A 72,089-nucleotide genomic window follows, 5' to 3' on the forward strand; every position below is an offset into this window, starting at 1 on the left:
AATTTTGAGAAATCAAAGCAAAAGTTAAAAACTCCTTTTTTTACTCAAGTATAATGGGCATGTTAAAAGGTGCCCCACCCATGGCATTTTACGGAAATTTAAAATAACTTTTTTTGTAATAAATATATATGAAAGAAATTACATTAGTTATGTTTGAAATGATTGTTGGAATACAAAAAAATTGTTTGACGAAAGAAAACTGCGCCCTTAAAACCAAATGAATAAAAGTTTACAATGACACTGAGAAAACATGGTCACCCATGCACAATTTTTCGACAACTGAAAAAGCAAGCCAAAGTGGTTTACACATATAGAGAACAAGATTGCCATATACAAAAATGTGGTTGCGGGTCGGAAAAATATTAACCCTACGGTCAATAACCAAAAAAGTATACGTATATCAATAACCGTGGTACATTTGTACCCATCCAAAGATAGCTCTGTAACTTATTAAAAAATTGGACTATCGCGAGGTTTTTTGTTTTAAATTAGTCTATGCGGATCTGGTCTAGATGTAGGAACTCAAAATTATATATACATTAAAATAATATATATTTAAATCCATGCTTAAATGATAATCTATCTAAAATAATCATAGTAAATTCGTTATAGCTTTCGAATGGGTTAAGCTTTTTTAGTTATTTTTTTATTGGGATCTTATTTAGGTGTTCCTAGGACTATTAACATGAAATTGGATGAAATAAAATATGTGATAGTTACTTAAAATCGGGCGAAAATATATATGGAAGCTATATCCAAATATGAAGCGATTTCAACGAAACTTGTCACAGGTTAGGTTATACTAATTTCAGTACGATTTGTTCCTATCAGCCTATTGGTTCCTTGATCCGTCAATTACTTAAAATCAATCTATAATAAAAGTGAGCTATATCTAAATCTCAACCGATTTTCACGAAATTTGGCACACATCATTCTGGACTAAGTTTACATTAAATCGGACGACAATATATATGGGAGCTATATCTAAACCTTGATCGATTTTCACATAACTTGTCCGACATCACTCTAGGCTTAATTCAGTACGTTATGCAAAATTTCGTGCAAATCGAAGGATATATATGAACTTTGGTGCACCATTCACATTAAATCGGACGAAAATATATATATGGGAGATATATCTGAATCTGGATCGATTTTCTCGAAACTTGGCAGACATCACTTTGGACCGATTTTAACGAAACTTGGCAGGCATCATTCTAGGCTCAATTCAGTACGCTATGCCAAATTTCGTGCAAATCGAAAGATATATAGGGACTTTGGTGCACCATTTACATGAAATCGGACGAAAATATATATGGGAGCTATATCTAAATCTAGACCGATTTTCACGAAACTTGGCAGACATCATTCTAGACTCAATTCAGTTCGTTATGCCAAATTTCTTGTAAATCGAACGATATATAGGGACTTTGGGGCATCATATTCTCAAAAGGAACTATGGGTCTATCTCGTTTCCTTTTGCCTCTTACAAACATATGCACAAACACATAATACCCTGTACCACCGTGTGGTGAAGGGTATAACCATCAGGAAAGTAGTAAAGTCAAATTTGTTTTATATTAATTCTTTTAATTATTATTAATTTCAGATAATTCAACGAAACCGATAACCGCGAAATGCTGAAAACTCTGGATATATTTGGTTGCGAAAGAGGCATGTATTCTGACGTTTTGCAGGAATTAGAACAAATATATGCCGATGCAGTTGTGAATGTGAAGTTTGGTGCAAAATCGTACTCCCTACCCACCGATCAACCCTACATTTTATTGGAAAATCTTGAAAAAAAGGCTTTCGTAATGTCAATCGTCTGGAAGGTCTAGATATGGATCATGCTAAAAGTGTACTCAAGAAAATTGCCCAAGGGCATGCTGCCTCGGCCGTAAGAGTTGCCACTAAAGGCATGTATTTAGAATTGTACAATTACGGCTATATACGAACCAAATCCTTTGACTTAATGAAGTCAATGTATGATTCGCCGCAAAAGATATTTTTCGAATGTCTTAAGGAATATTCAAATTCGGAATTGTATTATGAAAAAGTTACAGATTTGTATCGTCATCTTGCCGACGAAATTTTTAAAACGGCCGAGTCTAAATACGATGATGATTTTAAGGTTCTCAATCATGGTGATTTGTGGGTAAATAATATTATGTTCTGTCATGACGAAGATACGGGTGAGATTCTCGAATCCTACTTTGTTGATTATCAAATCACCGGTTCAAGATTTGTGGTATTTCATTCTATCCTCCACCCAGTATGAAATAAAGTTAAGGCAATTTGATTATCTTATTGCCTACTATCATCCACATTTGGACGAGAATTTGAAATTGCTGAAGTATTCGAAGAAGATACCATCATTAAAGGATTTACAGTTAATGCTCTACAAGGATGGAATATGGGGTAAATATTCCACAAAAGTTTCATTTCCTTTAATGAATTACTAATTCGTTTTATTTTTCCAGCCTTTACCACCGTTACCGGCGCAATGTCAGGCGTTTTATGTGATCTCAATAAAAATGCGAGCATTGACAATATTGTTGGCGATACTGATGCTGGTACCGCATTGAAGAGACAAATGTATTCGAATTACCGTTATCGTAAACACATGGAGGCTATATTACCATGGCTATTGAATCGTGGATTGCTTGATTTTTAAGTTATCATTGTGATGATCAAGTATTGTTGCTGGGAATTCTTTAATTAGAAAAATATTAATTGTAATGCCTAATATTTATCATTAGCAATTTTATAAATTGCAGTAGTGCTTACAGTAAATAATATTTACTTTAAATTTTAAATAAATCAAATACACTTAAATTTTTACAATTCACCATATATACATTTTTACAGCAGTCACTCACGAGACTTCAAATATACATGACTTTAGACATCATTCGTAAGTATGGGAATTGTGTGAACATTTTAAACTTTAAATATTCTTTACATAAATAAAAAATATCTAAATTCTAAAATTTGGTCTGTCCTTTTTTGCGAAAGATTTTTCTGGGTCATTTACGCGATATTTTTGATTTCCCAGTTTTTATTTCTGTAGTCATTAAATTAAAAGAAACCAGTAAGGAAAAGTCGGACGGGCCGACTATATCATCCCATCAACACTTTGTGGACGTTCAAGAGATGCTCATATGTACAATATACTTTAGATAGAATATACATAACATCTTTGTAGGACCATTGAAATGGAATCGGACGAAATTAACAGCGTGAAATACATAGATATTTGAACTAAATTAAAACAACCCATACACGTACCAATCTGAAATTTATGAAAAATTGAATGTCAATCATTGAGCAAAATATGTATAAAATCTATATATAAATGGACGTATTTGAGCAACCATGGCATCCACCATTTGGTATGCTGCAACACAGTGCGCTATCCAAAATTTGGCTCGACACAAAATCCAATACACGTTATTCTAGGTTCAATTTTGTACGTAGTGCACAAATTCGTCCTAAGCGGACAAACTTTAGTTACTTGGTACATCATTTTGATGAAATCGTATGAATATATATACACCTTTTACACGGTCTTTTTGTACACGGTTTTAATATAACACGGTTTGAAAATTGAAAGTTTTTTAAAAAAACTGACTATTTTTAATTTTTTTTACACGATTTTATTCCATTTATCACGATTTAAAATTTTATGCACTTACAGCCTGTTTTTTGTAAAATTCTAAACGAACGAATTCGAGCGACTTACGACCAAACCTTCGTTTATGTAAACAAATATTTTTTGATTCAAAACAAAAATAAATGACATATTTTTCAAAACCAAGGAGTTTGGTCGTAAGTCACTCGAATTCGTTCGTTTAGAATTTTACAAAAACAGGCTGTTAATTTTTTTTTTGTCAAATTTAATTTTTGCGATGTATGTTCATATCACAAAAAAGTATTTATGAAAGAAAAAAGTCTGAAACCATCGATAGTATCGGTAGTTTGCGAACGCTAGCTTAAGAATTTATGTGAATTCCCCTTTAGCGCGTACAAACAATTTTTACTGGTCAAATCAAATGTGAAAAGCACATAAGTTTAAATCGAAAAGACATACGCACCTCCATTTGCAGGGAGCTATATCTACATCTGAACCGATTTCAACAACAAAATATCGTGCTAATAGAACAGGATCTATGGTGCATCATTTACATAAAATGGGACTCAAGTATATATGTGAGCTATATAAAAATCTAAACCGATTTCGAACTTACCCACGCATTCTAGACTAAATTCCATACCTGATGCTACATTTCGTGAATATAGAACAAACATAGACTTCTCGTTGCGACATTTACATAAAATCTGACGAAAAAATATATGGGAGCTATATCTAAATCTGAATCGATTTCATCCAAATTTCGCTGACGCCAGCCAGCAGTAATGTGAAAAATTTTGTCTCAATCGGACAAACATTGACAGTATGGTGCACAATTTACGTAAAATCGGACGAAACTATATATGGGAGCTATATCTAATCTGAACCGATTTCAACAAAATTTGGCATATATCAATCTGTGTGGTGAAGAATATAAAAACGTCAATAAGCAAAAATAAGTTTATAAGTTGTAAATACAATAAAAGAGCTGGACCAAATGTCCAGCATGTAACATGCTCATTGTTGATTCATAAGTCGAAATCATATACGAAAAAAAGATATCTATAATAAAAAATTATATAAATGTGTGATAACAATAATAGTAACGGCACAGTTCTTTTAATTGTTCCCAAATGGATTGAAGAAGAAAGTCTTAAAGTGATGGATTTGGTATTTTCAGAAATTATTGCCACCGGTTAAAAATTATGCATGTGGTATGCTAAAGGCTGAAATAATCATCAAATTAAAAGGTGAGAATAATAGTTTCAATAAGTTTGCGGTGATATACAACAATTACTCGAAATAACATATAATTCAGAATAGCCACAAACTTGAGTTAATAAATAATGTTTGTGACATGTGATGTTTGGGACATAATCTATACAGGGATTATAACTAAAGGTATAAATATGTCATCAATGGGAGAGATACGATCCTAAATTGGAAAACCCCAAAGCCGGTTTTGTGAAATGTTTATCATAGAAATGTTGACTCTTATGGCGAACTACGGATATAGCGACCTTTGTTCCTAACGAACTTTCTATTCAGTCCCAACTTTCAGTTTACATTTATTTTAATTTGGTTATAACGAAAATGCTACATCTATATATATAAGAGAAAAAAATTGTTTGTTTGTATGTTACCGAAAGACGCCAAAACCGCTGAACAGATTTTCATGAGATTTACACAGTATGTCGTGGTATGCCATGAAAATAACATAGGCTATATAAACTTCAAAAATTCTACGTGGATGAAGAGTTGTATCATCAATAGTGAACATACCTCAAAATTTCTGATCATGTTATATGGGTATACCTTAAGAACGGTTACAGATACCGTCTTCAAAATCTGCCTGAATAACGTAGGCGTATATACACATCATCCATTAAAAAATTAGCGCGGTACGGTTGGAGATAAATGCATTATCCGTTGTACTTTAATAATCTACATATGAAGAGTCAAAACTCGCTAAACAGATTTTACTGAAATTTTTACAGTACCTCATGCTATCCGATAGAAGTAACATAGGCTATCTTAAGAAGGGTTACAGAGTTCCACTTCAAAATTTCTCTGACAATCTTCCTTACAAATATGCATCATCCCTATAAAAAATGGCGTGGTACAATGCCGGTAATGTACTCCCCATTGCATTGCATCTATCTATACATATGAAATAGACAAAAAAAAAATCGCTGAATAGACTGCACAGACAATTTCTCAGTCAGTCATAAAATCGAATTGAAGTAAGATAGACAAGATCAACTTCCAAAATTTCGGGATGTCGATATCATCAACAGTTGATATACCTCTGAACTAATATTCATTTTCTATGCATATATCTGAATATGTAGAATAAATCGGCTCATGAAAGTGTGTGTTATACTCAGATAATTACAGATCCAATCTTCAACGACCAGAAAGTAAAAAATTGGTCCAAATCAATAACTTTCGACTCATAATTTTTGGTTTTATTATGACATTATCAGTAATGATAATAACCACCAGTTCAGTAATTCCACTGACGTCTGCTGTTTTTAGTTCCTCCATTATAATCACATGTTGAAATAAAAATTGTGTAAAATGAAAAAAAAAAATTGACATTATAATTTTTACATTTTGTCAGTTTGTGAAAAAAACATATCAATTTTGAAAATTTTTGGAATTTTAATAATTCTACCATTATTGGAGAAAATTACTATGAATTCAATAAAAATATCCTCCAGCAATATACGATATATAACTAAAATCGAAATTCGGATTGTGGATTCAAAGTAATAAAGAAGCTGAAATCTGTGGTGGGTTATCATCCTAGATGACATAAAAACAAAATGTGTTCATTACCAGAAATTAAGTATAGTTGACTAAACGGATATGGCTAAAACTATTTCGGTTTCTTAAAAATACTAAGATACTATATACAGCTAAGACAATTTAGGTTCGGCAATACATTCTTTTAAGGGGACCCCCCCCCCCATTCCCGGGGTCAATTTTTTTTATTTAATTAGATTCTACACTAATTTAAGAATGTTCCTACAAAATTTCAAGTGAAAATCTCAAAAACTCTTGAAAATATAGCCGATTTATTGCGTCTACATCAAGTGACGGCTAAAAGGGCTTCTCAAACTTTAAACGCGTTTTTCTCTTTTGCGAATGGCGGGCACGATAGCTCAAAAACTAATAACCCAATCGATTCCAAATTTTTACACGTTTCTCTGTGAGTGTATAGCTATCGTATAAACTAGGATAAAGCCAATCGGTGAAGATCTTCCTTATTTTTTAACTTGGTTTTTTGGTCAAAAATCGGCGATTTTCCAAAAATATTTTTTCAAAGGTGCGGCTTTTTTTAATTTTAGAGCGAAGTCAATAATCCTAGTTCATACGAGGAGTTATCACGCCCGCCATCAAAAATAAGGACTTCTCTTTAATTACAAAAAACAACAACAAAACAATTATAACATTTTTTGTAAAATATTTTTCTTCTCTTTTAAATCTTCAAATATATATGTGCAAAGTTACAAACCTTAACAAGCATTAGTATTGATTTACCAGCCCATTGAAAATCTTGAAAAATTAAAATCGAGAATGGGTGGGGTTCCCTTAAAAACCTTTTTAGGCAATGAAACAATTAAAGATACAAAATTCCAACTTAACTAGGATTATACAGCAGGGATCTATGCTATATTATTCAGAGAGAGTATGGGACACAGCTGAGAATACAGATATAAAGGTTGGTGGATATTGAAATGAAGGATTGTATTACTTTTTGAACGATTAATGTGAAAAACATGTGAATATTGAAGAAAATATAAGTTTGGCAGAAGGGTCAAATGCCATCAAATAGTAGATTTTAAACTAAATAAAAAAAGTTTTCTACGTGAACTATCCTATGTCAATTACTTTAGTAGGGGCGTCGAAGCGCCACGGGTTCGGCTAGTAAATACATAATACTTAACGATGACAGTCCTCACAAAAGTTGATTCTGGCAACATTTACAAAAAAATATCAGCTGTAATGTGAAGTTCATCAACAAAAACGAGAAGTAGCTTAAAAATTGTCAAAATGACACAATTCAAAATACCGACACTCGAGGTACCGTTATATTATAATTACGCCTAAACGTGACGCACCTGTTGACAAAATACGCTGCTATAAAAAATATATTTAATTATGCTAAGTTTCATTAATATCGGTCCAGATTTAGATACAGCTCCGACATAGATGTTCATTAGATTTTATGTAAATGGTGCACTAATCTATCAATGATTGTCCGATTTACACGACATTTGGCAGAGTCTAAAATTTTAAATTTATTTATATTTAATTCCGTCCAATTCCATTCTTTTCTATCGACAGGATATTTTTGGTTGGTATTGGAAATGGGATTTTAGCAAATGTCCTCTATAAGTTTAATATGTTCTGACTCAACTTTCCGAGCTGGATCAATCACGTATGCTGATTGACATTACTAGTATCTCTTTTGCGATCACAAGAACTCTTCGTTCGCTTGTTTTGGAGCTATCGAAGACTCAATTTGCACTATATCCCTTGTGTTATAGCGTTTACGCTTTATACAAATAGGCCTCTGTAGTCACCACCATAAATAAAAAAGGTAATTTATTTGTAGTCAATACGAAGTAGCTGTAATTTTATATTCCCAGGCACTAATGAGTAAAAAATTCTTCGTAGACCATATTCACGATAAGTAGGTGTTCCTACATAATAAAGGTCACTCGACATTATCTTAAGTTCAAGGTTCTAGCTAGTTGGTATCGATCGATTTTAGATATTTTGAAGATCCACCTCGTGGTGAAGGTCCGCCCGGTCGAACTTAACGACATCTTCACATGTTCAGATAATTTGAATTATCTGAACGCAATTTTTCAATTTCTAACTAAGCCATAAATATTCGGATGTATAATTAGATCTGAAGAAATTTTTACAATATATGAAAACTTTTTTCATTAGACATTTCCAAGATACACCTTTTCAAACCGTGAGTGATCCTTACAAACCGTTTTAAGGGAACCCCACCCATTCTCGTTTTTAATTTTTCAAGATTTTCAATGGGCTGGCAAATGCTTGTTAAGGTTTGTAACTTTGCACATATATATTTGAAGATTTAAAAGAGAAGAAAAATAAATTACAAAAATTTTTTGTTATTGCTTTGTTGTTGTTTTTTGTAATTAAAGAAAAGTCCTTAAAAAGGCATGATAACTCCTCACTGGAACATCGGAATCCAACGGTGTTAGAAAGAGTACATGTCTGGCTCTCGTATGAACTAGGATTATTGACTTCGCTCTAAAATTAACAAAATGGCGGACCTTTAAAAAAATATTTTTGGAAAATCGCCGATTTTTGACCAAAAACCAAGTTAAAAAACCAGTGAGCAGAGCAGTATAGTCGGACGGGGCCGACCATATGATACCCTACACAACTTCCACGAAAGTCTAACTTTCTGAGGTTTTACGTTCTGAGGTTGGGCAATATTTCGCGATATTTGCACCCTATTGACGGACTAGAGGTCAACAAATGTTACTAATATTCAGTACAGCCTTTCTAATTTCTTGTCTAGATTCCCTTCACCCTTCGGGTTGAAAAGTTCGGCTATCAATTGTGGCCTATAGATCGACTTCAAATTACACAAAAAAATAAGTTTTCGTCCACTTTATCCAAAAATTACTATCTGATCACCACCGAAAATTATGGGCGTTGTCCTTGACCATATCTGGATCCTCATGAAAAACTTCAAAGCGATCAGCTCTATATTTCCGCCCTTTAGTGCGGTAATGGGTTACTAAATAATATATGAATACGTAACCACCTGCAAATATTTATGGGTAACTCCCACATCCGGGTACATACGACAATATATTTGGTATCGATTTAAAGGTCAACCACTCCTCTTTAATATACTATCAACATTTTGGGTCTATGTCCTTCAGGAGTAAACATATACGGTGTAGAATACAAATTTTGTCATTTTTCACACAAAAGTTAGGGTCCATTTGACCCGCTAAATATTGACCGATCTTTATCAAAACATGCATGCTTATTCTCTGGCCCGACCAGAGACTCCATGCAAAATTTCGGTGTTTGGGCCATAATTGCGGCCTCTGGAGCGACCAGAAAAACCGACAAAAATTTAGTATTTGGTCCATTTCATCTCCTAAATATTAACCGATCTTTTCCAAAAACAATAGGGGTCTTCATTGGGCCGAACCCTACCGACATGCAAAATTTCGTGAAGATTGGTCCATAACTGTGGCCTGTATCGTGTTTACAAATTATAATGGACAGACGGACGGACGGACACACATGTCTAGATCGACTCAGCTAGTCGAGATATGACGATCGGTATACTTAAAGGTGGGTCTACGACCAATATTTCGCGGCGTTACAAATTTTTGGGGCTGCACAAAGCTATAATACCCTGACAACATAGTTGTGTAGGGTATAATAAGGAATATCTTCACCGATTGGCTTTATCCTAGTTCTTACGATAGCTATACACTCACAGAGAAACGTGTAAAAATTTGGAATCGATTGGGTTATTAGTTTTTGAGTTATCGTGCCCCCGTTTGAGAAGCCCTTTAGCCGTCACTTTATGCTGACACAATAAATCGGCTATATCTTCAGTTCTTGAGATTTTCACATGAAATTTTGTAGAGACATTCTTGAATTATTATAGAATCGAATTAAATCAAAAAAATTTTGACCCCGAGAATGGGGGTCCCCTTAAGTTAAACAAGTGAAAAAAACCTTAATTCGGCCTGGTCGAACTTTCGATATCCCCCACCATAGGACATACTGACAGTTACTAGTATTGATTGGATTTTTGGATTTTTATTGGGTACACCAATTCACACACATGTCCTCGGCAACATATGACAAATTCCATTTCATTAGGGCAGATTTAGAGTTGTTTTTGTGCAATGGGACAATATTTTGTAAACCAATGTAAATCAAACTAATCATTATGCGCCACTAATAAGACTTTTGTCTTGTTGTACAGGAAAATTATCAATTAAATTAATAAATAATAAAAAAAGAAAAATATCATTTAAATTAATAAATAATAATAATGTCACCAACACAGAGCGCTGTTCAAAATCTATTCTCAATTGGTACATTTTTCATTTATTTTTTGGTCAGTCAGTCGAAAATATATTTGGGAGCAACATTTGCTCCTAAACAATTTGTACAAAACGCAATATTCTAGGCTCAATTAAATATATTAATTTAACACGTGCTAGGCTATACCAACTTAAATACGTTGTGCAAAATTTCGTGTCAATCCTAAATTTGATTCTTCGGACGAAAATATATATAATCTGAGCCGATTTTCATAAATCTTAGCACACATTACTCTAGACTCCAATCATTACGTTATGCCAAATTTCGTACAAATCGAAGAAAATATAGCAGCTTTGGTGCTCCATTAACATAAAATCTGACGAAAATATATATGTGAGCTATATCTAAATCTAAAATGATTTTCAGGATACTTAACACACATCATTCTAGACTCAATTCAGTACACTGTACCGAATTTCGTGCATAAAATTGGATGAAAATACATATAGGAGCTATATATAAATCTGAACCGATTTTCACGAATCTTAGCACACATTACTCTAGACTCAAAACAGTACGCTATGCCAAATTTCGGGCAAATCGAAAGAAATAACGCTGCTTTAGTGCTCATATGCTATCTAAATTTAAACCGATTTTCAGGAAACTTAACACACATCATTCTAGACTCAATTCAGTACACTGTAATTTCGTGCAAATCGAAAGAAATATAGGGGCTTTTGTGCACCATTTAAATTAAATCTGACGAAAATGTATACGGGAGCTATATCTAAATCTGAACCAATTTCAATAGGGTTCGTCCTTGGGCCAAATAAGTTAACTTTGCCAAATTTCATCCAAATCGGATCATAAATGCAACATGTACTTTGTTTACAATTTAACATCAACAGGACGGACGGGCGGACGGACATGCATAAATCGACTCAGAAAGTGATTCTATGCATATTCTTAAAAGGAACCATGGGTCTATCTGGATTCCTTTTGCCTGTTACAAACATATGCTCAAAGACATAATACCCTGTACCACAGTGTGGTGAAGGGTATAAAAAATCATATTATTTCAAATCTCCAATATATCATTCCTTTATACATTTTAGGCGACGGTTTTGTGATCACGAGCGAAAATATCTATATGAGAAAATATTCGATCAAAACAGAATCAAGTTACAGCTTTTAGCAGTGAGGGTCTCTCATGAGGGGGTACGAATTGTTTTAAACACATCTTTCACTTCGCGAAATAGAACACAAATTCGCTTCGCAATAGTTCAAAACTCTAGTGCTTGAGCTTATTTAGCAACGTCTCTGTTAATAAACAAATCAAAAAGCTTTTCGAATATGATGAAATTTATATTTGAAGAGTTAAAGCAATAGCAACAACAACAATAAAATTTCACCAGTCATGTTTGTCGTCGTTGCATTGAGTAGATAGTGGAATAGTGTATCTCAAGCACTTGTATAAGTTGAGAATTTGTTTTGAACGTTCTGTCAGATAAGCTTTTACAGTCGTTTAAGAAACACATTTGTTGATTGTCGCGGCGGGTGTCCAAACAGTTGGCATAAACTAACGCGTGCCGCAAATCTTGTTTTACGAATTCAATTGACGTGCTATAACAATATAATCGATGGGTGCTAATAATAATAACAACAATGATTCAGGCGCTTCAAATGTTCCGAAATGGATTGAAGCAAAACTATTTGAGGAGGCTTTGAGGGAGGTCGAATCGGAATATAATGAAATTGTGGATTTTAAAGTTAATGGTGCTTTGGCGCCAGGTGAAAATTATTGTACCGTTATGCTTAAGGCGGAATTTGTCGTTAAATTGAAAGGTAATATGCGGTGATTATTTAAAATAGGAATTAAGTTCGGATCAAAAGTTTCATAGCCTACATTATAAGGGAACATTTAAATTAAAATTAAATACAATATTCCGGTCAATAATTTACACAGACATAATCCGGTACCTCTAGATGTTTTATATTGAGTTTCTTTTTTTTTAATTATACTTCATTTCAGATGAATCCACGAAACCGATAAGTTTCATGCTAAAAGTTGGCCATGACACTGATCTCTTCCGTGAAATGATGGAAACTCATGATATATTTGGTTGCGAAAAAGGCATGTATTCTGAAGTTGTGCCGGAATTAGAACAAATATATGCCGATGCAGGTGTGAATGTGAAGTTTGGTGCAAAATCGTACTCCCTACCCACCGATCAAGCCTACATTTTATTGGAAAATCTTAAAGAGAAAGGCTTTCGTAATGCCGATCGCTTGGCAGGTCTCGATATGGCTCATGCTAAGAGTTTACTTAAGAAAATGGCCCAATGGCATGCTGCCTCGGCTGTGAGAGTTGCCACTAAAGGCATGTACTTAGATCTATACAATGACGGCTATATCCGAACCAAATCATTTGACTTAATCAAGGGAATGTATGATTCTTCAAAAAAGATATTTTTCGAATGTCTTAAGGATTATTCAAATTCGGAATTGTATTATGAGAAAGTTACAGATTTGTATGGTCATATTGCGGAAGTGATGTTTAAAACGGCCGAGTTTAAATATGATGATGATTTTAAGGTTCTCAATCATGGTGATTCGTGGGTAAATAATATTATGTTCTGTCATGACGAAGATACGGGTGAGATTCTCGAAACCTACTTTGTGGATTATCAAATACCTCGTTATACATCACCGGCTCAAGATTTGTGGTATTTCATTTTATCCTCTACACAATATGAAATAAAGTTAAAGCAATTTGACTATCTTATTGCCTACTATCATCAACATTTGGAGGAGAATTTGAAATTATTGAAGTATCCAAAGAAAATACCATCGTTAAAGGATTTACATTTGATGCTCTATAAGGATGGCATATGGGGTATGTGTATTCTATAAAGCTATGCTTTCGCCCTAATGTAAAACTAATTAATCCATTTTTAGCCTTTTCCACCGTGGCCGGCGTAATGTCTGCCGTTTTATGTGATCCCAATGAAAATGCCAGCCTTGATAATTTTATGGGCGAAACTGATGCTGGTATCGCATTCAAGAGACAAATGTATTCGAATCCCCGCTATCGTAGACACATGGAAGCTATATTACCATGGCTATTGAATCGTGGATTGCTTGATTATTAATTTATCATCGTAGTGATCAAGTGTTGTTTTTGCAATTTGTGTAACTATTTTAAATTAGAAAAATTTTAATTAATATGTGTTAGTTTATATTGTTTAATAGTGCAATATTAGAAAATTACTAAAATAAATATCAAAAAAATTTTACCGCGTAATTTTTGTATATGTATAAAAATTGTATCTATCTCTCTATTTTTAATTTGCGTGTAAAAATCATAGTAAAATCAATTAATAAGATTGCCATATCTATTTAAACGCACGACCATTTATAGTCAGAATCGATCACAAAAGATTGTATATATGGGAGTGGTAAATTTTCTTTTAAAATTCCATTAAAAATCAATGAGCGGAGTGATATGGTCGGTATAGTAGGGCCGAGCATATGATACCTTACACAAAGGCCACTGAGCTTTAACTTTCTGTGATTTGTATTCTGAGCGTGGGCCATACTTCGCTATGTTTGCAGCATCTCGTGTGATATCATGATATCAACATATACATAAATAGAATCGATATTAGATTAATAGTCAGCAGCTCATCGGATCATATTTTCCAGAAGTGAGCATGCAAATTTGTCTCTTTGCAACCAAAAGACTTGGTTCATTTGACCCGCTAAGTACAAAACGTAAAGCGACATTGATAATTTTTAGGTGGAAGATTTGACGTTTATGCATAGCTCCCATATAAGGGCACGCCCAAATTTTCGCTATTTTGGGGTTTTTGAGCGCGTTTTTTAACCGAATTGGGTTCTTATTGGGTACTAAATTTCTCCACTAAAAATTATAAATATAGGTCCACTTTTTCTGGTAGCCCCCACATAATGGTAACCCCAATTATCAGTATTTCGGAGGTTTTGATCGCATTTTTCGACCTAATTGGCTGTAAATTAGTACTTAGCTCTTATTGAGTAGCAAATCTCTTGGCTTTTTAGTCATATATGGTAATAAATTCGTGAATATGGGTTCAGATTTAGATATAGCTCCCATGTATATTTTCGTCATATTCAATGTAAAAGAAGGACCAAATTTGTGATTTACGTGAAATTTGACACATCGTACCGATTTGGGGGGTGGTGTAGGGGATGATAGATACCAAGCAACGGCTTTGATTGGCTTTAACATGGCGAAGCCCAGGCTTATCTTGGTCCCTCTTTCATCTCAATTGTGGACACTGACCTCCCCGCGGTGCCACCTGGGGAGCTATTCTCATCACCCGATGAAATAGTGAGCTAATAAGTGCCGCGAGTTCACCCATAAGAACTATAAAAAATGGGTTGAGGCGTCGGGTTAGTTGCACACTCTCGGAAAACCCAACCTACTATGAAAAAGCAAAGAAAAAGAAAACCAAACCCCCCTAATGTTGACGACCCCCGCAAACGTATAAAAGACCACGAGCTGCGAATCTGCACTTGGAATGTGCGCATGTTGTACAGAACAGGCGCAGTATTCGCTTTGGCGGATATACTCAAGAAGTACAAAGCCGATATTATTGCCTTACAGGAAATGCGATGGAAAGGGACAGGCGTAAGTAAATCCGACGATTACGCCCTGCATTATAGCTGCCATGAAACGAGACATGAATTTGGCTGCGGATTTATGGTTAACAGGAGAATAAAAGACCCTGTCTCCAGATTCACTCCAGTAGAAGAGCGAATTGCTATAATCCGTATAAAAGCTAAGTTCTTCTACATCAGCCATATTTGTCCCCATGCTCCTACGGCCTAGATACAGCATATGACCGCTGCCCTGGCCATGACATTAAAATTCTGCTAGGAGATTTGAATGCAAAAATCGGAAGGGAAAATATCTTTGGCCCCACCGTCGGAAAATTCTGCCTTCATGAAGAAACATCCGACAACGGCATGAGGTTGATTGACTTCGCGGCAGCAAAAAACATGGTAGTTAGCAGCACCAGATTCAAATTCGATATACACAAGGCCACCTGGATCTCTCCGGATCAAGTAACGAGAAATCAAATTGATCATGTTGTGATAGACGGATGGCATTCATCTAGTGTTTTAGACGTCCGATCGATCCGAGGAGCGAATATCGATTCGGACCATTACCTTGTGGCAGCCAAGGTACGCACCCGTCTTAATGTTGCAGCAAAGGTGTGTTAATACAACACGGAAACTGACGTCGAAAAGCAACTCAACTTATGTATATTTTGCATATTCAAGAAAGCACTTCAAATTTGTGATTTACAATGGCAAAGAATTTCCCTACAAACTGCAGCAAAAGGAACAATTGGGTACCAAAAACCACCACCAAGAAACCCATGGTACGATCAGGAGTGTTGTAATGCTACTGATGAGAAATAGCTGCCATATACCCTGCAGACTGATTTAACGTGATGGAGAATTGTCGGGAGCAAAAGGAGAGAGGAGAAAGTTTATCGCATATAAAGTGTTATCCAGTGTGCTGTGTGAACGATTGAAGCCAATGGTCAATGACATCATCGGACCATACCAATGCGGCTTCAAACCTGGCAAATCCACGATTGACCAGATTTTCACTCCGCGCCAAATCCTGGAAAAGACCCACGAAAAACACATCGACACATACCACCTATTTGTCGACTATAAAGCCGCATTCAACAGTTTCCACATATATATTTTCGTCCGATTTTAGGTAAATGGTGTTTGTCCGATTGATACGAAAATTTTCACAACGTATCAAATTGAGACTAGAATGACGTTATTTTGTTTTGTTGAAAGTGGTGCAGAGTCTGACCTAACTTCCATATACATTTCGAACCGGTGTCTGATTGGGATTAAATTTTAACAATGCGGCATACCGAATAGCGTTTATCAAGTTTGCTTTAAGGAGACCCCACCCATTCTCAGTACCCTTAAATCGATCAGTTCCTTTATACCCAAACGGCTCTAAATATCCCGAATGAAATGAAATTTAACATAAGTTGCAGAAAGGCATCTGTATGAATTGATGTTAGTCGGTTCGCTTTTAGATAAAGATCACAAATTTGAGTTCGTTCAATTTCCTGTCAATGTTTACCCGAATATACCCAAAGTAGTGAAGGGTATCAAATAGTCGGCCCAGTCCGACTTTACTACTTTCTTTACTGGTTTCAAACATAAACTTGGTGCTGTCGATTGTGTTTTTGACATAATTTATAAACTTTAATAATCAAAAGCGCCTCTTGAATTCAACCAGGGAACAATTATACTTAAATGCTCTACAAATCGATCATTTAAAAATAATAGACTTTTAAATGCTTCAGCATCTGCAGATTCTTCAGCCAAGTGATCGATATTAGATAAATCGGTAGATTCGCAAAGTACTCCCGCCATAATGCCACTAAAGGTAAAGACGCCTAAAAGTGACAAATAAAAATATAAAAAAAAAATTAAATATAAAATCTGAATTAAATTCTTACCCCAAATACCATATTTCAGCAACATTTCATGAATGCAACGCAACGTTGGCAGCTCATTTTTATATTCCAACAATATTAGATTTTCAACTAAATGTTTATGATAATATTGAATCATTTCATCGAAATGGTCAATTTTCAATTCCAATGTGGCTGATGATAATATAAAATAATATAAATCCATTGCTGGTGAACCATAGAGTGGTACTTGAAAATCCACAAAATAGGTTGATTTTAATTGACCCACTGAGTTGTATTGGAACATAATATTATTGGACCAGCAATCCCCATGATTTAAGACATTAAATTCTTTGTCGTCCGCTTGAAAAATGGAGCGTAATTTTCCGGCAAAGTCTTCACTTAAATTTTCCAATTTTTCGTAATACTGCTCGTGTTGGGGTAATTTTTTGATCGCCTTCAGGGTATATTTTAGACAATCATTAAACATTTGATCCAACAGGACTTTGGCATTTTCATTCAGTACTCCTCTCATTGTGAGTAATGTTGGATATGATTCTTTACACACCGCTGATGCTGCATGCCACTGAGCCATTTTGCGCAAAACACTTTTACAGTGTTCCATATCAAGACCATTTTGCCGTTTCAATGTCTTAAATCCACTTTTTGTTAAATCCTCCAGCAAAATGTGTTTTTCCTCGACATCCAATTGAAAAGATTTGGCACCAAATCGAACTTCCTCACCCACTCTACAATAGGCCTTCTCGAATGCTGGAATAATTTCTTCATACATTTGTTGTTCGGTTTCAAACTGCTGCCATGCATCCCACTGTTCTTGTAAATGCTGATTTTTGTTGGGCACCTTTAACATAAAAGTTTGACTATCTTGTGAACCATCTTCCAGTTCAATATTCAACAGAACTTTTAACATCGTTGAGGAATAATTTTCTCCTGGAGCCAAGGCTGGGAAGACTCTGTAATTGTGAATTTCTTTAACATTTTGACCAGATTCACGTAAAACTTTGTTGAACAGATTCGCTTCTATCCACACAGGTGTGTTTGCAGAACAGTTCGTGGTGTCCGACATTATGGCAAGGTAAATAACAACTGTCAGCACATTTTGGATTTCCTTTCAGCACATAAAAGAAAAAGATTCAAAAAGTTTTTAAAATCATACAAAAACAAATGAGCTTTTTTTTAAGTTTTGGATACTTGTTCTTAAAGGTATTTAACAATGTTGCAAAAAGCGTTTAAACTGAAAAGCTGTATGTTATTCACAAAGGTGTAATAATAGTATTATTGTGCTTATTTCAATATACAGCTATGGGCATAATAATTTTGACAATTACAAGTGGGCTAAATGGTTAGTGATTTATCAAATTGCCGAAATATATGTTTTAGCTATGATGAGAATAAAATTAGATGTCAATATTTTAACAAGTAACATTTCCTTGTCAATGTTCATCCGAAGAAACATAAATTTAATTTCATTCGGGCAGATTTAGAGTCGTGTGCGTACCATGAGACAAATTAATGGAAAACGATTTATAGCAAAATTGGTACACGCTATTTGGTACGCCGCACTGTTTCTGCACCAATTTCAACAAAACGCAATAACGTCATTCAAGTCTCAAGTTGATACGTTGTGCAAAATTTCGTGTTAATCGGACAAACATTTAATTGGACGTATATATATATATATGGAGTTAGGCTATGCACCATCGAAGGATATATATATACATATATATATATATATATATATATATAAAATCTTATAAAATTATATACGGGAGATATATCTAAATCTGAACCGATTTCCCGAAACTAACCATCATCATTCCATACTCAATTCAGTACGCTATGCCAAATTTCATGCAAATCGAAGGATATATAGGGATTTTGGTTGCACTATTTATCTAAAATCGGACGAAAATATATATGGGAGCTATATCTTAATCTGAAAGGATTTTCACGAAACTCAACACTCATCATATAAGGGGACCTCCCACCATTCTCGGGGTCAAAAAAAATTTTTTTTTTTTTTGATATAATTCGAATATACACTAATTAAAGAATGTCCCTACAAAATTTCAAAAACTCTTGAAGATATAGCCGATTTATTGTGTCAGCATCAAGTGACGGCTTCCCAAACTTTAAACGCGTTTTTCTTTAAACTCAAAAACTATTAATCCAATCGATTCCAAATTTTTACTCGTTTCTCTGTGAGAGTATAGCTATCGTATGAACTAGGATAAAGCCAATCGGTGAAGATCTTCCTTATTTTTATACCCTCCACCATAGTATGGAGGGTATATTAGTTTTGTTTTTCCGTTTGTAACTTATAAAGTATATATATTCTTTATAAGAGTAAAATTCTATGACGATTTAAGCATGTCCGTCTGTCCGTCTGTTGTAATCACTCTAGCCTCTAAACGAATTGAGCTAGATCGCCAAAATTTAGCATAGAACGTCTTTTGTCTGCAGGCAAGAAGATGGGATATAGCCGATTTAGGCATAGCCACCCCCCAGTTTTCGGTATTTTGGAGCTTGATCTCGTTTTTCAACCGAATTCGCTGAAATTTTAAGTTCCTGTTTTCCAAAAATTATAAACATAGGTTCATTTTTTCCGATAGCCCCCATATAAGGGTAAGGCTGAAATTTGGTACATTGGGTTCTTATTTAGTGTCAAATATCTACATAAAAAATTATAAACATCGGTCCACTTTTTCTGATAGCCCCCATATAAGGGTACCCCCCAATTTTTGGTATTTTGGAGTTCTTGAGCGCGATTTGCAACCAAATTCGCTGAAATTTGGTACATTGTGTTCTTATTTGGTCCCACATATCTAAACTAAAAATTATAAACATCGGTCTACTCTTTCTGATAGCCCCAACATAAGGGTACCCTCAATTTTCGGTATTTTGAAGGTTCTTGAGCGGGTTGGTAACCGAATTTGCTGCAATTTGGTATTTTGTAGTCGTATATGGTAACAAATCTCCCAACCAAAATTAAAAATTATTATTAATATTCGCCCCCTTCTTGGGGTCGTCCCCAGAACATAAGGTCGATAATTAACCTTATATATATATATATATATATATTTGGTCCAAAGAAACATGTGGTCTAGCCTCAACATTTAGAACCATAATCGGTTTATAGAAATGTCGGTATAGGTACACTTTTTGGTATGTTCCCTATATTTTTATTTCGAGTACCTGTCAGTATATCTATGGTGGAGGGTATGCAAAGTTCTGCCCGGCCGAACTTAACGCTTTTTCACTTGTTTATATTAAAATAGTTAGCTAATTTGTTCCGAGTGTTGGGGTTATCGCCATATAGCTGTATTTCACCATATATTCTTTAGACGAAATTTTCCGTTCATATCCTGCATAATATGGAATTCTAAAACGATTTAGTCGATGTGGCCATATGTTTCGCCGTTGGTTATGCAGTTGCATACCATTGAAGAAAAATATTGTAGCCTGTATGGAAAAAAGTCCGTCACTACAAGAAAAATCTGCTCTGAAAAGGAATGTTCTGGTGTGATGCCAAACACCTTGAGGTTAAATTCGTAGATGCAATTTCGCAACAATAGTCGACATAAATACAACTTATCAAGTAAAGACATTTGTAAGCCACATTGCCCAATGCCTGATGAGCCGCTTAAGTAACCAGGTCCATATATTAGTATCTCTCTGGCTTTCCTTTTCATTGCAACTCCGATCATGTAGCTCATCTCGAAAGATAAATTAATAAAAAACATTTACATGAATGATCTTCACCCTATAATTTGAAGTATTTTCAGGATTTTATACACTACTATGGATTTTTTTCAGGATTTTGTATACACCTATGTAAATTTTTCGGGTTTTAAGATTTTAGGGAAACCCCCATTGAATTTGCTGAACTGTCTATTTGGTTTATATCAATCGAATTGTAAAATTGTAGTTATATGAATGTTCCCTATATTTTCATTTCAAAAAATTTTTAGTATTTCTATGGTGGAGGTATTTCTATGATGAAGCGTTTTTTTCACTTGTTTGACTTGGTTTTTGGTCAAAAATCGGCGATTTTCCAAAAATATTTATTTCAAAGGTCCTCCATTTTGTTAATTTTAGAGCGAAGTCAATAATCCTAATTCATACCAGAGCCAGACATGTACTTTTTCTTAAACCGTTGGAATTTTCAGATTCCGATGTACCAGTGAGGAGTTATCATGCCCGCAATCAAAAAATAAGGACTTTTCTTTAATTACAAAAAAACAACAACAAAACAATAACAACAATTTTTTGTAAATTATTTTTCTTCAATAGGGTTCGTCTTTGGGCCAAATAAGTGACTTGTGCAAAGTTTCATTAAAATCGAATCATAAATGCGACCTGTACTTTGTTTACAATTTAACATCTACAGACGAGCCATGTGTCTATCTCTTTGCTTTTGCCTGTTACAAACATATGCACAAAGGCATAATACCCTGTACCACAGTGTGGTGAAAGGCATAAGTAAATTTTACATACGTTATTTCATACTTATTTTGGTACGCTGTTCAATCGAACAAACTTTGAGTATTATACATTTTAAAAATGGTAGCTATATATAAATACTAAGCGGTTTAGTCGAAATTTAACACACCGCATTATAGGCTCATTAAGCCACCCCATTAATAAAGTCATTGCTATGGGAACATTTTTGTTCACAAGAACAAATATATCGGACCTATATCTACATCTAAACTGATTTCAACAAAACTTAACACACAATACAGTACGCAATTCCAGATTTCGACTGATTGGACAAACCATGGCAGTTCAGTGCACCATTTACAGAAAATCAGACGAACATATATCTTAAATCCTTACAGGTTTCAAAGATATAATTTTAGATACAATTGAATTATGGGTGTATTTCGTTTTCTTTTCTCGGTTACAATTAAATGTATATAGACATAATACCCAGTACCACAACTTATCAAAATAATGTATAAACATACAATAATATATCAACTTCTTCCTGCACGCTACATCTGCATTTTATATCACTGTGAGACATTGCGTCTCTGACCCATAATTTATATGAAATTGCTTCCTCTAGGGTGATAAAGTTAATACAGTAAAGTACGGTTAAAGCGTACTAGTAGGGACCAAGCAAATTAGTTCGTTATATCCAAGGTAAGGCAAAACCTAGGATTAACTGAAAAAAATATATTCGGTTCCTATATTGGTAGTTTTTATGTACTTTTGGAAATACTTAGGTTACTTTTCTTTTTCTTTGACGAACCTGGTATTTTTTGTAAATGAAAACTGAAAGTTGGAACCGAATAAAAAAGTTCGGTATATCCGTAGTTCGCTATAAGAGAAAAGATTTGTATGAAAAGTATGTCTAAAAAAATTGGGACCAAGGAATGTGTTCGCTACGAAGAATGTTCGTTATAACAAGTGTTCGTTATACGCATACTCGACTGTACTAAACAGTAAACACATAGAGAGATTGTAGCGAGGAGAAGGGGACAACAATGTATCTGTCTGCATTCGATAGATATTTCTACAGATGCAAGTTTTTCAGATGGAGGAGGAAATAAAAAGTTTCACTTGTTTGAAATGTTATGTAATACTTGTTTATTTACTTTTTTCTCCCTATTTCATTATTTTTATTGGCGTAGATATTAAACGGTTTTGTTGGATTTACATTATACGAATAATAATACCGGTACCTTGATAAAGACAAATTATATCTTAAGCAGAAAAACCCTCAACAACAATGTTCATTTTTAATATAAACTCCGACCCATGCCAATGTACGTATCTATTATTAAAACATGTTTTGTTTTTGTAAAATATTGAGCCAAACATTCAACACGATTTGGAATTAATTAATCTGTGAAATGGGGATTGCAGTGGCAAAGTTCTTCTATAGATGCAATGGGCAATTTTGAGAACTATTGCTGAATGCAATCGAAACCCGGTTGTAATTTTATTCAGCAATTCTACAACGAAATTAGTTGATATTTTCTCAATCTCTCTAATGTTGACTTTAGTATTAAATTTTATTTCAAATAGTTTGGAGGTGTTTAGTTTTTTCTCCGCTCATTCGAAACGACTATGGAAATGCAAAATAATCATTTGCCAACTTGGATTAATGCGGAATTATTTGAAAATGTCTTAAAGGAAACGGTGGGGGATTTTAAAAGAATCCATAAGTTTGAGGTTAAAAATGCTTTGGGACCTGGTGAAAATTATGCCACAATAATGTTGAGAGTGAATATGGACGTAGTGCTGCGTAATGATTCTATAAAACAACAATCATTTATGCTGAAAATAGCACCGGATAATAAAATGTATCGTGAACAAATGTCCAAATTAGAATTATTTAAAACCGAGGCGGGTATGTATCGCAATGTGGTGCCAGAGTTCGAGGAACTTTATCGTAATAAAGGAGTGAATATACGTTTTGGTGCCAGAATTTATAACTTACCAGTTACTAGCCATGAATATCTTCTCTTGGAAGATCTCTCCACTAGCGGTTTTCGTAATGTCAAACGTCAAGATTGTTTGGATTTGCAACATGCCAAAGCTGTACTCAAAAAATTAGCTCAATGGCATGCGGCATCGGCCGTGAGGGTAGCCGAGAGAGGCCTCTATGACAAACTCTATTTGGATGGTTTCTTTAATGGCAGTTATATGAAATCTACCGAAGATGTATTTGATGGCATGATACCATATATCCTAGGTGCCGTTCGTAAGCTGCCGAATCATGAAGAATATTATGGGAAATTTGAAAAGAAATTAAAGGACCTCAATCAATATCTTACTGCAGAAATTATTGACAATCAGGATGATGAGGAATTTAAAGTTCTCAATCATGGAGATTTTTGGTGTAATAACATAATGTTTCAATACGATGACGAGAATCAACTGAAAGAAACTTATTTTGTTGATTTTCAAATGCCACGTTATGGTTCAGTGGCTCAGGATTTGTATTATTTTATATTGTCCTCCACACAATTGCAATTGAAAATAAATTGTTTCGATGAATTTATACGGTATTATTATGACAACTTAGTTGAACATTTGAAATTGTTGGAATATTCGAAACCGCTACCAAAATTAAGGGATATTCATCAGTCGTTATTTAAACAAAGTGTTTGGGGTAAGTAGGAAACATTATATTATAAAAATATTGATTAAAATTGGATTTTTCGCATTTTACGTTGTAGCCCTCCTAACAATGTGTTGCATTATGTCCGGTGTTTTGTGTGATCCAACCGATGCTGCCAGCATGGAAAATTTCATTGGAAATTCTGAAGATGGTGATAAATTTAAACAGCTGTTGTATTTTAATGATCGTTATCTGAAACATTTGGAAGTCATTTTACCCTGGCTACACAATAGAGGTGTTCTAGAGCCTTAAAATGGAGTTAATGATCTGATGTAAAAATTTTTAAATCCATGAAATAAAAAGATGAGTTTGAATGTTAATTACCCTGTAGGAAATGGCAATACTGAATTTCTATTGACTCACTATTTACATTGTCAACAGTACTACTGACCGACTGTTAACAACTCCATATATTTTCCTTTAGAAGAACGACATTGGGAGACTTCCACAAAATCACAAATATTTTCGCCACAAAAGTCGTCGATCGTTTGAAAATTTCTATCGATGACAAATTTTCCACTTTTATATCCTTCACCACATTGTGGTACAGGGAAACGAGTTAGACACATGGTTCCTTTTGAGAATATGCATAGAATTAGTTTCTGAGTCAATTTATGCATGTCAGTCCATCTGTCTGTCCATGTTAAATTGTAAACAAAGTACAGGTCACATTTATAATCCGAATTGGATGAAATTTGGCACAGCTTATTTATTTGGCCCAAGGACCCTATTGAAATTAAAACCAGTAAGGAAAGTAGTAAAGTCGGACTGAGTCGATTATATGATACCCTTCACCACTTTGGGTATATTCTACATATGCATCCGTAGAATTGCATGTCAATGTTCCCTCGATGAAACATACTTATGTCTTTCTGCAACCTACGATAAATTTAATTTCATTCGTGCAGATTTAGACCATGAAACAAATTTATTGAAACGATTTATAGCAAAACTGATACACGCTATTCGGTGTTAAAAATTTAATTTCAATCAGACACTCGTTAGAAATACATATAGGAGCTATGGCTGCATCTGCACCAATTTCAATAAAATTCTATATTCTATACTCAATTCAGTACGCCATATTTGCTTAAAATCGGACGAAAATATATATAGGAACTTTATCTAAATCTAAACAGATTTCTAGGAAATTTAACACGAATCGTTCTAGACTTAATTCAGTACACTATGAAAAACTTCGTGCAAATCGAAGGATATATAGGGACTTTGGTGCATTTATTTACCTTAAATCGGACGTAAATATATATAGAGCTATATCTAAATCTGAACAGATTTTCACAAAATTTAACACGAATCGTTCTACACTCAGTTCAGTATGCTGTTCCAAATTTCGTGTAAATCGAAAGATATATAGGGACTTTGGTGCACAATTTAACTAAAATCGGACGAAAACATATATGGGAGCTATATGTAAATCTGAACCGATTTTCAGGAAACTTAACACACATCATTCTAGACCTAATTCATTACACTGTGCCAAATTTCGTGCAAATCGAAAGATATATAGGGACTTTGGTGGACCATTTACATTTAAAAGGACGGAAATATATATGGGAGCTTTATCTAAATCTGAACCGATTTTCAGGAAACTTAACACACATAAACGTAAATCGACTCAGAAAGTGATTCTATGCATATTCTCAAAGGGAACCATTTGTCTATCTCGTTTCCTTTTGCCTGTTACAAACATACGCACAAAGACATAATACTCTGTACCACAGTGTGGTGAAGGGTATAAAAATCGGTTCTGATTTACACATATTGTTTCACATATATAGTTTCGTCCGATTTAAAGTAATAGGTGCTCCAAAGACCCAAAGTTAGGCCGATTGCCACAAAATTTTGAACAGCGTACTGAAGTTAGTATAGCTTAATGTGTGTCAAGTTTGTTTGGAATCAGTTCAGATATCGCTCCCATATATTGTTTCGTCCTAAGCAAATGATGCACCAAAGATCCAAAGTTAAGCCGATTGATACAACATTTTACATTACGATGTTAGTGTAGTTTAACGTGTGTCAAGTTTTATTAAAATCGCACTCAGCTATGAAATTCGCACTCAGCTATGTTAAAAAAATTGGCATATTTTACAGGATTTCTGAGGAATATTCGAGTTGTTGCAAACGTAATTACAAATAAGTTTTATAATCTTTTAAAATGTTTATTAATGACGTCAAATAAAATAAATGCCCTAAAATAAACAATTTTATTAATGTTGGCAACTCTGAATTGATAGCATTTGTTTGATCGAAGAGCAACGTTAAAACTTTTGCTATGAACTTGTTTAGAATATCATCATAGTTTAGTTAAGCTCTTCGAAATTTGGTTTTAGATAGTTCAGTATCGCGGACATCGCTCTACGGTAAACAACTCTATAAACGTGCTGTGCGTACGCTAGTTTGTTGACAAATGACAAATAACGAAAATAAGAACAACAACAACAACAACGTCCCATCATGGATCAATGTGAAACTTTTTGAAAATGCTTTACGTGAAGCCGTTGGAGATTACAAAGCAATTGAAAATTTTAAAGTTGCCAATGCTTTGGGACCTGGAGAAAATTTTGCCACCCTAATGTTAAGGGTACGAGTTGAACTTCTATTATCAGATGATAGCCATCAAGTGAAAAATTTCATGATGAAAGTGGCCTTAGACAATGAGTTGTATCGCGAACATATGTCCAAATGGGAAATGTTCAAAAAAGAGGCGGGCATGTATCGTGATATTGTACCTGAACTGGAGGAGATGTACAGGAGGCGGGGATGTGGAAGTACGTTTCGGTGCCAGATATTATAAATTACCCGTGGAACAGGAATATATTCTACTTGAAGATTTATCGGAAAGAGGTTTTCGAAATGTTAAACGGCAAGATGGTTTAGATATGATGCACACGAAATGTGTTCTGCGTAAGATAGCCCAATGGCATGCAGCCACAGCCGTTAGAGTCTTGGAAAAGGGTCCATATGATGAACAATATTTGGATGGGTTTTTTACTGAAGATTCTCGGGAATTCTGCGATCAAATGTTTAAGGGCACCCTTAAACATGTTTTGGCTGCTGCAAGGAAACTACCCAATCATGAGGAATATTATGGACAGATAGAATCGTTATTTTCGCATTTTACAGATACCATGTATTCCCAACTTGTTAGTGGAGAGAATTCAGGAGATGAATTTATTGCCCTCAATCATGGAGATTTTTGGTGTAATAATATTATGTTTCAATATGACGATGATAATTCCGCACCCAAGGAAACATATTTTGTAGACTTGCAAATGCCACGATATGGCCCCGTGGCTCAAGATTTACTCTACTTCATTTTATCCTCGACTCAAGCTGACCTGAAAGTTCAACATTTTGATGAATTAATTCAATATTATTATGAACATTTAATTGAAAGCCTTAAATTGTTAGAGTACTCCAAGCCACTTCCGAAATTGAGAGATATTCATGCCTCCTTAATAAAGAATGGAATTTGGGGTAAGCTTACAAATGAATAATAAAAAACTATCTTTAAATATTTATGAATAATTTGTGATATTCGATTTTTTCTTTGCAGGGGCGATCGTGGTTTGTTCAATTATGTCTGCAGTTCTGTGTGACCCCACCGAGGTGGCAAATGTTGAAAACTTTGTTGGGGATTCAGAAGATGCTGAAAAATTTCGACAAATACTTTACTATAATGAACGATATCTTAAACATTTGCAAATTGTAATGCCATGGCTTTACAGAAGAGGAGCACTTGAGTCTTAAAAAAATATATGCAGGGCTGAGGGGGGCTCTTTGTTTGCTCTCAAGCCTCATACATTTTTTTATTTTATATTTTTTGGATTTTTATAAATTTTACTGATAGGTACAGATATAACCTTTAAAATGAATACACATATAACATACGTTAAGTTCGATTTGTATATTTTATTACTGTTTTGTATTATTTTATTACTGTTTTAATGGACGAAGTCATAATGTTCAATGTATCTAAATCCCAATCGATTTCAATGAAAATTTATACAGGTTATGGTATACTATCTTCAGCTCGTTGTGCAAAATTTTGCGGCAATCGTCCTAACTTTGAGTCTCAGATGCACCATTTACTTAAAACCGGACGAAACTATATATGGGAGCTATATCTAAATCTGAACCGATTTCATTGTTATACTAACTTCAGTACGTAGTGCAAAATTTTCTACCAATCGGTTTAACTTTGGAACCTTAAAAATACAAAGATGGGACAATACAGACATGGCAGCAGCCCTAATAGCCCGATTTGTTACCCAATGAAAACACATAATGTCAAATTAAGGCCACTTCATTTTCGAAAAATCACTTTAGAGAATCACATGGACCAAAACTTTTTGTGCGAAACATTTTTATGACATGGAAGTTACCGGAAAGAGAAGAGGTTGACATTAAAAATTATATTGATGCATGTAGTGCAACATATATTTAAACCTAACAAGTGAAAAAAAAACGTACATACCCAAACGTGGACCTACACCGAAAATTCAATGTACACCAAATACAAATATCAGCAATTTTTAATGGATACTTTTTCCTAAAAACCCCAGAAAGTGGTCCGATATTGACGACGCATGGTAGGGTTGAACATCTCCCAAATACTGCAATTTGGAGGCCACAGTTATATAAGGCCATCGCCAATATCCCCAGGATTTATTTCGGCCTAATTGAGAACAGATATAGCTCTATTTCGAAATTGGCATCATCATCAGCATCAGAATACATTTCTTTACGCTAAATATCAAAAATACCGAAAATCGGTAGGTATCATTATATGGGGGGCTAAACCTAAATGTGGACTATAGTTCAACGTTCTCGATATCCTCCGCAGGTGAAATAATTATAATTAGAATCAAACTCAAAACGCGAAACAAATCAGATAACTATTTTAATATAAACCAGTGAGCGGAGCAGTATAGTCGGACGGGGCCGACCATACGATACCCTACACAACTACGACGGATTTCTAATTTTCTAAAGAAGTTTATTTCGAGCCTGGGAATATTTCGTGGCATTTGCACCCTCTTGCCCGATTAGAGGTCAACAGCACATCTTCCATACACTGACATATTTTCCGAATATTACTAATATTCAGTACAGCCCTTCTTATTACTTGTTCAGATTGACTTTAGCGTGGGTTGTATGGTGATGATCGGCTTATAACTGTGGCCTATATATCGATTCGAAAAATTGCAAAAAAATTACGTTTTCGATCCACTTCATTCAAAATTATTATCTGATCATCACCAAAAATTGCAATTGCTGTCCTTGGCCATAACTGGAACCCCATGGAATATTTCAAATCAATCAGCGTTATATTTCGCCCTCTAGTGTGGGAAGGGTAACTATATAATATCTGAATACGTAAGCACCTGTAAATATTTAAGTGTAACTCCCACATCCGAGAACATACGACAATATAATTGGTATCAATTAAAAGATCAGCTACTCCTCTTGTATACTATCAACTTCTCGGGTCTATGTCCTTTAGAAGTAAACATATACACCATAGAATACAAATTTTGTCATTTTTCACACAAAATTCACGGTCCATTTGGCCCGTGACCGATCTTTATCAAAACCGGCATGTTTATTCTTTGGCCCGATCCCCTTCTCCATGTTACGATGTTTGGGCCATAATTGCGGTCTCTGGAGCGACCAGAAAAACCGACAAAAATTTAGTATTTGGTCCATTTCATCCCCTAAATATTAACCGATCTTTACCAAAAACAATAGTGGTCTTCATTGCCCAGAACCCATACTACACGAAAAATTTCGTGAAGATTGGTCCGTAACTGTGGCCTGTATCGTGTTTACAAATTATAATGGACAGACGGATACACATGTCTAGATCGACTCAGCTAGTCGAGATATGACGATGGGTATGCTTAAAGGTGGGTCTGGGATCAATATTTCGCGGTGGTACAAACTCTTGGGGCTGCACAAAGCTATAATACCCTGATAACATAGTTGTGTAGGGCCTGTATCGTGTTTACAAATTATAATGGACAGACGGATACACATGTCTAGATCGACTCAGCTAGTCGAGATATGACGATGGGTATGCTTAAAGGTGGGTCTGGGATCAATATTTCGCGGTGTTACAAACTCTTGGGGCTGCACAAAGCTGATAACATAGTTGTGTAGGGTATAAAAAGGGGGTTAAATAAGGAATACCCCTAAAAGGGGGTGAATATTAATAATTTTTGGTAGGGATATTTCGGATGAAATCTCATCTTCGAACTTAATCTGCCTGCAGACAAAAGACTCTATGCAAAATTTTGGCGATCTATCTCAATTCGTTTATACGCTAGATTGATTACAACAGACGTACAGACAGACGGACATGACGTCATAGAATTTTACGCTGATCAAGAATATATATACTTTATAGGGTGGGAAATTATTATTTCGGAAAAACAAAATTAATATACCTTCCATACTATAATGGAGGGTATAAAAATCATGGTCTGTATATTTTGATATTTGTATAGCCACGGTTTCCAACCGAAATTACTGTAATTTTGTGTTCTGGATTCTCGGAAAACCTAAATTTGGGGTGCGAAAATGAACTATATCGGTCGACATTTAGGCCATTTAATGGTACCTATAGATTTTCGGTATTGTGAATGTTTAGCGCGACGGAAGGTATCGAGGTATATACTGGTCCACTTTTAGCTGTATGCCCTATATTATAATTCCACCGTTACTCATTGCAGTAGTAGTCGAGACAGTATTTCCTGGTGGATAAAAAACTTCATAACAATGAAATTTGCCATCAAAAGTGGCTGTAATTTTGTATATCTGCAAAAAATATTGTTTGCATAGGTTCACTTATATTTAATTTCCACATTTTGGATTATAGTGGAGGTTTTTGTCACACCTACTATCAAGTAATTGCCAGTATACCTATGGTGGAGGGTATCCAAAGAAGGGTAAATATGGAACAATAGTAGCTCGCAATTTAGTTCCAATAGCGTTGTAAAGGGTCGATCCGGCTAGTTTTACTGCATTGCGCACTGGTTTTCGAGGTCCTTAGTTTATTATGTATAAACGACATTAATATATTTCACAAAGTGATGCTTAAAACCAGTAAGGAAAGTAGTAAAGTCGGACGGGGCCGACTATATGATACCCTTCACCACTATGGGTATATTAAACAGGACTATTAACATGTAATTGGATGAAAAAAAATATGTGATATTTATCTAAATGAGAATCTACCTAGATCTATCCATAAAGTATGTTAATCGACTTCAAACAAATATAAATAAGTCATCCGTTGGGCTATGTCTGTACTTCTAGAAAACGCAACTACGTAATTCTATGCTCAATTTTGTACGTTGTGCACAATTTGATGTCAATCTGACTAACATGAGGAATTTGATGCCCAACTTACTTGAAATCGGGCGAAAATATATATGGAAGCTCTATCCAAATATTAAGCGATTTCAAACAAACTTGTCACAGGTTAGGTTATACTAATTTCAGAACGTTTTGTTCCTATTGGTTCCTTGGTGCGTCAATTACTTAAAATCAATCTATAATAAAAGGGAGCTATATCTAAATCTGGACCGATTTTCACGAAACAAGGCAGATATCACTCTAGGCTCAATTCAGTACGTTATGCCAAATTTCATGCAAAACGAAAGATATATAGCGATTTTGGTGCACCATTTACATGAAATCGGACGAAACTATATGTGGGAGCTATATAGAAATCTGGACCGATTTACTCGAAACTTGGCAGACATCACTCTAGGCACAATTCAGTACGTTATGCTAAATTTCGTGCAAACCGAAGGATATATAGGGACTTTGGGGCACCATTTACATGAAATCGGACGAAACTATATATGGGAGCTATATCTACATCTGGACCGATTTTCACAAAACTTGGCAGACATCATTCTAGACCTAAATGATTAGGCTGTACCAAATTTCGTGCACCATTTACATGAAATCGGACGACACTATATATGGGAGCTATATCTAAATCAGGACCGATTTTCATGAAACTTGGCAGACATAATTCTAGGCTCAATTAAGTACGTTATGCCATATTTCGTGCAAATCGAAGGATATATAGGGACTTTGGTCCACCATTTACATGAAATCGGACGAAACTATTTATGGGAGCTATATCTAAATCTGGACCGATTTTCACGAAACTTGGCAGACATCATTCTAGACCTAAATGATTAGGGTGTACCAAATTTCGTGCAAATCGAAAGATATATAGAGACTTTGGGGCACCATTTACATGAAATCGGACGAAACTATATATGGGAGCTATATCTAAATCTTGACCTATTTTCACGAAACTTGGCAAACATCATTCTAGACTCAATTCAGTACGTTATGCCAAATTTCGTGCAAATCGCAAGATATATGTGGTGCACCATTTACAAGAAATCGGACGAAACTATATATGGGAGCTATATCTAAATCTGGGCCGATTTTCACGAAACTTGGCAGACATCATCATAGACCCAAATGATTAGGCTGTACCAAATTTCGTGCAAATCGAAAGATATATAGGAACTTTGGGGCACCATTTACATGAAATCGGACGAAACTATATATGGGAGCTATATCTAAAACAGGACCGATTTTCATGAAACTTGGCAGATATCATTCTAGGCTCAATTCAGTACGTTATGCCAAATTTCGTGCAAATCGGAAGAAATATAGGGACTTTGGGGCACCATTGACATGAAATCGGACAAAACTATATATGGGAGCTATATCTAAAACAGGACCGATTTTCATGAAACTTGGCAGATATCATTCTAGGCTCAATTCAGTACGTTATACCAAATTTCGTGAAATTCGAAGAATATATAGGTACTTTGGTGCACCATTTACATGAAATCGGACGAAACTATATATGGGAGCTATATCTTTATTTGGACCGATTTGCTCGAAACTGGACAGACATCATTCTAGGCTCAATTCAGTACGTTATACCAAATTCCGTGCAAATCGGAAGACATATAGGGACTTTGGGTCACCATTTGCATGAAATCGGACGAAACTATATATGGGAGCTATATCTGAATCTGGACCGATTTTCTCGAAACTTGGCGGACATCACTCTAGACTGAATTCAGTACGTTATGCCAAATTTCGTGCAAATCGCAAGATATATAGGGACTTTGGGGGCACCATTTAGATGAAATCGGACGAAACTATATATGGGACCTATATCTAAATCTGGACCGATTTTTACGAAACTTGGCAGACATCATTCTAGACCTTAATGATTAGGCTGTACCAAATTTCGTGCAAATCGAAACATATATAGGGACCGTTTCCATTAAATCGGTTAAATATATATATGGGAGCTATATCTAAATCTGAACCGATTTTTCCCAATTTCAATAGGGTTCGTCCTTGGGCCAAATAAGTGACCTGTGCTAAATTTCATCCAATTCGGATTATAAATGCGACCTGTACTTTGTTTACAATTTTACATCGACAGACAGACGGACGGACGGACGGACATGCATAAATCGACTCAGAAAGTGATTCTATGCATATTCTCAAAAGGAACCATGTGTCTATCTCGTTTCCTTTTGCCTGTTACAAACATATGCACAAAGACATAATACCCTGTACCACAGTGTGGTGAAGGGTATAATTAGGATATCGGACAAGTTACATCAAATTCTGAATCATTGCTTTTTTTACACTCCCCTTACTAATTTTTAATTATTTTAGATTTATTGCTGTTATTAAATAAATTACAAGTGCACTGCATGTTATGTTATTAATTAATTGTTTAAAAACTTCCTGCAACACAACAACTCAATTAATAAAAGTTAAAATATTTGTTTAACACTCGAATAATATCAGATATCAAATGCTCCTCTGTTAAACATCCAGGGTAGGACAGCGCCTAAATGTTGGAGGAAACGTTCATTGGTATAGAGTAGCTCTTTAAATTTTTGACTCTCTGGGGAATCACTTGTTAAATTATCGATGGAAGCTTCATTGGTAGTTTCACACAAAACTGCAGCCATGGTAACGAGCAAAGCTATAATGCCTGGAAAGGGTTCAAAGGGAAAAATTAATATTTATATCAACAGCAACTTCTTCGACCTACCCCAAATACTATCTCTCAATAACATTTGATGTAACTCACGCAGACAAGGCAGGGGTTTTTTATATTCCAACATTTTCAAATGTTCTATTAAATTTTCATAATAATATAGAATCATTTCATCGAAGCGATTAATTTTCAAATCCAATTGAGCCGAGGAAATGAGAAAATACAATAAATCCTGAGCTGGACTTCTGTAGCCCGGTAATTGTAGATCAACAAAATAGGTTTCCTGTAATTCGCCCAGTTCATTGTATTGAAACATGATGTTATTGGCCCAACAATCTCCATGATTTAGGACCAGGAAATCTCGTTCATCTGCGACTTCTTGGCCGAGTAAAGCTTCTTCAAGATGTTCTCCAAAATATTGTAGTTTCGTATGATATTTATCGGAATTGTTTAAATGTTTCACTGCCCTTAGTACATGTTCTAAACTACTAGTTAACATTGGTTTGAGCAACGTCATACCCTCTTTTCTTATCATACCGGGACGATATAATTTTGGAAAGGGTTCATTTTCTTGTACCCACACTGCGGAGGCTGCATGAAACTGTGCCAACTTTTTCAAAACACCTTGACAATGGGCCAAATCTAAACAATTTTGTCTTTGCACATTGCGGAATCCACGACGTGAAAGATCTTCTAAGAGGATATACTCCTCCGAGACTGGTAATTCATATGCCTTGGCTCCAAATCGTATATCGATACCTTTTCGTATATATAATTTTTCAAATTCCGGTACAATTTCATTATACATTCCCGATTCGGTGGCAAACATATCCCATTTAGTGAGTTCATTGCGATACAATTCATTGTCGTGTGGAACCTTTAACATAAAGGTAATTTTCTCAACTTGTTGTGTTTCCAAGATATAATCGATGTGGACTTTTAACATAACTGTGGCATAATTCTCTCCAGGTGCCAATGCTGGATAGACTTTGAAATTTTCAATTTTACCGAATCCTTTTATATTGTCACGTAGTACTTTTTCAAATAGTTCGCAACGTATCCACGATGGCGTCTCTGTATTATTAGACATGTTTGCGAGCTATTTTTTTTTCAGATCGAAAGAACCTTTTTCGTATAGTTTATAAATCAAACTGATGGAATATTCAAATTACCGGTATACAAATACCTAACGAGAGATGCACCAAGCATGTAATCAATCCCCTTCGTTTCTTAAAGCAGTGCACAGTGGTTCCAGAATTGAGAGGAAACTAAATTAATTTTTATACCCTCCACCATAGTATGGAGGGTATATTAGTTTTGTTTTTCCGTTTGTAACGCATCGAAATAATCATTTCCGACCCTATAAAGTATATATATTCTTGATCAGCGTAAAATCCTATGACGATCTAAGCATGTCCGTCTGTATGTCTGTTGTAATCACTCTAGCGTCTAAACAAATTTTCATAGAGTCGTCTTTTGTCTGCAGACAGGTCAAGTTCGAAGATGGGATATATCGGTCCACGTTTAAGCATAGCTCCCATATAAGGGTACCCCCCAATTTTCCGTTTTTTTGGGGTTTTGATCGTAGTTTTCTACCGAATTGTCTGTAATTTAGTACTTTGAGTTCTATAATAATTATATATAATTATAAACATAGGTCCATTTTTTCTGGTAGTCCCCATATAAGGGTACCCCCAAATGCCGGTATTTTGGGGTTCTTGAGCGAGTTTTGCAAGCGAATTCGCTGAAATTTGGCACATTTGGTTCTTATTGGGTTCGAAATATCTCCACCAAAAATTATAAATATAGGTTACATTTTTCTGGTAGCCCCAATATAAGGGTACCCCCCAAATGTCGGTATTTTGGGGTTCGTGAGCGCGTTTTTCAACCGAATTCGCTGAAATTTGGTACATTTGGTTCTTATTGGGTTCCAAATATCTCCACCAAAAATTATAAATATAGGTCCAATTTTTCTGGTAGCCCCCATATAAGGGTACCCCACAAATGTCGGTATTTTGGGGTTCTTGAGCGCGTTTTTCAACCAAATTCTCTGAAATTTGGTACATTTGGTTCTTATTGGGTTCCAAATATCTTCACCAAAAATTATAAATATAGGTCCAATTTTTCTGGTAGCCCCCATATAAGGGTACCCCCAATTTTCGCTATTTTGGGGTTCTTGAGCACGTTTTTCAACCGAATTCGCTGAAATTTTGTATTTTGTAGTCGTATACGGTAAAAAATTTCCCTACAAAAAATTATTAACATGCAGCCCCTTTTTGGGGTAGTCCCCATTTAACCCACTTTTTTATATTGAAATAATTATGTAATTTGTTTGCGTTTTGGGTTTGGTTCTAAGACTCTGTTGTAATCATATCACCAGCGGAGGATATTGAGATAAAAAACTAGAACGTTAGGTTCGATAATGAACTATATATGAACTATAACCCGTATTTAGACCTAGCCCCTGTGTGGGAGGTACCAGAAGGAGTGGACCGATATTCCCCATCTTCGAACTTGAACTATGTTTGAAAGAAATAATAAGATGGCCAAAGTTTGGATGAAATCAGAAACATGGAAACATGGGGTCTAGAACCATTTTAACCGTGTCAAATTGTATACACCCTCATTGTCCATAAAGATGTGGGTATAATTGTCAATTAAAAATTTCTGAAATTTGTTTTATAGTTTACATTTTGGTTTACATAACCGGTTTGTGGAAATTTCGATATAGGTCCACTTTTTGGTAATTTCCCTATATTTTCATTTCAAGTACCTGTCAGTATATCTATGGTGGAGGGTATCCAAAGTTCGGCCCGGCCGAACTTAACGCTTTTTCACTTGTTTTTTTTTTAATTCACGTCTTTCGATAGTCCTTTGAAAAATATTTAAAAAAAATATCCACAACTGTTGATAGTCCGTAGAAAAATATGTTTAAAAAATCCAAGCGTTTTGATAGTCCTTAGAAAAATATTTTTGAAAAATCCACGCCTGTTGATAGTCCATAGAAAAATGTTTTTTTATATATTTCTTGAAAAAAATTTTTTTTATAGTCCTTTGAATAGTAGTTTTAAAAATTCAGGCTATTGATAGTCCTCAGAAAAAATTGTATAGCCCTTAGAAAAATATTTTTACAAAATTCACGCGTTGATAGTCTTTAAAAACATATTTAAAATATCAAAAATTGTTATAATAATGACTTAGTACACAATATATCATCGTTTTCGCTCTTCAATTTCACATCAAATTATTTTAATGTTCATAACATTTCAGTAACCACTGTGCCACTGTATTTTATTTATTCATAAACAAACAATGGCATCTACTCATCAAAAATGATTTCATTTTAATAAATTCTCGCTGTTGTTGTTGTTATTATTGTAATTGTAGTTGTATCCGAGTAATTATATGGATTTAGTAACAGTCTAAAAAATGTCAATTAAATTGAATGCAACTGTCATTGGTATGCGTATACGTGCCAGACGTAATAATTTTTTAACAATGTAAGTTTCTCACACAATTTGAAGTTTGCAAAAATGATACAGAAAATTAGTTTTACGGAATTTGTCTATTGAGAATTTTTTTATTTTATTTATATGGTAAGAAATATGCAGGTTCCAGCCAATAAAAAATTTTACACAATTATAAGCTAAACCAGTAAGGAAAGTAGTAAAGTCGGACGGGGCCGACTATATGATACCCTTCACCACTATGGGTATATTAAACAGGACTATTAACATGTAATTGGATGAAAAAAAAATATGTGATATTTATCTAAATGTGAATCTACCTAGATCTATCCATAAAGTATGTTAATCGACTTCAAACAAATATAAATAAGTCATCCGTTGGGCTATGTCTGTACTTCTAGAAAACGCAACTACGTAATTCTATGCTCAATTTTGTACGTTGTGCACAATTTGATGTCAATCTGATTAACATGAGGAATTTGATGCCCAACTTACTTGAAATCGGGCGAAAATATATATGGAAGCTCTATCCAAATATTAAGCGATTTCAAACAAACTTGTCACAGGTTAGGTTATACTAATTTCAGAACGTTTTGTTCCTATTGGTTCCTTGGTGCGTCAATTACTTAAAATCAATCTATAATAAAAGGGAGCTATATCTAAATCTGGACCGATTTTCACGAAACAAGGCAGATATCACTCTAGGCTCAATTCAGTACGTTATGCCAAATTTCATGCAAAACGAAAGATATATAGCGATTTTGGTGCACCATTTACATGAAATCGGACGAAACTATATGTGGGAGCTATATAGAAATCTGGACCGATTTACTCGAAACTTGGCAGACATCACTCTAGGCACAATTCAGTACGTTATGCTAAATTTCGTGCAAACCGAAGGATATATAGGGACTTTGGGGCACCATTTACATGAAATCGGACGAAACTATACATGGGAGCTATATCTACATCTGGACCGATTTTCACAAAACTTGGCAGACATCATTCTAGACCTAAATGATTAGGCTGTACCAAATTTCGTGCAAATCGAAAGAAATATAGAGACTTTGGGGCACCATTTACATGAAATCGGACGACACTATATATGGGAGCTATATCTAAATCTTGACCTATTTTCACGAAACTTGGCAAACATCATTCTAGACTCAATTCAGTACGTTATGCCAAATTTCGTGCAAATCGCAAGATATATGTGGTGCACCATTTACAAGAAATCGGACGAAACTATATATGGGAGCTATATCTAAATCTGGGCCGATTTTCACGAAACTTGGCAGACATCATCATAGACCCAAATGATTAGGCTGTACCAAATTTCGTGCAAATCGAAAGATATATAGGAACTTTGGGGCACCATTTACATGAAATCGGACGAAACTATATATGGGAGCTATATCTAAAACAGGACCGATTTTCATGAAACTTGGCAGATATCATTCTAGGCTCAATTCAGTACGTTATGCCAAATTTCGTGCAAATCGGAAGAAATATAGGGACTTTGGGGCACCATTGACATGAAATCGGACAAAACTATATATGGGAGCTATATCTAAAACAGGACCGATTTTCATGAAACTTGGCAGATATCATTCTAGGCTCAATTCAGTACGTTATACCAAATTTCGTGAAATTCGAAGAATATATAGGTACTTTGGTGCACCATTTACATGAAATCGGACGAAACTATATATGGGAGCTATATCTTTATTTGGACCGATTTGAACGAAACTGGACAGACATCATTCTAGGCTCAATTCAGTACGTTATACCAAATTCCGTGCAAATCGGAAGACATATAGGGACTTTGGGGCACCATTTGTATGAAATCGGACGAAGCTATATATGGGAGCTATATCTGAATCTGGACCGATTTTCTCGAAACTTGGCGGACATCACTCTAGACTGAATTCAGTACGTTATGCCAAATTTCGTGCAAATCGCAAGATATATAGGGACTTTGGGGGCACCATTTAGATGAAATCGGACGAAACTATATATGGGACCTATATCTAAATCTGGACCGATTTTTACGAAACTTGGCAGACATCATTCTAGACCTTAATGATTAGGCTGTACCAAATTTCGTGCAAATCGAAACATATATAGGGACCGTTTCCATTAAATCGGTTAAATATATATATGGGAGCTATATCTAAATCTGAACCGATTTTTTCCCAATTTCAATAGGGTTCGTCCTTGGGCCAAATAAGTGACCTGTGCTAAATTTCATCCAATTCGGATTATAAATGCGACCTGTACTTTGTTTACAATTTTACATCGACAGACAGACGGACGGACGGACGGACGGACATGCATAAATCGACTCAGAAAGTGATTCTATGCATATTCTCAAAAGGAACCATGTGTCTATCTCGTTTCCTTTTGCCTGTTACAAACATATGCACAAAGACATAATACCCTGTACCACAGTGTGGTGAAGGGTATAAAAAGTCCCGCATGTTTCATGAAGAGAAATTAGCAAATAATAGGTCAATCTATTCTAAGCCTCAGGGTAAAAAACAGGGTATATGCGGCCGAATTTAATGGCGTTTTTACTTATTTCGTATTTTAAAGGTCCTCGATAAAGGTTCGATATCTATAGAAAACACCAAGGCCGAAACGTTTATATATTCTGTTGACAACTACTATCGTCTTCAGTCTGTATAATCTATATTATTGTTATCGACATCTATTGGAAGAAGGAATTACATATGAAATGCTTATATTTATGTACTCAACGCCGTCTACATGTGCATAATTGAAATAGCCATTACTTAAATATATGGATGAGATAAAATATTTTCGGAATGACGCCAAGTATGATCGAAACATTTTATTACTAAGCGGAAAAACATTTAAATCAATAATTTTCAGTAGGGACATTTTCTATCCAAAATTACACCCCATTTTTAAAACGTTTTGAATCTTCAAAATCTATGTACCTCTGAGTAGGTTATTTCCCCCTGAGTTCAAAAATACAAAATTACTGCGCATTCGATTGGAACATGTTCTTCAAACCCTGAATGTACCAAATTGCGCACAGTATGGTTATATAGAGACTACAGGAAACTCTAGACCAATATTCTTATTTTTCTGCAGGTAGATTTTCTAGGCAACCTAAATATACAGTGAATTGTGTTTGAAAAGTGTACTCAATAACAATTCGACACAGCCAAACCTATGGAGATTTGTACTCGTTAAAAAAAGTAATTAATTCGAAGACGTGCTAAATTCAATGAAAGCTGCTCATAAAAGAAGCACTTCGAAGAAAATAGTTGACGTTTCTTCGACAAAACTGCTCACGTGGCCACTCTTTCAAAATCGAATAATATTGGGCACCATAAGAACAGTGCACAGCGGACCAAACCAACGCCATTTAAAAGGTGGAATTGATAGGTCACCCGCCGTACAGCCCTAACTTTGCATCCAATGGCTTCTTTTTACTACAACTCATCAATAAAACTAGTAAGGAAAGTAGAAAAATCGGACGGAGCCAAAGTACTTCCGAATTCGGAGGGTATAAAAAGGGTTTATATGGGGACTACCTCCAAAAGGGAGTTCTTAATATGAAGATTTGTTACCAAATAGGAATGGTGGGTGGATTTGGTACTCAATTATAACCCGACATACCAAATTACAGTCAATTCGGTCGAAATCCTTCTTAAAATTTCTCATGATCCACATATTTAGGAGGTACCTTTGTATAGGGGTTAACCCATCAAGTGGACCGATATTGATGTTTTTTATTAGGGAGATTTCATACCAAGCACCCAAGCTCCTCAAAATACCGAAAATCTGGAGGTAGCTGGGCAATCCTTTGCGATATTAGAGGTCAACAGCTCCTCTGTGGCATCTTTTACGAATCATGTTTTCCGGAGTAAAATTTACACAAAAAAATGTGTTGGCCCATTTGACCCGCTAATAGCATAATTTCCTAGCCTCAGCTAGAAATTTATACCCTCTAATGTGGTAATGGTAATACTAAACACTATTAGAACACGTAGACGCTTCCAACATGCGAGTAGATATAACAATAAAATTAGTTTTAATTTTATGGTAAATCACTCCTCTTGCATATACTATCAACTTCTCGGGTTTATGTCCTTCGGGAGTAAATATATAAGCAATAGAATAACAATTTTGTCATTTTTCGCACAAACGTCTAGATTCATTTGACCCGCTAAATATTGAGTGATCTTCAACAAACAGTTATGGTCAGACCCCTTTGTCTGTGTAAAATGTCGTGATCGGTATATTAAAAGGTGGGTTTAGGATCAATATTTCACGGCGGTATAAACTCGTGGGGCCACACAAAGCTATAATGACTTTACAACATAGTTGTGAGGGCGAAAAATAGTATATTTTTGTTTTATTTATGAAACCTCGAAATGGATAACCTGTATATTATACGAATTTTTTATTATTTATTATTCATATAATAGAAGCAACTTTAAAATATTCCACATCTTACAAAGATTCCCAGTCACTTTATTGACAGTGACAACAACTACAACAATAATGTTTATTCTTACAGCAATTAATTTATTAGGTGTTATAAATTCAATGGGCGATATCATTCAGTTTCGAGTGACACCTTTATGGGCGCGTTGATTGCATTACAAGTAAGTAGTTGCATGTAAAATGAATTGCGATTATCTTAAATCTCTAGAGCACCTCTATAGTATAGCCAGGGTAGGACTACTTCCCAATGGGCCTTAAAACGTTCATTGCTAAAAAGCAACTCTTTAAATTGTTGACTGTCCGCGGAATCGCTGACAAAATTATCCACTGTGGCAGAATCGCTGGTATCACACAAGACAGCTGCCATGGTAATAAGTACGGTGATCATGGCTGAAAAGGGAAAGGAAATTTTAATTTAAAAAATATATATTTTTATTCTATTACGCATACCCCAAATACTCCCCTTCAAAATCATTTGATGTATATCCCGTAAATATGGCAACGACTTCGTATAACCCAGAAATGTTAAATTCTCTATTAAATGTTTGTGATAATAATGAATCATTTCATCGAAATGTTGAATTTTCAAATCCAATTTAGCTGAGGATAATATAAAATATAATAGATCCTGAGCTGGGGTACCATAACTGGGCAACTGTAAATCCACAAAATAGGTTTCTTTCAGTTCACCCTTGACGTCATATTGAAACATTATATTGTTGGACCAACAATCACCATGATTGAGAACATTAAAGGTATTATCATCTCTAATGGTTTGTTTAAATACTTCTTCCATAAATTTATCGGCATATTTCTCAAGTTCAGGATAAAACTTATCACAGCTCTTCATATTCTTTGTGGTCTTAAGTAAATGTTGTAGACCACTGGTAAACATACTACCCAATAGGACTTTACCTTCTTCATGAACAATTCCCCTAGAATGGCGATCAGAAAATTTGCCCTTCTTTTCAACCCAAACTGCTGAGGCAGCATGGAATTGAGCCAGTTTCCTTAGAACTCCTTTACAGTGATTCATATCGAGACAATCTTGACGTTTTACATTTCGAAAACCTCTACGGCCGAGATCTTCTAAGAGAATATATTCCTCTGTGACTGTAGGCAACTCATATGCCGTAGCACCAAATCGAATATTCATCCCTTTGGAACGATAAAGTTCTTCAAATCCCGGTACTATACGTCGATACATTTCCGCCTCCGTTGGGAACATATGCCATTTAATCATTTCATTGCGGTACAAATCGTTGTCGTGTGGAACTTTCAGCATCAATGTGAACTTCTCCACAGTTCCCGTTGTTAAAAGACAATCAATATGGACTTTGAGCATAACGGTGGCATAATTTTCACCAGGTGCCAATGCTGGACATACTTTGAAATTTTTAATTCCCTTGAAATCCGTTATTGTTTTCGAAAGAAGCTTTACGAATTTTTCACTTGTAATCCATGATGGAATTACAATTTCCTTAGACATTGTTATATATTTTTTTATTATTTCGATTTTTGATTTGACGAGTTAATGCACCCAGCGCGTTACAGAGTCGTACATTGACTGAATGCAGCTGCCTTGCAGTGAAATTGTGAATATAGTAGTTTGTGTGTGTTTAGAGTGTTTCATATTGATAGGCATAGGGATATATGAGACAATCCACTCTATATGAAATGCAATTGTGGGAATGATGGAGGTATATGCTACATGTATTAGGTGGGTGTATTTCTTGGTTGAGTACGATTATTCAGATAGAATCGAAAAGACGAAATTCATAAAATAACATTTCGGCTTTATAAAAGTTTATCTTTGAGAGCTATAGAAAATGAATATAACAATTAGTTATATGGATTCTAAAATCGATGGTCCATATAACTTATCGTTTGATAATTAGTTCATGCAAAGTTATCATCCAATGCGTCAACTGAAGTAGGATTATTTGTACAGACATGAGCTTTAACATAGCCCCACAAAAAATAGTCGGAAGGCCAATTGACGGATCCGGAAAGAGAAAAAATTTACCGAACTCATATAATATAATAGCTAAAAAATCACACTTTACAAGAGGTGCTCCTTATGTGCTTCTTGTAATGTATAGTAATATGTACACCGATTTAAACCATGCTTTTTGACAAACGATTTTGACTTCTATTAATACTTACACGTAATAGAGAACATCTCTATGCTGAATTTCATGTCAATAGTACAGAGATTATGTCTTTGGTGTACCAATTTCATGAAATCTGCCAAAATGATATAGGAGAGCTATATATATATAAATCTGGACATATGAAACTCCGAAAAAATTGGAAAAAAAATTAAAACACATAAGTCTAGAATCCAGAAACGTTGGTTATTTGTTGCTCAACCTAGATGAAATCAGACGAAAATATAAATGGAAACTAATCAAAATCTGTACCGATTTAAACAATTCGGTGCCCTATCAATCAGGTTGACGTGTGGTCAATCAAACTAACGTGGGGTCTTTGAGCACCAATTTTAATAGTGTTCGCCTTTGACCCTGTGCCAAATTTCATCTAGTTCGGATAATAAATTCATAAATTGAATCAAAAAGTAACTATGGGTATTGCATGTCAAACGAATGCCGAAAGACTTAAAGGGGCACTATACTCTGTTTCAAAAAATCTATATTTTTATCAAATTTGAACCTATAACTTCTCAATAAATCCCGTACTGCAAGAATCTACTAATTTTTACTATTTTCTTCGATATCATAAACAAAAAATTGTTATCGTAGTAAAAACTAGTAGATTCTTGGAGTACGGGAACAGATCAAAAATCTCTTTAAAATTCCAAGTAAAAATTAAAAAAAAACTTTTGGAGATATCGATTTATTGTGCAAGCGACAGGGGACAACGAGAGCATGCTTAAAAAATGAACTTATTATGCTATCCATGATAGGCAGAAGATAATGTTGATCGTATTATTTCGCTGCAAATAACATTCAATTCTCCTTCCAACATAAGGTGGAATGTATATTAAATTTGTGATTCGGTTTGCAACACATCGAACGATCCATCGGGGACTCCATAAAGTATATATATATATATTTCGGATCGAAATAAAATTCTATGTCGATTTAGTAATATCCGCCTGAACTAGATCGGGCCATGTTTAGTTAAAATCACTATATATAACGCAATATTTAGGACAGAACTGAAATGCAAATAGAGTACATCGGTCAACGTTTGCAATCCTAATATAACTGTACCCCCTCAATTTGATGTATTTACAATTAATTAATATAATACAATTAATCGACAATAAAACCGACTTTTGGTAAAATTGATCATTATAATGGCGCCCAATTTGTATGGAGCCGAAAAATTCGATTTAATCCAAAAAAATTCGATAATTCCCAGAAAATAGACGAAAAATAGTTAAAATATTTATGAAGCGCCCTCTGGCGTTGGTCATAGATAAAAATAAAGATTAGAAATGAATTTCTCGACCCAAAAATCCCTCATATACACATAAAAAAGGTAATATAACGATTAATAAAAAATCGAATTTTGAATCAAAATGATGTTATAGGGAAAAAATCATTTTTTGAAAAGGGAGAGACTCGAAAATCAATATAGACCTATGGTTCCTTCTCCAAAGTTGCTTAGAATTGTCCATAGAATCATCCTAGGGGCTGGATTTAATCGAATTTTCCGGCTCCATACTAATTGGCCCGCCCTAATATATATATATATATATATATATCTATCTATATATATATATATATATATATATATATATATATATACGAAAGATTTCATGTATACAGTGCAGTACAGTTCATGTATACAGTGCAACGTGAAAAATTGGTTTGGGTTGCAAATTCATCAGCTCCGTAGCCCTGGTAAAGATAATTGGTAAAGATAATTAAAATTGGACAATGTTCAAGAAACTTTGCACACACCATTCTAGACTCAATTCAGTACGCTAGCCAAATTTCGTGCAAAATTAAAATTAAATCGGGAGAAAATATTCTAGACTTAGTTCAGTGCGCAATACCAAATTTCGTCCAAGTCGAAAGATATATATGGACATCGGGCTATATCTAAATCTGAACCGATTTCCAAGAAATTTTACACACATCATTCCAGACTCAATTCGAATTTCGTGCAAATCGAAAGATATATAGAGACTTTGTTACACCATTTACATTAAATCGGACGAAAATATATATGGGAGCTATATTATAAAAAACACATAAGTCTAGAATCCAGAAACGTTGGTTATTTGGTGCTCAACCTAGATGAAATCAGACGAAAATATAAATGGAAACTAATCAAAATCTGTACCGATTTAAACCATTCGGTGCGCTATCAATCAGGTTGACGTGTGGTCAATCAAACTAACGTGGGGTCTTTGTCCACTAATTTTAGTAGTGTTCGCCTTTGACCCTAAAGAATGAGCTGTGCCAAATTTCATCTAGTTCGGATAATAAATTCATAAATTGAATCAAAAAGTAACTATGGCTATTGCAGTGCGCTATACCAAATTTCGTCCAAGTCGAAAGATATATATGGACTTCGGGCTATATCTAAATGTGAACCGATTTTCAAGAAATTTTACACACATCAATCCAGACTCAATTCAAATTTCGTGCAAATCGAAAGATATATAGGGACTTTGGTGCATCATTTACATTTAATCGGACGGAAATATATATAGGAGCTATATCTAAATCTGAACCGATTTTTCCCAATTTCAATAGGGTTCGTCCTTGGGCTAAATAAGTGACCTATGCCAAATTTCATCCAATTCGGATCATAAATCCGACCTTTACTTTATTTACAATTTAACATGGATAGACAGACAGACGGACGGACATGCATAAATCGACTTAAAAAGTGATTCTATACTTATTCTCAAAAGGAACCATGTGTCTATCTCGTTTCCTTTTGCCTGTTACAAACATATGCACAAAGACATAATACCCTGTACCACAGTGTGGTGAAGGGTATACAAATAATTATATCTGCTTCATCAATATTCCTCTAGATAACACGCAAGATTAAAATACAAATATACGAACATTTCACGCGTTATTAAAAGCTGTAAGAAAAAGAAATCGCGTGTCTTTTCAACTGCTGCTAAAATAAGTAGTATAGCAAATCCAATTTGTAAACCTATAATAATCTAATAATATATATTTTGTATTTAATTTTGAGAAACATATTTTAAGATTTTTTTTAATCAACTAAAATTTACATATCTTGTCAAAGAGGTAACATAAATTAAAAATATGATGACATAAATACATTATATTTTTATTTTGATTGCTTAATAACTGTAATTATAATAACTATGTTTAATAACTGTATAATTTGCATATAACTGAAAATGAGAAATTTTGAATTTTTGACAGCTATTTTCCTAGAACGCTTTACGGTCTATCTTCGTTATCGACACTGTAAGAGGAGCTTAGCAAAACCACATACAATTATATTTACTACATTGAAGGGGATAAAATATATATTTATGAATAAAATACTTTGTTAAAAACTACAATACATTCTTCAAAGTCATCGATTTAAATAAAATACAATTCTATTGTTCTAAATAACTATCACTGAGATAACAAACGAATTTTAGAATAAACTAGAACATGATCCCATAATTTACAACTACATTCCATTTAAAAAAATAACATCAGCGAACGTTAAGAAATAATTTTAATAGTTTTCACTTCAGAACAGTAAATTCTTCTGAAATATTTTAATTATTGTCTAGATTTTAAACAAATGCAACGGGCCACTTTGACAATAGTTCAGATTATTACTGCTCAAAAAATACTGCGAATTGAATATCTTAAGAGAGTGTTTATTTATGAATACTATTCTTGCCCCCAGATATAATGTACTTATGGAATATACTTTGTTCACTGTATGACCCCCTTTATTTTCAAATGAAGAAAACGTTGAGCAAAATGTTCACATTCGATTGAACACGATTAATCCCTGCATAATATTTAGGTTGTCCCGCCATACCGGGATCTTGGTTTATAAACATGTTCTTCACAGAACATTCTTAAATCTATACCTTCCACCAGTCCTCATAAAAAGGTCAGGCGTCATTTTCAGCGTGTTCATATTCAACCGAAGTGTATGTCGTTTTCTCCTGGCAAAGATTTGCGTGACATTGCCATCGTATAAAGGTCTCCATCGATGTCTGGTATTTTGAATGTTAACCCCATGGTGGAGGGTATAAATGATTTGTTATAACTTGTCAATTATGGCCTTATTATTCCATTTAAATCTAAAAAATTTCGAAATTATACATATTAACTATATCTAAATCTGAACCGAATTTAGTGCGCTATAAAACTTTCATGTATATCGGGTGCACCATTTACAATGACAAAAATATATATGGGACCTATATGTAAATCTGAAACAATTCTGTTGGCCCATCTTCTTTCCTTCTCCATATTACTCGAAACCCACTCAGGCTTTGTGAACCTGAACAAAGAAGCAAACTCAGATTGAGCAGGAATAATATATACAGAAGTAAAATCAACTGCAACAACATTGGTAGTAAAATCAACTGCATCTCAGTTTGAAAGGCTTCCCAACCCTGAATGCTATTGAAATTTGGGGGTAAAGGGTTCAGATAAATTTTCGACGTACTTCTCGTAAATTGTGTACTAAAAACCTATCGTTTGTCCGTTTGCCAGTTGATTTTACAGAATTTAGTCTAAAATGACTTGTGACATGGAAGTATGTGTAGTATATATTAATACTACACATAATTCACTAGCATATGCCCGCTACTTTGCCAGCGAATGTGGGAACTATGTGTTAAAATATTATGTTATTTTCACAGAAAACTACATATTTCGGAAGAGCTAATCAACATACACTCCAGTATCGAACATAATTAAAATTTGAGTATGTTGAGTATGGAGGTAATTTTGTAGTATAAGAGAATAAAGGTATAATTCTCTTATACTACAAAATTACCTCCATATCTCAATACTCCCGCAGCAGAAATTTAGCTCCATACTAAATATGGTGCCATTTATTACGTTTCGTACTCATGTAGTACTTATTTCCAAAAAATTCCAAGTTTCATATTTCGAGCTTTACTGGTTCACCCAAGTCCAAATTTGAAAAAAGTACCGAACTCTCCAACCCAATGGAAATCATATTTCAACATTCCATGATTCCAGCCTGATTGGTTCCCCAAGTCCAAATTGTATCAAATTTAAGTATCATTTAGTAAACATTGGTAGAAATTTCCAAAACTTCCTATATACCTTAATCCAAAACCCCTACAGTGATCGTGACTACAAATTTTAGGATTCCAGTTCTATTCGTTCACCAAAATTTGTACCAAATTTAGTACCATTTAACACGCACAAGTACGAACTTCCAAAACTATTTACATACTTCAATTCTACAGTCTAACAGTAATCTTTATTCCAAATTTCAGGATTCCAGCTCTGTCTGTTAACCAAAATCCAAAACGTATCAAATGTAGTACCATTTAGTACCCATAAGTACAAATTTCTAAAACTACATCCATACACCCATCCTAGACTCCGACAGTAATTTTAATTCCAAATTTCAATACTACATCCATACCCAAATCCTACACTCCAGCAGTAATCTTATTTCCAAATTTCAGTCTTTCAGCTCTATCAGTTCACCAAAATTAAAACTGTACCAATTATAGTAAGATTTAGTACATTTCGTACACATAAGTAAAAAATTTCCAAAACTACGTACATATCCAAATTCTTCGCTATGACGGTAATACACAACTATGTTGTCAGGGTATTATATCTTTGTGCAGCCCAAGAGTTTGTAACGCCGCGAAATATTGGTCCTAAGTATACCAATCATCATATCTCGACGAGCTGAGTAGATATAGACATGTCCTTCCGTCCGTGTGTCCGTCTGTCCATTATAATTTGTTAACACGATACAGGCCACAGTTATGGACCAATCTTCACGAAATTTTGCATGTAGGATGGATTCTGTCCAATGAATACCCCTATTGTAATTAATAGGCGTATTCATTAGGGGATGAAATGGACCAAAAACTTTATTTTTGCCTGATTTTCTGGTCGCTCCACAAGCCTTAATTATGGCTCAAACATCGCGAATTTTTTAGATGGAGAAGGGGATCGGGCTAACGAATAAGCATGCATGTTTTGATAAAGATCAGTGAATATTTAGCTGGCCAAATGGACCCTTAGTTTTGTGTGGAAATGACAAAATTTGTATTCTCTAGCGTATATATTTACCCCTCAAGGACATAGACACCGGAAGTTGATAGTATATCCAATATAAGTGGTTGACCCTTAAATTGATACCAATTATATTGTCGGGAGTTCCACTTAAATATGTACAGGTGCTTACGTATTCATATATTATTTAAAAACCCATTACCACACTAGAGGGCTGAAATACAGGGCTGATCGCTTTGAAATTCGGTGATGATCAGATAATAATTTTGGATGGAGAGGACCGAAAACTTAATTGTTTTGTGTTTTTTTTTTAGGGTCGATCGATCCCAACACAACCCACGGTGACGGGAATTTAGACAAGTAATTAGAAGGCCTATTAGTAATAGTTTTTAGTCTCTAGCTCAGAATGTAGAACCACAGAAAGTTAGATTTTCATGGAAGTTGGTAGGGTATCATATGGTCGGCCCCATCCGACTATACTGTTCCGCTCACAGGTTTTAAATTTCAGAATTCTAGATTCATCCATTACTCCAAATTCTAATTCTAACAAATTTAGTAATTTTCGTATACATGAGTACACGCTTTCAAATCAACCTCCTTATATCGACTCTACTTTTCAACCTTAATTCACATTCAAAATTTCAAGTTTTTACCTCTATCTGTTCACATGCAACGAAGTTTTAGCAACTTTAGAACATTTTAGTACTTTTCGGATACTTATAGTTCGATTGTCCAAAAAACCCTTTTGCTAATCAATTCTACATTCGAGCGAGTGACACTCATTTCAAATGTATGAGTTCTAGTTCTACCGGTTCGCCAAATACCACATTTAGTACTTTTTACTATTTTTCGTGCCGTTCTGGTATGAATTTCCAAAAACCAGCCTTATCTCTAACCTTTGGACCAAGAATGACCCTCACCCAAAATTTCAATTTCAAAATTGTTCCCATATATAATTTGAAACCTAAAAGCAACTCTTACACATACCCTACTTGGTGTAATTCTTTTCATACAAGTTTAGTATAATTAAATATTACAATTATATTACTTCAAAATTAATACGTTATCTAATCTCTTGTAAAGCTGTTGGAACGTAATTACATACCGCACAATGCACTCACATGAAGTTATCTTTAGTTCAACCACAATAACAAATCAATTATTAAGTAATACGTATTTATTTATAGACAAAAAATAGTTGAACATTTTTCCAATTATTAAATAAAATATTTTATTGATAAGACTATGAGAATTGTGACAAAAGAATGAGTTTTAACATATACGAACATCACACCGAATAAAACTATACTATACAATAATACTCAAAATAATAATAATAATAACAAAACTAAGTTCTTAAAAAGTACAATGATGTAATGAGTGTAATTAATTGCAATCCAAAAATCCTTTATAGTACATCCATGGCAGTACCAACTCCAAATGTTGTTTTACACGTTCCTGCTGATAAACCTGAGCATTATGTTCAGAGTCATTTACCAGATTGTCCAGTGTTGCTGAATCCACCGGATCGGCTAATGCTGTGGGCATAATATTGAATGCAGCAAATGTGCCTGAAAAGAAATTTTGGAATTAATTAGTAAACCAGTGAGCGGAGTCAACCAAATTTTGTAATTTTTTACACAAAAGTCAGGTTATATTTGACACGCTAAATATTTACAGATCTTTATCAAAACAAACATGCTTATTCTTTGTCCCGATCCCCTTCTCCATGTAAAAATTCGCGATGTTTGGGCCATAATTACGACCAGAAAAACCGACAAAAATGAAATATTTTGGACAATTTCATCCCCTAAATATTAACCGACCCAATATTGGTCTTCATTGGCCAGAACCCATCATACATGCAAAATTTCGTGAAGATTGGTCCATAACAGTGGCCTGTATCGAGTTTACAAATTATAATAGATAGACGGACGGGGCTGCACAAAGCTATAATATCCTTACAACATAGTTGTGTGGGACACAAAAACAAAGTAAATAATACAAATGGAAATCTTCTATAACAAAACATGAGGCCATTTAATAGTTGGATTCTCATCGAGTAGTGAAACCCCCTACCGAAAATAATATTGGTCTACTTTGTAGGATAAGACATGTGTGACTTCCACTAGAGATTTTTTTACGTTTTGCAAACGAATTGGCACATATTTGATATTTTGGTTTTTACTTTGATAGGAAATCGACCTAACAAAAATGTATATTTGCCCATTCCACCTAACAAAAAATCTATATTTGTCTATGTTTAGGGTTGTCCTCCTTATAACGTTACCCACGATACCTTCAATAGGTTTTCCTACAAAAAATTTAAAATACATGTCGATATTTGGGTGTAGTATAAATATAAAGGCCCAGCTCCTTTATCGGCATTTTGATAGTCCTATGCGCAGTTTCTATCCTACACTGAAAGAAAAATGCTTCGTTGTATCAATGAACCCGTTTCATTGATTTTTTTTCATTGATGCAACGAAAAGCTACATTAATATAATGAATGTTTTGTTCATGCAATGAAATCTTACGTTGCTTGAAAATTCAATGATTTGTGGTTTCATTGAATAAATGAAATGCGTTTCATTAATGTTACGAAACTTTTTATTTGTATAAAATTCAGTAAAATATGTAATTCTTGAAATGATACATAAATTTTCTGCCAGTTGCAAACTAGTACGCAACCAAAGCATATGAAATTTAAGGGTAAATTTTGATAATTGTTATATTTAAATTTTGGCTACAAATTTAATGAAGCAGTTTCATGAAATTAATGAAACGTTTCATTCATTTAATGAAACGGGGAAACATGTTAAAAACATAGTTGGGAAAAGTAGCTAATCTTTATATTTATTATACTGGTTATAACGAACCCCGGTTATAACATAGTATGCAAATAGCGAGCTGTTTTCTCCGGTCCCAAAAAATTGGTACCTATTTGTTATGCTACGTTTATAACGAGCACGGTTGTAACAATAACCGGCAGTGATCAAGGAATCATTAAAAGTTGTATGCTAAAATTATGTTGCAGAAATATTTATCATCTATTCTCTTCCAATTTTCATGTTGGATGCGCTGTATGTGCATACGCAATAAACAATAAACTTGCTATGCCAGCATAGGCCGAGGGAGAATATTATTATTATTTTATATAAGTGCAAATTTGTTTCATATAATTTGGCGAAAAACAGGTGGCAACCGAAAATCCCCATTTTACCTCCCGCTAAGCATTAACCGTCTTTTTATTCTTAGCTGTAACCAAAAATGAACACATAATTTTTTGCAAAAAAAAATAACGTAGCAACAGAAAAAACACTCCTTTCCTCCCTCTTTCCTAACAAAGATCAACAGAAAAAACTCCTTACCTCCCTCTTTTCTATCCTCACTCTTTTCTCAGCCTTAACCAAAATGCATACACATAATTATGAAGTGGCGCTACCGACAAAAACCTCTACGCAAGTATACACACAAATTATTGATGTTGTTGCATTAAAAAACAAACGCATTTTTGCAATTTGGAATTAGAATGCAAATAGCAAATAATTGGTTTCTTTTTGAATAGTAACAGCGACAACAATTTGTATGTATACTTGCGTAGAGTTTTTTGCCGGTAGAATATCGATGCACAAAACAAAAAAATAACGTAGCAACCGAAAAAACACTCCTTGCCTCCCTCCATCCATTCTAACAAAGATCATACACCAATCAAATGTGTTATCTTTTGTTCTCAGCTCACATAATTATGAAGGGCCGCTAGCGGCAAAAACAACCACGAAAGTATACACACAAATTATTGATGTTGTTGCTATCATCCAAAAACAAACACATTTTTGCAATTTGGAATTAGAATGCAAATAGCAAATAATTGGTTTCTTTTTGAATAGTAACAACAACAACAATTTGTATGTAAAAAACTTGCGTAGAGTTTTTTGCCGGTAGAATATCGATGCACAAAACAAAACAAAAAAATAACGTAGCAACCGAAAAAACACTCCTTGCCTCCCTCCATCCATTCTAACAAAGATCGACAACCATTCAAATGTGTTATTCTTTTTTGTTCTTAGCTGCAGTATCGTAGACAGAATTTTATTTTGGGGGGACCCGGTGGTACAAAATGAAAAAAAATTCGTTGTTGCAAACATAAATTTAAAAATTTTCAATTCCCCCTCTGGCTACGTCGATGCTTAGCTGCAACCATAAAGCAGTGATGCACGATTGAGCAGGCTAGAGTTTCTCAGCAGCAACAACATCAATAATTTGTGTGTATACTTGCGTGGTTGTTTTTGCCGCTAGCGGTACTTCATAATTATGTGAGCTGAGAACAAAAGAGAATAACACATTTGAATGGTGGTTGATCTTTTTTAGAATAGAGGGAGGTAAGAAGTGTTTTTTGGTACTTTATGTTTTCTTTTTGCAAATAATGATGTGTGCCTTTTTGGTTACATCAAAAGAGAGCAACAAGTTTTAAATGGTGGTTGATCACAAACAAAGAAACGAATATCAGAAAAGAAAAAAAAATAAATTCCTGTTGATCTCATTTGGTATTTTCTCTTCGAAACGAGCAGACGTTAAAAGTAAAAGTGTTTTGGTGAAGTGAAGTTTTTGAAGTGTTTGGAGCAACACAAAATAAGTAAGTATAATATGAAGTGTTTTATTTGTGCTAAATATTTTGCAGAAAATGATAATCTGTTTAAACATTTAAAAGAATATCATTTTCTGAAAACGCACGACAATTATATGTGTTGTGAAAGTGTTTATACTAATTCATCAACGTTTAAAAGACATGTTAGAAAAAAACATCCTGACAACCAATGGAAATTTTTGTGAAAGCTACGCGGAAATTCCAAGCAATTTACAAAGGAATTTTATATGTGAAAAAGAATCGATTGATGTCCATTGTAATATTAAATATGAAAGTGAATGCGGTCACGACCAATTTACGTTACAAAATATATCAAAGAATTACTTAGAATTTCAAACTGCAATGCATCAAACTTTAATTTTACAAGAAAGGACGTTGAAAGTATAAACGAAAATTTGATAAATATGATTGTCCCATTGTTGACGCATTTTGTTTTCTTTCCAGAAATTTAGATGGCGAACAGTCGCTGAAAATTTTCAAATTTTCCGAGAACTGTAAACAAATCTTCAAAAAGTTAAAAACAGAGCTTAACTTAACAAAAAACCCAATGGAGCCCGATCTTTTTGAATTAATTTATTAATTTAAGTTGGTGGTTGCTCCAACAACAAATATATGAAAAACGGACGACAACTTCAACATTTAACCAATATAACTCAAGGTGATTTTTGGAAAAAGAAGATGGGAATGCATCCGAATAAACTACTTATACCATACTTTCTTCACTCCGATGATCTCGAAGGTAAACACAAGTTTTCCATCCCTCCAAGTACCAGAAGCTGGCAATATATCAGAAGATGATAAGGTATATATTAAGAAACAGTTAAATATATAAAAATTTTAAAAAATCTTCCTTCTATTTGCAGATGAATCCGTTCTGGCATATATTACAATCATCAAATATTATAATTTAACGCCTGAGGAATTCAATAATGCGTGGAGAGTTTAATCAATATACCGAATAAAGCAATTTATGGAAGGAACTCAAAACATAGCTGAGATTTTAAAAAAGTGGCCACAATACAAATTTCCAAACTGCTGTCAATTGGTAAGATAAAATGTTCATTTGCATAAATAGAAGGTGTTGTTGTATATCAAATGTAATGTTTTAGTTGCATATTAATCTGAAATTAAAAATTATGTTAATAAATATGAACTTCAATTTTAATCGAAATGTTTAAAAATGATTATTGTATTGTTTTAATTGAATATAAATTTAATATTAATATTCAATTAATTTAATAAAAATATCTAATTACATATAAAATACCAATAAATTTAAATATTATATTTAAAATTGAAGTTCATATTTATTAACACAATTTTTAATTTCAGATTAATATGCAACTAAAACATTACATTTGATATACAAATTAATATTCCAACTAAAGCTTTTCATTTGAAATTACTATTTCTAAAATATTCCTTAATTTACCATGAACCATGTTTATTTAGTAGTTTGAAATCAAAATCAATCTGAAAAAAAATAATATAAAACTATACCAACACCTTCTATTAATGCAAATGAACATTTTATCATTTTATCTTATTAATTTTATTTCATTAAATAATATTACATTAATTTGAAACGAAAATCTTTAAATGAAATATTAGTTGGTATTTTAAATACAATGTTATGTATCAAATCAAATATTAATTTCAAATGTAAAATTTTAAATGAAATACTGATTTGTATTCCTATATATATATATATATATATATATGAATTTCAAATTCAAAATTTGAAATTAATAAGATTATAATTAAATACTAATACTAAAAAAATAAATATATGAAATTAATTAATATATATATTAGTAAAATAAACTATTTACAAAAATAAAAATTTCATTCCAATAATATCATTAATGAAGAAGTTTCATTTTATTAATGTAGACATTTTACTGTACTAATGAATGTTTGTCATTCTATTAATGCAGAAGTATCATTGCATTCATGAAAGTGTTTTATTACATTAATGAATGTTTTTCATTGCTGTAATGAATTTTTTTCATTGAATTAAATAATATTTTTCATTGCATTAATGAAGATGTTCATTGTATCAATGAATGTTTTTCACAGCATTGATGAATAAGTTTCATTACATTAATGAACGTTTTTCATTGCATTAATGAAGAAGATTCCTTTCATTAACGAAAGTTTGCAATTTTATTAATGTAGAAGTTTCATTGCAATAATGAAGAAGTTTCATTGCATTAATAAAGAAGTTTCGTTGCATCAATGAATTTGTTTCCCTGCATCAATGAAGAAATTTCATTTCATTAACGAATAATTTCGTTAATTTTACATTAATGAAACTCAATGAAACTTTTTTCATTAATTCAATGAACCTCTACGTTGGTTCAAAATCCATGACAAATTTCATTGATGGAACGTAAGAATTCATTTATGTTATGAAGCTTTTTTTTCAGTGTACACCATAAGGTAAAGTGTGCATTAAATTTGTCATTCCGTTTTCAACACCTCGAAATAATCGTTGGGGACCCCAGTAAGTACATATATTCATAATCAGAATTCTATGTCGCTTTAATCATGTTAAAATTACGATGGAGATATCAATCGATAACATAAAGTTCTGAACATTTCCACATACATTATTATACCCTACACAACTATGTTGTCAGGGTATTATAGCTTTGTGCAGCCCCAAGAGTTTGTAACGTCGCGAAATATTGGTCCTAGACCCACCTTTAAGTATACCGATCGTCATATCTCGACGAGCTGAGTCGATCTAGACATGTGTGTCCGTCCGTCCGTCTGTTCATTATAATTTGTAAACATGATACAGGCCACAGTTATGGACCAATCTACACGAAATTTTGCATATAATATGGGTTCTGCCCAATGAAGACCCCTATTGTTTTTGGTAAAGATCGGTTAATATTTACGGGATGAAATAGACCAAATACTTAATTTTTGTCGGTTTTTCTGGTCGCTCCAGAGGCCGCAATTATGGCCCAAACATCGCGAGAAGGGGATCGGTCCAAAGAATAAGCATGCCTGATTTGATAAAGATCGGTCAATTTTTAGCGGGTCAACTGGACCCTGACTTTTGTGTGAAAAATTACAAAATTTGTATTCTATAGCGTATATATTTACTCCTGAAGGACATAGACCCATGAAGTCTATAGTATATCCAAAAGGAGTGGTTCAGCTTTAAATTGATACCAATTATATGGTCGTATGTACTCGGATGTGGGAGTTACACTTAAATATTTTCAGGGGCTTACGTATTCATATATTATTTAGTAACATATTGCCACAAAAGAGGGGGGAAATATAGCGCTAATCGCTTTGAAATTTTCCATGAGGATCCAGGTATGGTCAAGGACAACGCCTATAATTTTCTTTGATGATCAGATTAAAATTTGGATGAAATGGACCCAAAACTAAATTTTTTGTGTTTTTTTCGAGTCGATCTATAGGCTACAACACAACACACTGTGAAGTGAATCTGGACAAGTAATTGGAAGGGCTGTACAGAATATTGGGATATTCGGAAAAGATGTCAGTGTAAGGAAGGGGTGCTGTTGATCTCTAATCGGTCAAGAAATATTGATTAGGCTCGAAATAAAAATACGCAAAAGTTAGAGTTCTGTGGTAATTGTGTAGGGTATCATATGGTCGGCCCCGTCCGACTATACTACTCCGCTCACTGGTTAGTACATTTACTTCGTGAAAATGGGATATATCGGTTCACGTGTTGGCATAGCTCTCATATATCGGTACCGCCAATATTCGGTATTATATAAATGTGGGGTAGGATATTCAACCGAATTGGTAGTCATTTGATATCTTGGGTTCACATTATTTATCAAATCTCCCTACCAATAGTTATCAATATTGACCCAAGTTAACCTCCATATGACGTTAAGACATATTATTCAAACGTCACACATCATTTTCGGAATGTTCAAGAAGTTAGCACAACCTGAGTGCCTGTAGTTTAGTATTTTGTTTTCTCCGGAGAGTATAAAAAGTTCGACCCGGCCGAACGGATCGAAGTTTCTGCTTATTTTTAATGGACTAAATATTATAATACCCATGTGTTTGTGAAGGGTAATGAAGTGCATTTCAAACTTTGCTTATGTCACTCAAAACTTCTAAAATTACATTAGGTTCAAATGTTATCCTTGAACACTTACCATACGCCTTCGATTCCATAATCATTTTATGTAGGCCAGCCAATGTTGGTAATTTCTTAGAGTATTTCAATAATTTCAAATTATCAATTAAATGATCGTAATAATATCTCACAAGTTCATCGAAACATGCAACCTTCAAGCCCAACTGGACAGAGGTGAATAAAAAATAGATAATATCATCACCGGGAGAAGCGTAACGAGCCATTTGATAATCAACAAGATATACATCACGAATCTTATTCTCAATGTCATCATCATATCGGAACATCATGTTATTACACCAAAAATCACCATGATTGAGGACATTAAATTCCAGCGGATCAAATTCCACATTGTGCAGTAGAAACTCACAAAATCCCTCGCTCAAACGTTCCAACTCTGCATAATAAATAACTTTATTGTCTAGATTTTGGGCAACCTTTAAAACATTTCGTATGCCAGCTGTTGACATAGAACGTATCAAAGGTTCTCCATCGGGATTAATGGAACCTTTGAGGTAAATTTCATTGTAGGGTCCTTTGCGTTCAACACGAACAGCAGACGCAGCATGCCATTGGGCCAATTTTTTCAAGGCACATTTACAATGTTCCATATCCAGAGAATTTTGACGATTGGCATTTTTAAATCCACGCAAGCTAACATCCTCCAGCAACAGATATTCCTGTTCAACAGGTAGCGCATAACAATGCGGACCAAAACGCACGTCCACACCAACTTCACGATACATTTCTTCAAAGTCGGGTATAAAAACGCGATACACTTCCGTTTCCTTATTAAAGACATTCCATTTATACATCAGGGTGTTATACAAATCAGTATCGTGGGCCACTTTTAGAAAGTAGTTTTGTGTATGTGTGGTATTATCGTTAAGTAGAACTTCAATCTGCACCTTTAAAGCAATGGCAACATAATTTTCTCCCGGACCCAAAGCATTATAAACACGAAACTCTTTGATTTCCTTATATTCCGGCACAGTTTCACACAAAATATTTTCAAACAGTTCTGCCTTAATCCAGTCGGGTATTTGAGACATATTTTTGGGTTGTTGTTTCGTTGTAGACGACGTTTCAGACTTAACTAAAATCTGGTTATGTTCGATGACACAGTTTTATAAAACAAAAATGTTGCGTCTTACATGTTTGATTAAAAACAAAATAAAACAAGACGCAGTAAGAAAAAAAGAACAAGCAATTAGAAAATTAAACAAGTTCAAAGGGGTGTTATATTCGGTGTTGTCGAATTTTATGTACCCTTTGGCATGGGCATCGATTAGATGTTAAGGTGAATTTGGTATTTCTATATTCTACACCGCACAGTGGTACAGGTTATAATGCCTCTATGCATTTGTAAGGAACAAACTCCATTCTTCAGCACTTTAAAACGCTGGTATAATGTTTTCAATCGGCAGACTGGAAAATTTCTTCCACTTACTTACTTCTGTATTTATTTTACTACTCGTTGGATCCATTACTCAAACATAGCTAGTGCCAATAGGCGCGAAAACGTTATGAAACCAGTAAAAACGTCGTTAATTTCGGCCTGACCGTACTTTTTATTCGCTCCACCAGGTTGTGTACATTCAAAAGTCCTTATGTCGATCAGGACCTTTATATGGCACTATCTTATTTGTGAACAGTTATTAGGTTACTTATGGCCTAAAAAAAATGTTCCAAATTGCAGACATTAAGGTTGGAAAACTTTGATAAGAGCTTCAACATGGGGGCTATATAAACCAGTAAGGAAAGTAGTAATGTCGGACGGGGCCGACTATATGATACCCTTCACCACTTTGGGTATATTCAACAGATGAATCTTAACAGACGTCGCATTTTTAAGGACCAGTAAAATTATATATGACCCATAAACATATCTTTCTGCAACCTGTACTAAATTTTTCATTTGGTCAGATATAGAGTTGCTTCTTACAATGGGACAAAATTATGTAAATCAAACTAAAGCATATATCAGTCGGATACCCGTTGATTATTTGGATACATATCTGATAAACATGAGGAGTTTGGTGCACCATTTACTTCAAATCGGACGAAAATATTTATAAAAGCTATATCGAAATCTAAGCCGATTTCATCGAAACTTGTCACAGAATATCGGACACATTTTGAGTTCTTGGTGCATTATTTACTTAAAATCGGGAGAAAATATGTATGGTAGCTCTATCCAAATTTCAATAACCGATTTCAATAAAACTTTCCACATGCTATGTTATATAAAATATATAACTGTGGGTCTTTGGTGCACATTTTACTTAAAATCTGACGAAACTATATATAGGAACTATATCTAAATCTGAACTAATTTCAAGAAAACTTGCTACACGTTATCTCATAATAATTTCTATAAGTTGTGCAAAATTTTGTGCCAATCGGACCCACCTGGGGAATTCGGTGCAGCATTTATATCTAACTTATAGGTTATACTAAGTTCATTACGAAAGATATATAGGGACTCTGGTGTGCCATTTACCTAAAATCGGATGAAAATATATATTGGAGCTATATCTAAATCTTAACCGATCTTCACGAAATTTAACACACATCATTCAAGACTTTATTCAGTACGCTGTACCAAATTTCGTGGAAATTGAAAGATATATAGGTACTTTGATACACCATTTTCCTAAAATCGGACGAAAATATATATGGGAGCTATATCTAAATCTAAACCGATTTTCAGGAAACTTAACACACATCATTCTAGACTATGTTCAGTACGCTATACCAAATTTCGTGCAAATCGAAAGATATTTTTGACATTGGTGAACCATTTACCTTAAATCGGACGAAAATATATATGGGAGCTATATATAAATCTGAACCGATTTTCATGAAACTTAGCACACATCATTTTAGGCTTAATTCAGTACGCTGTGCCAAATTTCGTGCAATTCAAATAATAAATGCGACCTGTACTTTGTTTACAATTTAACACGGACAGACAGACGGACATGTTTAAATCGACTTAAAAAATGATTCTATGCATATTCTCACAAGGAACCATTTGTCTATCTCGTTTCCTTTTGCCTGTTACAAACATATGCACAAAGACATAATACCCTGTACCACAGTGTGATGAAGGGTATAAAAAGGGGGTTATAAGGGGACTACCCCTAAAAGGGGGTGAATACTAATAATTTTTGGTAGGGAAATTTGTTACCATATACGACTACAAAATACAAAATTACAGCGAATTCGGTTTAAAACCGTGCTCAAGAACCCCAAAATACTGAAAATTGGAGGGTACCCTTATATGGGGCTACCCGAAAAAATGAACATATATTTATAATTTTTAGTGGAGAGATTTGCTACACAATAAGAACTCAAAGTACCAAATTTCAGCGAATTCGGTTGAAAAACGGGCTCAAGAACCCAAAAATACCGACAATTGGGGGTACCCTTATATGAGGGCTACCCGAAAAAATAGACCTATATTTATAATTTGTTGTGGAGAGATGTGATACCCAATAAGAACTCAAAGTACTAACTAATTACAGCCAATTCGGTGAAAAAATACGGTCAAAACCCCCCAAAAACTGAAAATTGGGAGGTACCGTTATATGGGGGCTACCAGAAAAAGTGGACCTATATTTATACTTTTTAGTGAAGAAAATTGCAAGTCTCAGTGACAGTGGGGACTCTGTGTAGAAAACGCCATATTGCGCAAAAACTAAAATGGATGCAGTATGAAGACCCACATCAATTGAAAGGTCTCGAAATGTACATTCAGAATATATACACCCTATGCCGAAAAACAAACCTTCTCCTAACGGACTTTCCCGATTTTCCTTGCAAGTCTCGGTGACAGTGGGGACTCTGTGTAGAAAACGCCATATTGCGCAAAAACTAAAATTTTACCAAATTTCAGTGAATTCGTTTGAAAAACGGGCTCAAGAACCCCAAAATATTGAAACTTTGGGGGTACCCTTATATGGGAGCTATGCCTAAACGTGGACCGATTTTCACGAAATTTAACACACATCATTCTAGACTACGTTCAGTACGCTGTGCCAAATTTCGTGCAAATCGAAAGATATTTAGGAACATTGGTGCAGTATTTACCTTAAATCGGACGAAAATATATATGGGAACTATATCTAAATCTGAACCGATTTTTCCCAATTTCAATAGTGTTCGTCCTTGGGCCAAATAAGTGACCTATGCCAAATTTCATCCAATTCGGATAATAAATGCGACCTGTACTTTGTTTACAAATTTACATGCACAGACAGACAGACGGACGGACGGACATGCATAAATCGACTTAAAAAGTGATTCTATGCATATTCTCAAAAGGAACCATGTGTCTATCTCGTTTCCTTTTGCCTGTTACAAACATATGCACAAAGACATAATACCCTGTACCACAGTGTGGTGAAGGGTATAAAAATGAATAATACCGAAAATGGGTCGAGACCTGCCTACGGGGGCTACGTAGACTGACATCTATATTTGTTTAAAAATATGCGTTTTATCGCACTTCAAGAACCCAAGAACTCGGCTAAAAACTATAAAATACAGTTAGCTTTATATATATCATCATATGAACCTATTTCGCAATTCAATGGGAAAAAGCTGCTAAAATTGAAAAATTTCGATAATGGGGCTACCTATAAGCCTGTATCAAAAATTTTACTATATAGGGAATGTTCTGTAAATAAACGTGTTTAACCTCCAATATCCGGGAATGCTAAATTCCAGCCACATCAGCGGGATAATGCTACTGGTTCAATATGAACATTTTCATTGCAGAAATAAATTAATTTCTGGCGAGAGGGGGTCGTGAACCCTCTATTTTATAACAATATCAAATGTTACTAGCATATTCTTGCTAGTTCGAATGTGAGAAATATTCAAACAAGTCTCAATATATTATGCATATGTCAGAAGAACTAATTAACCAAACCATTACCATTTAGTACCTTTGATCTTATAGTACGTATTCAGACAGAAATCTAGCTCTATATAAATTTTCAGCTCTATTGGGTTACCTACAAAATTTTAAAATATTTTGTACAATTTAATACACAATTTCCAAAACTACGTACAGCATTCCAGCCCGATCAGTTCAACCAAATCTAAATTATGTCAAATTTAGTACCATTAAGGTTACATAAGTAAGAATTTCCGAAACATCCTACATACCCCAGCTGCTGGTGAAGCCAAGAAGGAAGAAAAGAAGAAGGAAGAAGAACCTGAAGAGTCCGATGACGATATGGGCTTTGCTCTCTTAAACTTAAACTGGACGACACAATAATGGTTTGTTTTGTTTTTACCACCATCAACAAAAACAACAACAAGAACTACATACCCCAATCCCACACTCTAACAGTAATCATTATTCCAAATTTAAGGAATCCAGCTACATCGGTTTACTTATATCCAACATGTATAAAAGTTTAGTACCATTTAGTACAAGTTTTCAGAACTACATTCATACCCCAATCCAACTCTCCAACAGGTACCTTAATTCCAAATTTGCAGCTCTATCGGATAACCTAAGTCCAAATGTTTATAAAATGTAGTTCCATTACTATAAACTTATATAAGTGCCACCTCAAAAATTGAATAGAAATCATATTTCGCAATTTCAGGATTCCAGCACAATCGGTTCATTCATTGTGCATATGTTTGTAACAGGCAAAAGGAAACGTGATAAACACATGGTTCCTTTTAAGAATATGCATATAATCACTTTCTAAGTCGATTTATGCATGTCCGTCCGTCCGACCGTCTGTCTGTCCATGATAAATTGTAAACAAAGTACAGGTCGAATTTATGACCCGAATTGGATTAAATTTGGTATAGGTCACTTATTCGGGCCAAGGACAACCCCATTAAAATTGGGAAGAATCGGTTCAAATTTAGATATAGCTTCCATATATATATATATATATATTTGTCCGAGTTAATGTAAACGGTCCCTATATATCTTTCGATTTGCACGAAATTTGGTACAGCCTAATGATTTAAGTCTAGAATGATGTCTGTTAAGTTTCCTGAAAATCGGTTAAGATTTAGATATAGCTCTCATATATATTTTCGCCCGATTTAATGTTAATGGTGCACCAAAGTCCCTATATATCTTTCGATTTGCACGAAATTTGGCACAGCGTAATGAATTAGGTCTAGAAAGATGTGTGCCAAGTTTCTTGAAATCGGTTCAGATTTGGATATATCTCCCATATATATTTTGTAGTTCTACGCCATGTAAGACAGTGTCATTTACTGATGTTGCCACAATGACTACTACAACTGTTGTTATTGTCATTGTTGCAGTTGTTGCTATTGCCATAGCGCCAATGAACCGTAAGTGGGCTTGTCTCCGAATTTAACAAATCTACTTGTCCACCACTAAATCGTCTTCTTTTTCTTCTGTCTAAATATTACCAAATGTCCAATCTCCAACTTCTGTTAGATGTACAAATTTATGTACACCACTCCACCACCATTGTGGCATAACTCTTAAACTCTCTGCTCTATGCATCGAGTGTGACCAGTGGTAAATGCCATGAAATTAATATCCACTTTTATGTCAATTTAATCAATTTAAATTTGGTATAGGTCACTTATTCGGGCCAAGGACGAACGCTACTAAAATTGGGAAAAAAAATCTGTTCAGATTTAGATATAGCTTCCATATATATATTTGTCCGAGTTAATGTAAACGGTCCCTATATATCTTTCGATTTGCACGAAATTTGGTACAGTCTAATGATTTAGGGTTAGAATGAAATCAGTTAAGATATAGATATAGCTCCTATATATATATTTTCTACGGATTTAATGTAGCTCCTATATATTTTCTTCCGACTTTATGTAAATTGTCCACTAAAGCTCTAAAGACCGATTGTCATACAATTTTGTACAGTGAACTGTAGTTAATATAAATTAATCTCTGTCAAGTCTCGTTGAAATCGGTTCAGAGTTAGATATAGCGCCTACATATATATATTCGTCAGATTTTACACAAAATTGACACAAATTTTGGCACAATGTACTGAAGTTAGTATTTAAGTAAAATGTGCACAAAAGGTCCAAAGTTAGGCCGTTTGCTACAAAATTTTGCACAACGTACTGAAATTTATATTGCCTACCGTTTGCAAAATTTTATAGGAATCGTTTCCGATTTAGATATAGCTCCCATATATTGTTTCTTCCGATTTTAGTTAAATATACACCAAAGACATAACGTTAGGCCGATTGACATAACATTTTGCACTGAAATTAATATCACCCAGCATGTGGAAAATTTTTTTGAAATCGGTTGAAATTTTGATAGACCTACCATGTATATTTTCTCCCGATTTTAAGTAAATCATGAACCAAGAACTTGAAATGTGGCCGATATGCACAAAACATACTGAAATTTGTATAACCTAACTTGTGACAAGTTTCGATTAAATCGGTTAATATTTCGATATAGCTTTTATATATATTTTCGTCCGATTTTAAGTAAATGGTGCACCAAATTTCTCATGTTTATCCGATATTTATCCAAATAATCAACAGGTGTCCGATTGATATTTGCTTTAAATTGATTTAAAATGTTAGGATTTATCTGCTGAATATACCCAAAGTGGTGAAGGGTATCATATAGTCGGCCCCGTCCAACTTTACTACTTTCCTTACTGGTTTAATTTCAAATTTAAGGATTCCAGCTCCACATTCAAATTCAATTCCTCCAAATTCATATTGTAAGAAATTTAGATATGTTTTTTACTTTGTACTAATTTCCAGGTATTGCAAACTAAGTGACAAATTTAATATACACTCCATCTCATGGTGTGGGGTTGTTAGGCTCACGATAAATGTTTTCCAGGACCTGACCACAGCATCCGGGTTGTTATAAAATGTTATATATTTTTTAATAATTGCATTTTAATAATCTTTTTAAATTAAAATAATACCAAATATTACCTATTTGGTACTATCTAATATTAAGTATTTGCTTGGTTTATACCCACTACAAACCGAAGTTATCTTATTGAATTTATTTTCTGTAATGATGTTACAAACGCATTAACAAATCAAATATAACCCACCTTATTTCGTGTTGTAGATTATTAAAAAATTACTCTGTGAAAAAATCGACACGCAACCACATGTTGAACTTGAAAATCGAGACGGCAATTTTTTCGTTTTAGACAAATTACATATATAAACTCACCGTGTTTTTATTGTTGCCTCTCAGTCTGCTACGACACAGTGTATCGTTTATTTTATACAAATAACAAAAATTGATTTGGAATAGTATGGCGTGAATATTTAACACATTCACATTCATAGTAAATTGGTGATGTTCTTAATTTTGGGCTAATAAACGTGTAAAACATTTAATTGCACCGAACAAGTTGCAGAGACGCCTATTTGTTCGTACACGTTATTTTGGTGGCGAACGACCGACCTTGATAACATTTAAAGCACTACATTTGAAGAAAATCGACATAATTTCTTGGGCCAAATCTACAGATCGAAATTCGTTTATATATACACATTTTGAGTGAATACAGTTATTATTTATATACAAACAAACAATAAAAATAATTTATCATTACTGGGCATTTACCGGACATACCCGCAATTCTAGCACTCAAATATTTAATTTTCTGTGAAACAAAATAATATACATATTTGTTTCGGTAAATGGATAATTTGATAACCCCATTACGGGTTTCAAATTTACATTTACATTTTGATGAGCTTATTGAACCTCCCTATTAATCTATAATTTACTTTACAATGGCCTTCAACCCATGTGTCGATAATGAATGCATATATTTATTGAAAAATGTGTAGTTTCGTTTTGAAATTGGATATTTCTATTTAGTTTATTTTTATTTAAACACAAATATTGCATTACAATATTTATACCCTTCACCACACTGTGGTACAGGGTATTATGTCTTTGTGCATATGTTTGTAACAGGCAAAAGGAATCGAGATAGACTCATGGTTCCTTTTGAGAATATGCATAGAATCACTTTCTAAGTCGATTTACGCATGTCCGTCTGCCCGTCCGTCCGTCTGTCCATGTTAAATTGTAAACAATGTACAGGCCGCTTATTCATTTGGCCCAAGCACACCCTATTGAAATTGGGAAAAATCGGTTCAGATTTAGATATAGCTCCCATATATATTTTCGTCCGATTTAATGTAAATGGTGCACCAAAGTCCCTAAATAGCTTTCGATTTCCACGAAATTTGGCATAGCGTACTGAATTTAGTCCAGACCGATGTGTGCCAAGTTTCGTGAAAATCGGTCCAGATTTAGATATATCTCCGTTATATTATAGATAGATTTCAAGTAATTGACGCACCAAGGATCCAATATATGGCTGATAGGAACAAAACGTACTGAAATTGCCTAACCTGTGACAAGTTTCGTTGAAATCGGTTCATATTACAATATAACTTCCATATATATTTTCGCCCGATTTTAAGTAAATTGGACATCAGACTCCTCCTGTTAGTCAGATTGACTTCAAATTTTGCACAACGTACAAAATTGAGCATAGAATTACTTAGTTGCGTTTTCTAGAAGTACAGACCTATTGATGAAATATTGATATTTGTTTGAAGTCGATTTACATACTTTAGTCCCATTGTAACAATCGAATGACATGTTTATGGATAGATCTAAGTCGACCACATTTAGATAAATATCACATATTTTATTTCATACAATTTCATGTTAATAGTCCTGTTTAATATACCCATAGTGGTAAAGGGTATAATATAGTCGGCCCGTCCGACTTTACTACTTTTCTTACTGGTTTTTAATTCACAAATACTGTTTTTACATTCACTGTGCTGAGAAATAGCTGTTTATACAATTATTTTCGCCAAGGCCGATTTGCTATTTATTCAACATAAGTTGTATCTGCGATTTGTGTACTTCCCCTTTGTTCAATACCAAACAATTTGCAACATTTCAAATCAAGTGATATTTTAGTTACATGAATATAAAATATTTAGTTACAATGAATTCCGCCAAGTGGCAAAGTCGTATAGTTCAGCAAAGCCAATGTATCAATACACTCCAACATAAGAATGAGTCGATTTCAAAATTGTGGTTAAATGAATGATTAACAAATGGATTTCTACCTAATTTTCGCATACATAGGTAATATAGATATCTATACTGATAAAAGAGTAAAGTGATTGAAATTTGACGTTCGGAGCACTTTTGGGATGTAGGATTGGGCTTTGTGGAAATTTTTGGGAATTCATACTAATGTGTACTAAATTTAACTTTTAAGTGAACCAATTAAGCCAGAAACCTTGAAATTTGGAAATAAGGTTACTGTTAGAGTGTAGGATTGGGAAATTCATACTTATGGGTACTAAATTTGGTACAATTTGAATTTTGTGTGAACTGATAGAGCTGGAATCCTGCAATTTGGAGTTACGATCTTTGTTGGTATGTAGTATTGAGCTATGTAGAAAGTTTTGGAAATTCATACTAAAATTAAATTTTTGGTGAACCAATACAGCTGGAATCCTGAAATTTGGCCTTAGGGTTACTGTTGGGATGTAGGATTCGGTTACGTAGAATATTGTGGACTTTTATACTAATGTGTACAAAATGATACTAAATGTGGATTTGGGTGAACCGATAGAGCTGGAATCTTAAAATTTGGTGTTAGGATCACTGTTGGAGTGTAGGATTGTGCTTTGTAGGAAGTTCTGGAAATTCATACTAATGTGTACTAAATTTTGTACAATTTAAATTTTGGTTGATTGGGATATGTAGAAAGTTTTGGAAATTTGTACCAATGTGTACAAAATGGTAACAAATAAGGTTTTAAGTGAACCGATAGAGCTAGAATCTCGAAATTTGAAGTTAGGATCACTGTTGGGGTGTAGAATTCAGGTATGTATAAAGTTTTGGAAATTCGTACTAATGTGTAGAAACTGGTACACAATTTGGATTTAGGTAAACCGATAGAGCTAGAATCTTGACATGTGAAGTTAGGATCACTTTTGGGGTGTTGGGGGTATATGGAATGTTTTGGATTTGACCCAGGGTGCGAAGAATGATTAAAATACACTCTTTCTCACGAATGCTCACGGGCGAGAATTCGAATGTTTCCTATTTATCGCGAATGATAATATTATAATGATAACACAAGCATTTGCATTATCTCGCGAAAGCATTGTACGAAAAATTCAAGAAGATAAACTTTCGCTGCAAGCGTCGTCGATTAATTCTCTCGCGAGCATTCTTTGCTGGAGAATAAAAGTTTTATCGTAAAACTTTATGGCGAACATTTCAGTAGAACATTCTGAGCCGCTTTAACCCCGTTTTGAAAATGTTTTCAATCACTTCTGGAAAAGGGGACCAAAAAGACCCCTTCAATGAGCCGGTAGAGGATTAAAGTTGTATAGCAAAATATTCTCCGATATTTTATCAGTAATATTACCGAAGACACTATATACCTAAAATGCAAGAATTTCATGAAATCATAATTCGAAAGTGATAACAATTCTAGAAAATGGGGGAATATTGTCCCCCCCTTTTTAGGTTACCTCCCGACGTAAACATTCAAAACGCCGATACACGTGTCTTCTTTTTTTAGCCCCTCTTTCATAATAAGTTGGAATTTCCCGGTAATTATCAAAAAAATTAAATTTGTCGCACAGTTTAATTTATTTGCAAATAATTCAAAATTTGTTATAGTTTGTTGTTATTTTTTTCTTATTATTTGAAATAAGATATAAATGGGTCATTGTTCTATAGTTTTTCAGCAGATTAATCTGTGTTGTAATTGTGTTTCCCAAAAGAGAGAATGTACTCAAAAGCTTTCCATTTGCAAAGTAGAAACTGCGGCAATGACATTGATCTTGAGTAGCATACACACTGTTTTTTAAATTTTGAGAGAGTAGTTTATTCTCGTATGTAAATAAAAAAATATTTTCAAAATTTATAGGGTTGCCATTACAATGTTAGTTCGCACACTTATAATAAAAATCTTTTTAATTATTGTTGTTATCATCAATTTAGTTCTTGGTTAAAAAAGCAAATCTTAAATTTATTCTGTATATGAAATAGTTATATTGAATGATAATGCAATTCATAGTTGCGTGAACAGCTTATCAATAAGAGTCCAAATTGGCAGGCGTACGTATTTGCCTTTATGTTATATTTGAAAATATTAAGCTTTTTTGTTTAAAAAAGCTTGTATTGAGTGTACCGACACAAGAGTGTACCGACAAAATATAACTACTTGATGCGTCTCATATATATTTTAGTCAAATGACAACACGATTTTAAACTTTGGCCACAGTACAATTTATAATAGTCTTACCGACATGATAGGATGATGATCGCTAAACGATATTTTATTTTATGTGGACTAAGTTAAATTATCGATATCGACGATAAGTTCGTCCATACCAAATTTGAGAAGCGTCCTTAACCATTAAGAACTTCGAATGTCGCATTAGAGACATGAAAATAGAGCGAGACCTTTTATGAGGTTTACCCCAAAACGTGTTTTTATTCACTGGAAATCCTATATGCATCAAAGTGCCGATAATATAGGCACTTCGTAGAAATTCGTTTAAAAATTTAGTAACACCGAAAATGGGTGGTATCATTTTGTGGATAATACATCGCAACTTGTACTTATATAGCAAAAGTTT

At 34.2% G+C, this 72,089-nt stretch overlaps 8 protein-coding genes across 8 annotated transcripts; 4 read left to right on the top strand and 4 right to left on the bottom strand.

The window, feature by feature from the left end:
- The first annotated feature begins 1,843 nt into the window (after positions 1 to 1,843).
- Positions 1,844 to 2,677, top strand: LOC133335433 (uncharacterized). Its single transcript, XM_061543706.1, has 3 exons — positions 1,844 to 2,195; positions 2,245 to 2,421; positions 2,484 to 2,677. Exons 1-3 carry the CDS (start codon positions 1,844 to 1,846, stop codon positions 2,675 to 2,677), a joined length of 723 nt encoding a protein of 240 aa, XP_061399690.1.
- Positions 2,678 to 12,348: 9,671 nt separating this feature from the next.
- LOC133335434 (uncharacterized) lies at positions 12,349 to 13,860 on the top strand. The gene is made up of 3 exons (XM_061543707.1): positions 12,349 to 12,553; positions 12,741 to 13,604; positions 13,667 to 13,860. Exons 1-3 carry the CDS (start codon positions 12,349 to 12,351, stop codon positions 13,858 to 13,860), a joined length of 1,263 nt encoding a protein of 420 aa, XP_061399691.1.
- A 3,136-nt stretch (positions 13,861 to 16,996) lies between these two features.
- LOC133335435 (uncharacterized) lies at positions 16,997 to 18,295 on the bottom strand. Its single transcript, XM_061543708.1, has 2 exons — positions 17,254 to 18,295; positions 16,997 to 17,190 (listed from the first exon to the last, which is right to left on the bottom strand). The coding sequence occupies exons 1-2, from the start codon at positions 18,293 to 18,295 to the stop codon at positions 16,997 to 16,999; spliced, it is 1,236 nt and encodes a 411-aa protein (XP_061399692.1).
- A 5,012-nt stretch (positions 18,296 to 23,307) lies between these two features.
- Positions 23,308 to 24,616, top strand: LOC133335437 (uncharacterized). Its single transcript, XM_061543709.1, has 2 exons — positions 23,308 to 24,355; positions 24,423 to 24,616. Exons 1-2 carry the CDS (start codon positions 23,308 to 23,310, stop codon positions 24,614 to 24,616), a joined length of 1,242 nt encoding a protein of 413 aa, XP_061399693.1.
- A 2,176-nt stretch (positions 24,617 to 26,792) lies between these two features.
- Positions 26,793 to 30,074, top strand: LOC133335438 (uncharacterized; the record flags this gene model as incomplete). Its single annotated transcript, XM_061543710.1, has 3 exons — positions 26,793 to 27,153; positions 27,215 to 27,833; positions 30,056 to 30,074. Coding segments are annotated over exons 1-3 (999 nt in total), but the record flags the coding sequence as incomplete, so codon positions are not given.
- Positions 30,075 to 34,254: 4,180 nt separating this feature from the next.
- LOC133335439 (uncharacterized) lies at positions 34,255 to 35,544 on the bottom strand. Its single transcript, XM_061543711.1, has 2 exons — positions 34,509 to 35,544; positions 34,255 to 34,448 (listed from the first exon to the last, which is right to left on the bottom strand). Exons 1-2 carry the CDS (start codon positions 35,542 to 35,544, stop codon positions 34,255 to 34,257), a joined length of 1,230 nt encoding a protein of 409 aa, XP_061399695.1.
- A 7,055-nt stretch (positions 35,545 to 42,599) lies between these two features.
- Positions 42,600 to 43,892, bottom strand: LOC133335440 (uncharacterized). The gene is made up of 2 exons (XM_061543713.1): positions 42,854 to 43,892; positions 42,600 to 42,793 (listed from the first exon to the last, which is right to left on the bottom strand). The coding sequence occupies exons 1-2, from the start codon at positions 43,890 to 43,892 to the stop codon at positions 42,600 to 42,602; spliced, it is 1,233 nt and encodes a 410-aa protein (XP_061399697.1).
- An 8,110-nt stretch (positions 43,893 to 52,002) lies between these two features.
- Positions 52,003 to 60,895, bottom strand: LOC133335441 (uncharacterized). Its single transcript, XM_061543714.1, has 3 exons — positions 60,863 to 60,895; positions 59,428 to 60,511; positions 52,003 to 52,187 (listed from the first exon to the last, which is right to left on the bottom strand). Exons 1-3 carry the CDS (start codon positions 60,893 to 60,895, stop codon positions 52,003 to 52,005), a joined length of 1,302 nt encoding a protein of 433 aa, XP_061399698.1.
- Between the last annotated feature and the right edge of the window lie 11,194 nt (positions 60,896 to 72,089).

The sequence above is a fragment of the Musca vetustissima genome, unplaced genomic scaffold (genome assembly GCF_032173495.1).
Source record: "Musca vetustissima isolate MV318-11 ecotype Yass unplaced genomic scaffold, APGP_CSIRO_Mvet_v1 utg76473, whole genome shotgun sequence".
NCBI classification, from domain to species: Eukaryota; Metazoa; Arthropoda; class Insecta; order Diptera; family Muscidae; genus Musca; species Musca vetustissima.

Coding starts and splice junctions, on each gene's coding strand:
- LOC133335433 (XM_061543706.1), top strand. CDS start 1,844: ATGGATCATGCTAAAAGTGTACTCAAGAAAATTGCCCAAGGGCATGCT. Junction 2,196..2,244: donor CTGTCATGACGAAGATACGG/GTGAGATTCTCG, acceptor CACCGGTTCAAG/ATTTGTGGTATTTCATTCTA. Junction 2,422..2,483: donor CTACAAGGATGGAATATGGG/GTAAATATTCCA, acceptor TTATTTTTCCAG/CCTTTACCACCGTTACCGGC.
- LOC133335434 (XM_061543707.1), top strand. CDS start 12,349: ATGGGTGCTAATAATAATAACAACAATGATTCAGGCGCTTCAAATGTT. Junction 12,554..12,740: donor ATTTGTCGTTAAATTGAAAG/GTAATATGCGGT, acceptor ACTTCATTTCAG/ATGAATCCACGAAACCGATA. Junction 13,605..13,666: donor CTATAAGGATGGCATATGGG/GTATGTGTATTC, acceptor ATCCATTTTTAG/CCTTTTCCACCGTGGCCGGC.
- LOC133335435 (XM_061543708.1), bottom strand. CDS start 18,295: ATGTCGGACACCACGAACTGTTCTGCAAACACACCTGTGTGGATAGAA. Junction 17,191..17,253: donor GCTGAAATATGGTATTTGGG/GTAAGAATTTAA, acceptor TGTCACTTTTAG/GCGTCTTTACCTTTAGTGGC.
- LOC133335437 (XM_061543709.1), top strand. CDS start 23,308: ATGGAAATGCAAAATAATCATTTGCCAACTTGGATTAATGCGGAATTA. Junction 24,356..24,422: donor ATTTAAACAAAGTGTTTGGG/GTAAGTAGGAAA, acceptor TTTACGTTGTAG/CCCTCCTAACAATGTGTTGC.
- LOC133335439 (XM_061543711.1), bottom strand. CDS start 35,544: ATGTCTAATAATACAGAGACGCCATCGTGGATACGTTGCGAACTATTT. Junction 34,449..34,508: donor ATTGAGAGATAGTATTTGGG/GTAGGTCGAAGA, acceptor AACCCTTTCCAG/GCATTATAGCTTTGCTCGTT.
- LOC133335440 (XM_061543713.1), bottom strand. CDS start 43,892: ATGTCTAAGGAAATTGTAATTCCATCATGGATTACAAGTGAAAAATTC. Junction 42,794..42,853: donor TTTGAAGGGGAGTATTTGGG/GTATGCGTAATA, acceptor TTCCCTTTTCAG/CCATGATCACCGTACTTATT.
- LOC133335441 (XM_061543714.1), bottom strand. CDS start 60,895: ATGGATCCAACGAGTAGTAAAATAAATACAGAA. Junction 60,512..60,862: donor GTAGTAAAATAAATACAGAA/GTAAGTAAGTGG, acceptor GAACATAACCAG/ATTTTAGTTAAGTCTGAAAC. Junction 52,188..59,427: donor TATGGAATCGAAGGCGTATG/GTAAGTGTTCAA, acceptor ATTTCTTTTCAG/GCACATTTGCTGCATTCAAT.